Source organism: Magnolia sinica, chromosome 11 (assembly GCF_029962835.1).
Source record: "Magnolia sinica isolate HGM2019 chromosome 11, MsV1, whole genome shotgun sequence".
NCBI classification, from domain to species: domain Eukaryota; kingdom Viridiplantae; phylum Streptophyta; class Magnoliopsida; order Magnoliales; family Magnoliaceae; genus Magnolia; species Magnolia sinica.
The window spans coordinates 22,509,708-22,581,796 of record NC_080583.1 but is presented as its reverse complement, the minus strand read 5'-3'; the positions used below and the strand labels follow the sequence as shown (position 1 = coordinate 22,581,796).

At 40.1% G+C, this 72,089-nt stretch overlaps 1 protein-coding gene and 1 long non-coding RNA gene across 3 annotated transcripts; both read left to right on the top strand.

Moving 5' to 3' along the window:
• Nucleotides 1–31,335: 31,335 nt before the first annotated feature.
• On the top strand, nucleotides 31,336–45,596 carry LOC131218949 (adenylyl-sulfate kinase 3-like). 2 transcript variants are annotated; one of them, XM_058213861.1, is made up of 7 exons: nucleotides 31,341–31,913; nucleotides 33,393–33,533; nucleotides 35,928–36,077; nucleotides 36,945–37,063; nucleotides 37,322–37,406; nucleotides 40,907–40,953; nucleotides 44,931–45,596. In XM_058213861.1, the coding sequence occupies exons 1-7, from the start codon at nucleotides 31,610–31,612 to the stop codon at nucleotides 45,027–45,029; spliced, it is 945 nt and encodes a 314-aa protein (XP_058069844.1). In that variant the 5' UTR covers nucleotides 31,341–31,609; the 3' UTR covers nucleotides 45,030–45,596. The 2 variants fall into 2 exon arrangements, with proteins under 2 accessions (XP_058069845.1, XP_058069844.1); XM_058213862.1 differs by lacking the exon at nucleotides 35,928–36,077 and having other exon boundaries at nucleotides 31,336–31,913.
• Nucleotides 45,597–56,758: 11,162 nt separating this feature from the next.
• Nucleotides 56,759–59,386, top strand: LOC131218299 (uncharacterized). Its single transcript, XR_009157616.1, has 3 exons — nucleotides 56,759–56,807; nucleotides 57,818–57,849; nucleotides 59,306–59,386. It is a non-coding gene; the product is annotated as an uncharacterized LOC131218299 (long non-coding RNA).
• Nucleotides 59,387–72,089: the final 12,703 nt, after the last annotated feature.

The following is a 72,089-nucleotide window of genomic DNA, read 5'->3' as shown; positions in this document are numbered from 1 at the left end:
GTCTTAATCAAATCACAAGGTTTAAGACGCCCATAGCGGCTCTTCACCTGTCTCCCTTGATCCATTTTTGGGTTCATCACCCAAGTGATAATTCCCCAACCAATGATGGACTAACATTGGCCTGATCGATTATAAAGAACCTGAATGACATAACTTGGACACACAGATTATGCACACCATTAATATGTCGAGGACGCCCACAATTGATGCAAGAGTCGTCACCCAAACACAATTTTGGGGCGGTCGCGATATCATTCCAGTTTGATGTAATAGTCTCATAGCCTTCTTGATTGTTCATTGGTCACTACAGAGAGTCTTCTCACCCCAGCATAGGCTGATAGCTCAGACACAGTGTCCCATACCACTATATTCATCCCATGAGTCTTATGGATCATACCACTAATGGTTATAAGTAAACTCATTTAATGGGAGCAGGGTATCCTAAATTCTATCAATTGTTGTCATACATTGCAAACATAAGCGGTCAACCGACTCTTAAGCTAGCTCGATCGACTTGGGGAACTCCGACTCGACTGGCATTGGGTGCAAGCATCCTGTGTAGCCCAGCTATTGTCAGTCATTCGTGTTCAACTCGGGTTGACGAAATAAGTTTGAGGTGACCAACTTAACTTGGGCTACTCCCTTAATTTTGGTGGTTAGCCAACTGACCCAACATCGTAATAATCCTAAGTATCGCTATAAACTAAATACTACGTTACACAATAATAGCATATGTTCCATCACACAACCACTTAGGCATTTCATCAAACATGTGAGCATCTATTGGATAATACATTCACTAAATCATTAAATCAAACATGTAAGCATGTATAGAGTAGTACAATCACTTAAGCATTAAATCAAGTATGTGAGCATCGACAAAGCAACACATATTACTACTTAGACATTTCATCAAACACGTGAGCATCCATATCCAACTAATAACATTGATTATAACTAAATCAAAATTTGAATGTATTATCATACATACATTTATCTATAAGCAACTAATCATTTACTGAGGCCCTCAAGGGTCAATAAAAGATAGCCTATAAATAATGGTCTGCACTTTGTGATGATTCACCCGATTCATGGTATTCTTAGGGTTAGAATTTTAGAGAAAATCATTGAAAGACCTAAACAAGTATACAAGCTTGTGAGATTAGGGGCAAACTACTATTGAAACTCTGATTACAAGTGTGATTCAATATTTACTTTCAAATGTTGTCGAGAAAGCTCCGACGAGCGAGGCGGCTAGAGAGGGGATGAGATGATGGGGGTGCACCAACCCTCAATATTTCAAGCTTTCTCTCTTCTACTTTCTCCTTTCTCTCTCTCTCTCTCTTCTCTCTCTCTCTCTTCATTCTTCTCTTGTTTTATGAAAAAATTGGATGGGGGCAAGGGATGCCCCAAAAATCCCTATTTATAGCACCAGATTTGGTACAAATTGCCCTAAGGGTTGGGTTTTTACTATACTAGCACTAGAGGAGTGAGTTTCTATCCTTTGAGGGCAACTACGGGGTATAGGGGTCAATACCCACCATAGGATAGTTGGCTATAGTGATGATTTATGCACAGACACAATCGGTCTGCCATTTGGATGCGCCAATCGATGGGTATGATCAGAAGTCAGTTCGACAATCACCGACCATCGATCGAGCCTGAAACTATATGGATCTGTGTAGGACATTAGTCTAGGGTGTTGCCCTAAATTTAGTCACAATCTAACAGCCTGAAAGCCATAACTTCGGCAAAGACTGTACACAGACAACTAACTTAATTTTTGGTTTGATTTTAGGAATATTCACACATCCCATGCACTTACCTTACGAGTTCAAGTTGAGTGATTTGAGAGGCTATCCTAGCTTGACATCCACGATGGACGTCAAACTCGGAAATATGGTCGTTATTCTATAGTTTTGAGTTTAGCGGACCATTAACATGGTGTTTAGATATAATTCGGTGAATCTGGACATTTTCAGGATGAATTGGGCAGCGAGATTTCTCATATACAATGATTATGATTTAGATTAATTAAATTGATAGTGAGGCCTATTTGCAATTTGTGAAAACGACGATTTAATCCTAATTACCCTAAACCATTAGTCCTTAGGCTAAAGGAGTAACTGAGTTAGTTTGGTTTGTTAATTAAGATCCGACCCCTAGTTGTATCGGCTTTTGGTAAGTCTTCATTTAGTTGTGGTTGTCTTGATAAGCTAGTGATAGGTTAGTTAGATTTGGGTCCTAGATGAACAAATCACGAGGTAAACTCAAGGTTTAAGACATCAGGCGAATTTATTGGCTTCTTACGGTTGATTAATCAGATTTTTGCAATTTTTTATTGGTACCACCCGCGCATAGGCTAACATCGAGTATTAGTGGTCAGTAAGTAACAATATAAGCTAATTATAGTGATTTTTTTAAAGATTTTGAAATCCAAAATAGTAAAAATCTAGGACGTTACAGTACCAGGACAAGTGTAGACAATGCCCTTACATGGACTTGTGGCATTTCATTAGAACATCAGTTCCTAGCAGTGGGCACTTTCTACATGATGTGGAACAATTGAGAGCCGAATTGATTCACTTGTGGGATAGTGTTTGTCGCTAGGAACTGATGTTTTAGACGTTATTGTAGAGTAATTAAGAGCTGAGTAGATTTGCTCGAAGAAAAGCATCTGCCGCTATAGGGACCAACGTTCTAGATAATAGTATTGACCAACTAAATTAAACTGGCTTTGAATGTTCCACCAATAACCGTATTGAGATAATTAACACATACTTGCATATCACGCAATGCATGCATAATTTATATTGTTCTTTTGGATTTAAATACCCGAATACTCATATTCTGTACAAATGTCTTTATTTGTTTTTGAACCTTCATTATATATGATGAACAGTGCAAAGCTATTTCATTGGGCTTTTGTATCTCATTTCTTTATTATGGATAATTAATTTTATGTAATAATTTAAAGGAGACATTTCTAAAAGAAGAAGGATACTAGAGACTTAATTCATATATAGCCTTTACTTTTTAAGAATGTTATAAGGTCTTTATAGTAGACCATTAAATTTAATTACTAAGGAGTTAATCAGTTAATTAAGTGCATGATGATTAATGACTAAAACTTGATTATGTTGATGATGATCATTTAGTATATGTTATTATCTTAATATAAGTAATGGATGAATGTAGGTGTAAATATAAATGTAAATGTAAATGTGAATGTGAATGAAAAAAAATGATGCGATAAGTCAATCATTCATTCATTACTTATCTCACATCTTCAAATTCTGGATCAGAGTCCTTATATCGAGGTGTCAAATTTTGGATCATAACACTTATGGTGTGGCCCACTTGTGCTTTGGATCTACCTCGTTTTTGGCCTCACGCCCTAAAATAAGCTACTAAAATGGATGGACGACATATATTAGGTTCACATAACTACGAGCTATGTAGATTTTATAAACATGGTATACTTTTTCTCAATTTTTCGTCAAGCTCTCCAAATAGGCTTACCTGTCAACATCGCATGGAGGAGTCTCGCATGAGTTACATAAGTAAATAATAATTAGTTATTTATATGTATTTACAATGCAATAATTTAATTCAAATAGACCTTAAAATCATAATAAAAATGTGAGATTTTAAAATACATCATTCATTTTTCAGATTCCATTTTCTCCCCAATCCAAAATATCAAATGAATTTCATATTCAAAATGCACATGGATACATCCAAACGTGTGTTATCAAGTAACCCCAGTTTTCTAAACATAAGTTTAGACCAATTTAAAGAATAGCTACATAATATGGATGTGTCATAAGCATATAGAGAGATTATTGAATAAATGGCTACTAATACATTGCACCACTAATTTAACTTGAGGCATGCATGTAAACATCCATATGAGCCATTCATCTGGTTAGCCAATAAAGTAAATTGTTTTTTTTTTTTTTTGAAAAATATCACAAGTCAGCTAATTTTGACCTATTACTTGAGTGTTGGTTAATAATTTTATTTGATGAATCAGATTATTAAGATTATGCAGTAGAAGTGATGGAAAGGCCGACCAGATAAGCAGTCCTGATGGAAATTGGACCAAAACTGTCTACTACCCCTATTTTACATAGCATGTAAAACCCCAATCTTTTTAGGGCCACCAAGTTGTATATTCATAAGGTGTGGCTTGATTGAGTTTTGGATCGGGCTGATTTTTGTATGTCCCCTTAGTTTTGGTTAGTTATACCTAATGAACATGTTTGATGAAAGATACACACCATGGTGGCCCCACGAACAAACATATGGTTGGCATCCCCTTCTCAAGGTCCCTTTGGAGTGGCCACTTGATTTGTGGAAGTGGCTGATTTTTTGCCCCAGGACCAAGTGCCTAAGACAGCACATGATGAATGGAGTGGATACAACATGGTGGGCTCCAAAGCTGGGTGTTATATGCACTGCATAAAATAGGTGTTGCAAACGGTGATAAAGATCACCATTTTAATAGCAGCCCACTTGAATTTGGATCTTTTGACTAAAGTTCATTGGATAATCAAGGAGTGTAACACACTTAGTACTTAACCTGTGATAGTGGGCCAATTGCAAGATGAATCTAAACAGTCCATTTTATCTATAGGAACAAATGATGTTGATGTCATAAATCTGTAAACAATAGGTCTGTAGATGCCATCGATAGACCACTCTGTCGATGCCATCAATAAATGCTCAATGCCATCGAAAAAATCTGAAAAATTCATGTTTTATTGTTGGAACATTTTAGTGTTTTACTTAATGCTAAAGACAAATCGTCGATGCCAACGAAGTTGTCATCGAGCGCGCCTGCAAAATTGTGTAAGTGCAGGATTTGTTTTCTATTCCAATTGTGATAGTATATGAGGCTATATATATCAAGTGAAATTGGGACTTGGGAGTTTAGGGAGTTGTTCTAAGTTTTCTAAATTTGTTCCTAAGGATTTTAAGGCCATAGCTTGGGCTTGAGGAGTAGATTCGAGGCTTGTTTTAATTGGTAATCTCAATCTCATGTGATTTTCTGCTTTCATAGTGCATTATTGTCACTTTATGCCATGGTTTTTTCTTGCAAGGATTTTTCTACATAAAATTTGGTTTGTTTTTATTTGAACTTGGTTGTGCGATTGGAGTACTTTGCTTGATTTATCTCCATGTGCTTCTGCAGTTCCCCAACAAGTGGTATTGGAATAAATGTTGGGAAGTATATTGAATATGAAGGCATAATATCAATGGCTTCTAATTCAAAGTTCGATGTTGACAAATATTCTGGGAAAAATAATTTTGAACTATAGAAGGTCAAGATGACTCCTAGTTCAACAAGGATTGGACGATGCTCTCCTTAAAAAGCGACCGGAATCTATAACAAATGATGAACGGAATAAAATAGATAAGAAAGTAAGAACCTTTACCTAATTGTACTTAATGGATGGTGTTCTCTATAATTTCATGAGAGAAAAAACTGCAACAAGTACATGGGCGAAGTTAGAGAATATCTATGTGAAGAAATCTCTTAAGAATCGCTTGTACTTGAAGCTTTAGTTATTCAATCTGAAAATGAAAGATGGGATTAATGTTAAGGCATGCATTATTAACTTCAACAAGTTAATTTGTAAATTGTTAGATATGGAGGACATGATGAAAGACGAGGATTAAGCATGCATTCTCTTGAATTCTCTCCCGACTTTGTATGAGTCATTGAAGGACTCGTTGTGTACCGGTAGATTAACCATTAGCATCAAAATCATTATTTCAGTTCTTCAGTCGAAGGCGATAAGAAAGAAAAGTGATGACATGGGTGCCTTTACAGATGTACCAGTTACGAGCTTTGTATCATAGGACTTCTCATCAGAGTTAGTGCACCAATTATAGTGAGTGTGATGGTAGCCAGGTCTTTATGAGCAATGATAATGTTTGTAAAGTAGTTGGTTTTGGATCGGTACGCATCAAGATGTTTGATTGCATGGAGCGTATCTTGACCGAGATGAGACACATTCTTAAGCTGGTAAAGAGTTTGATATCTCTTGGAGCACTCAAGGCACTTGAGTGTAAATTCACCAAGTTTAATCGTGTCTTTAAAGTTTCAAAAGGGGCACTCATAGTCATGAAGGCACAAAGGAATGAGAATATTTATAGGTTGATTGGAAGCACTTTATCGGGTGGAGCTACAACATCTGTAGTAGATTCTACGTCTGCATGTATGTGGCATGCACGTTTGGACGACATGAGCAAGCGGCGTATGAAGGTACTTTCTGACCATTGTTTAATTTTGATTTTTAAAAGTATTGATTTTAATATATGCGAGCATTATGTATATGGTAACATAGTCAATGTTATCTTTTAAGTATGGTAAATATATTTGTAAGAGTATTCTTAATTATTTACATTCTAATGTATGGGGGTCGACGCCTGTGGTTTCTGGTGGAGGTTCATCATGGTTCGTCACCTTCATTGACGACTATTCTAGGAAAATGTGGGTTTATTTTATGGAAAAAATTTCAATGTTTTCATAAATTTCAAGCAATGAAAGGGGATAGTAAAAAAATAGTCAGGGCGAAAGGTGAATGTATTAAGGACAGATAACGGTGGAGAATTCACTTCTGAAAATCCAATGGGTATTGCAAAGACGAAGGGATCGTGTGGCACAACACAGTGCACCACAAACCAAAGTAGAACGGTATGGCTGAGCGGATGAATCAAACTCTTTTGGAGAGGGCCCAATGCATGATCAGTAATGTTGGGTTGGGTAAGGAACTATGAACTGAGGTTGTTAACACGATTTGTTACTTGGTGAATTAGTCCCCTTCTATAGCAATTGATTGTAAGATTTTAGAGGAAGTGTGGAGTGGTTAGCAAGTAGACTACTCAAAATTGATTGTATTTGGTTGTGACGCTTACTCTCATGTACTGTCAATTGAGAAAGATAAGCTGGACCAAATGGTCAATAAATACATCTTTGTCAGCTATGGTAGTGGTGTGAAGTGTAGCACCCCAGACAAGGAAACCGGGCTTATAAAATTTTTGATCGCCGAATCTAGTGCCGACAGTCTCCGTAGTACCCCATTCTCGGCTCCTGGTGCCCATTCACCAGGTTCCAATCCTAGGATCCCACAAGGAGGATTTCTGTAACACAAGTCTGTTCCTTAAGCAGCATAACCAAGATCATAACCACAGAAAATAACTACAGGAACACTATTACAAAATTCGCTAAGAATAAAAACTTTTTACAATACAAGGTTCACAAGGGAAAGATATAATGGCTATAACGTAAAACTCCAAAAGATTTGCGGCACGCTCCTAATCCTGCTACATAGAATCACCTGCACGCATCAATTGTGCATAAACTTATAGAAAGCTTAGAGGGTGGTGTAAGTGTGTGCAGGACATGTGCCAAGTATGCAATATTAGAGTATGCAGAATATGCTAGCAAGACCATGAATACCAACAGCCGTAACAAGGCTATGCAATACTATGTAGGAGTGCCATCAACCATCCCAAGGCCAGGCAATGAGGGGCCTTTATAGCTGAATGTCATATGCAATGTGTAATGCAGTCATGCTTATCCTCATATCATGTCCACATATCGGTACAGTTCCTCTTTGAAAAATCATCGGGGTCAAATACACTCCACACTGATTGTCGCCTCCCTAGCCGAGCAGCCCAACGAGCATAAGAGACCTCACTACCCGCCTGTGGTCAGCCAACACCTACAAGGCTTGCCGGTAGCAGAACCATTTGCGAGCTTATCAAACTCAGCCTAGTTTATAGGCTCCTCACTCGGGTGAATAAGGCCACACCCCCTTCCAACCTACCACGACATAGTGGGCGACACGACCTAATGGTAACAGCACCAACGCTCATGTTTTTCACTCAGTCTCGAAGTTGGAGCATCTCCTGATACCATGAAGGTTCTGGGGCTTTCACCCAAGGGCATCATACGTGCCCACAGTGCTAGAATCAATCATTTTCGGTGTCCAAATCTGGCCATCCTTGATGTGCCTATGGAGGCTACGGCCATGATGAAGATGGGGCGAATAATAACCATGCCATGCAAATGCGGGATGCATGAATCACACCAATCAACCCTACATCAGTCCATACACATACGACGTGCTCATATGGGGCAACTCCATTACTCAGAGAGTCCCATAACAACCTGCCTAATGGCATATACCATGACCAATTACTCCTCAAGCACACATATGATGCACATGGGAATTTGTCATGAAAGTATCTAAGTATGACATGCGGCGATAATGTACTCTCCTCATGACAAAGTCGGGTCTAGGCACATAGGGCACATGGGGATGAATCATCAAGATAACATAACATGTGGTGAAGTTGTACTCTCCTCTTACCAAGGTTGGGTCTAGGTACTTAGGCAATTCCTCAAGATATGGGGGAAGCATAACTAATAGTGGGGGCCCAACGGTTTTAGGGTAGCCCACAAAGCCTAAGGACGCAATACTATGGGCCTAATGGGTGAGAATGGGCCCAATCAAGGTCTAAGGTGGACATTCAACCACCAATAGATGAGAATAGGTCTAGCAAAGGGGCCTAGAGGGGTACACAATGTGGACATTCAACCACCATTGTCCCCAAGAAGGCAGCCCATCAAGGAGTCTAGCCAAGACAAGCCCAATGGCCCAAATACAACCATGTAAATGAAATGGGCAGCAAAACATACATCTTATATCACATGATGGGCCTCAAGAAAATGGCCCAAAGCCTACATACATTAACATAGACCCAAAAGGGGCAAATCATAACCCAAGCATAATGGCCACCAAATTCATACATTATGATAAACCTAATGGGCAGCCCATAAGCCCAAATAAATAGGTAAGGCATGCCCAATATTTGCCAAGTTGGGCCTTACAATTTAGCCCAAAACTGGTTAAGATAGATGGGCAACAAAGATCCAATTTTCAGCCCACAAGGTCCAGTATAAGGTGAAAATAGTCCATGTACCAAACTGAGCTCAAGAGTGGACGTCCAATACTAATTGGGCCCGCTAGACGTCCCAAAAATCTGGCCTACTATGGTCCTCAAAAATCAACTCAAAGGCGGCCCTCATAAGGCACTAATTAAGCCCAAATCTCAGAAATACAAGCATGGTGTATGTACACAAATCTCACAATCTGGAGGGCCTCACAACCTCATAACTTTCAGCTATATACAGAACATCTCAAGGCCCTTGCTGGACATCTAGCCCACCCAACTTCCTTAGCCTGCTAGCGTCCAGCAGATGGTAAAACTGAGTGCACAAATATTTCCTGGTGGCCCATAATTATTACAGTGGGCCCTACTAGATGGGAAGTGTGTATACAACACATAAAATAAGGTGGGTCTGCTACTAGACTACAAGTCCAGCAACATCTCAAAAAAATCTGGAGTCCCTAGTGGGCCTGGGCGACTGGCCAATATAAACATAGAAGGTGGGCCCCACTTGTGGACGTCCCACCAGGGGAGGGACCACAACAAGGGGGGCCACACAAGGGAGGATTGACATGGATAAAACACATCATCAAGGTGGGCCACAAGGGGGAGAACGGCCAGCCCACTACTGGACGTCAGCCCAGCCGGAATGTCCAACAAGGGGGGCTGCTGTCCCAGCCACAAAAACCCCCCAAAATAGGCTGATCTGATGGCCCACAGACACTTGAGGTGGGTCCTAATAAGGTGGCCCTCAAGATGGGTGAAGAAGGAGGCCAATAAACACATGTAAACATGAAACAAAAATCTGGGCAGCAAGGCTCTAGAATTAAAATGCTGTTGGAATTTACCGGTCTCCCTGACTTGTACACCCATTGGAGTGAGCCCAGGCCTATCCAAAAGAGGGAAAATGGGTGGCCAACAAACACTCCTATATGTACAGCAAGGTGGGGTCCACAAAAGTGGCCGACCACCCCCAAAGATCAAGCTTGTATGTGTGTTTTCCCTTCAACAAGGTGATTGGATGATCTAGGAAATTGGATCGTCTCACCCCTTGGGCCTGCACCATGGCTGTCCATTCAGGGATGGTTAGAGGTGGGCTCCATCATTCATCAAGGTAAGGTCTACACCTTCAGAAAACACCCCTCCATAGGGAGAAAAATAAACTACATGTAAGGCTAAATTCCATATTAAAAACCAGAAATCAAAGGCCCATAAAATAGTCCAAAAAAATCTGGACAACAACATATTGCTGAACATACCAGGCTATAGGCTGCTGGACAAAGGGAATTACTCCACACAAACCATGATGTGGCCTACCTTAGTGGGCCCCACAAACCCCCAAACCAAGACCCTTAATCAAAACACCTTGCATGTCATAAATGGGCAGCAAGTGGGACACCCAACGTCCAGAAAATGGACAACAAGGGCATCCTATCTTGCTGGACGGTCTGGACGTCCTCGGCTCACTAGGTGGGCCACACACATCAGAAAAATAATAGTAGAGAAAGGAGGAAGAAATATCGGCCGTAAGAAAAGGGCTTCGCCACTATTGAGACCTTCTCCATCAATCTCAACCACACATTACTATATTATATCAAGACATTACATACATCTACACATGCATGGCCCTACTAGTCAAAATCTAAGGTGGGGATGCCATCCCCACCATGAATCTAGGGTCTTATATGACCCAAATCAAGCCATGGATCAAGAAAAGTCATCATGATGGGGTTCTTGGAGAATGGCCCCATCATAGTTCATGCATGCACAAAGTGGGCCATTGGCCAAACTTAGGAAGTCAAGGAGGACCTCCACCATTGATTGGTGGGTCCTACAAGCTTCCAAGAATGGAATGTAAGAAGAAAAATAAAAAAACTAGCCTAGAATGCACACCCACCTCTTAGATCCTCCTCCTTTCTTCAACACTAGGTCCTTGCTCTAAGGAGTTGTTTCAATGGTGAAGATGAGATTGCAAGGGCTAGATGGAGGGGAAATGAGAGAGAGGGGGGCTAGAAAATCTGAGAATGGTGGGACATCCCAAGCTCTCTTACAAATGGAGGGAGAGAGGAATGAGGGAGAAAGAGAGGGAGATGGGGAGTTGTAGCTTTGTCATCGTGAGTTGTAAGATACTCATGGGTCTTGGGAAGAAAAGCCATCATGATACATGGGATATGGAGAGAAATAATTATTTTTTAGAAGAAAAATCCATGATTGCTAGGCTAGGTAGGTTGGGCTATAGGCTAGGCTAGGTAGGGTGTAAGACCCGTGTCCTAATCCGTGCTGTTCCGTTAACTTCCGCGGTCCTTTCGGTCAAATTCCGGCAACCTTCGCACCGTATTCGGTATTTGCGCACGATCCTAAGCCAGGTCCCGCGCACCGACGTCGGCTTGGTCCGAAAGTTATATCATGGCGACCGCGTCGTCGCCGCGGTTCCGACGCCGTGACTTGCGCACTGAACCGATACCCAGGTAAGAAGATGCCGATCAGCGTTTATTCCGAAGAAACACCGCGCGTTGCGGATTTCGAGGGAATCTCTACTATTAGTCCCATCAATCAACCATTAAAGCATCCCATACCTCAAGTACAACAACCCATCACCACCTTTTACTAAAGTCCACCATTCTTTCCACCTCACCACTCCTCTTTTCCAAATTTCAACAACAACCATACCTCTTTTTACAAATTTCAACCCAAACCATTCCCCATCACTCCATCACCCATCTCTTTCTCTCTCTCTCTCTCCCTTTACAACTATCTCTCTTATTCATTTTTTTTAAAAATCCAATCCAAGAGAGAGTTCCATACGTATGGTCCTCCCATGGTGAGAGACTTGCATTTGTAAGGCCCACCTTTCCCACCCCTTCATCTCTCATCTCAACCATCCATTTCTCATCTTCCACCATCAAAGAGGAGCTCAAGGAACTAAGGAAGCCAAGGGAGCAAGAAGATCAAGTGGTGGGTGCCTTGATAGGGTAGATTTTCATATTTTTAAGATGGGCCAAGTGAGGCCAACCGATCAATGGTTTGGATCTCACATTGGACCCTAAGATGTGGCCGATGGCCCACTTGGATCATCATGATCATTCCATGATGGGGCCATTCTCCATGGACCCCATCATGATGTTTATTTTCTTGTATGTTTAGGGTCATCTAGACCGTTTAATTTGGTGGAGAAGGGATCTCCACCGTTGGATTTAATTTTAATGGGCCACATAAAATGGGACCCACTTGATGTATGATTTAGTGCAAGGGAGGGCCCATAGTGCCGGGGTCCCTCCATCACACGGTCTCACTCTCTATCTCTCGCTCCTTTGTTTTATTTTATTTTATTTTTGTGATGTTAATGAGATTGTGTGGCCCACTTGAATGGACCCCACCATGAAGTTAGCAGGTTACCCAAACCACTTACCTGTGGGGCCCACTTTGCGTGTATTGTACCCACGCCGTCCATCAGTGGTGACCCTCATGAGTAGGCCCACCTTGCTCGGCCAGAGAGTCCAGCGTCCAAGGACGCTGGACGATTGGTGAAACAAAAAACACAAATGAAAGCTTGGTTCAAGCTAATGGAGGAGGCCCATTCATGTAGGCCCCACCTTGATGCATGTCTCCAATCCATACCGTCCATTCCCTTCCCAAGCCATTTTTAGGCGTTGAACCCAAAGATGGGACTGATCAGACTTTCAGGTGGGCCATATCATGGCAAACAGTAAGGTTACCATTGAAATGTCCCATATTGCTCCTATACACTGAAACAGGCCCAATATTGGGCTTGTTTTGACTGTCGTGAGGCAAGGAGAGCCAATGGACGGAGCAGATCTGCAAGAGGTGGACCCCACCTGCAAAATCCTTAAGAAACGCCCAAAAATCAAAAAAAAATAAATAACATCAGCAGCCGCAGCTGCTGCTGCTGTGTCAGTAGCGCAGCAGCGCTGCCTGCGCATTGCAGCGGGCGGACGGCCTGGCCGCCGTACAGCCACCCACGGCTGCAGCCGTGGGCCCCACGTTGATGTTTATATGTCATCTAATCCATTCATCAGATGGGCCACTCTCTGAAGTGGGCCCATCTCAAAAATCAGCTCGATCCAAAACTCAGATGGCCCATACCATAAGAAACAGTGGGACCGGACTCCTACCGTTGAGATCCTTTTGGGGCCCACAGAAGTTTTGGATCGGGATGAAATTTGTTTTCACCGTTCATCTTGGTCCATGTGACCTTATCAATGGTCTGGATGAATTATAAACACTATGGTGGGCCCCACATGGAGCCCACATTGATGTATGTGTTTCATTCCCACCGTCCGCCTGGACGGTGGACGTGGAGCCACTTTGATGTGTGTGGGCCCACTGTGATGAGTGTGTGGGCCCACTGTGATGTGTGTGTGTGTGTATATATATATATATATATATATATATATAATATTATATTTCATATAATATTATATACATGTATTATGTATATATATTATATACTATATACATATCATATACTATATTATATGTATATATTTTTTTTATTTACTAATGTTGAGGCCCGTGATTGAGGCCCACCTCAGTACTTGTGACCCATGGTTGAGGCCCACTTTGATGTATATATAAGGCCCATGGATCGAGGCCCATTTAATGTATTAGAGGCCCATGGGTCGAGGCCCATTTAATGTATTAGGGGCCCATGGGTCGAGGTTCATTTGATGTGATGGGGCCAATGAGTTGAGGCCCATTTGATGTGCACATGGGGTCCAATTGGTGAGGCCCATTTGATGTGCACATGGGGTCCAATTGGTGAGGCCCATTTGATTCATATAAGGCCAGGTGAGTAGACCCATTTGATGTACATATGGAGCCCAATTGTCGAGGCCCATTTGACACGTGTAAGACCCATAAGCTTAGGCCTATTTGATATGTTCTGAAGCCCCCGGGTTATAGCCCATTGCAATGTACATAAGGCCCATTGGTGCGGCCCGCTTAATGAATATAGGCCATATGATACGGCTCATTTGATGTATTGAAGGCCCAATGGGATATACCAAAGGTCCATTGCAATGTGCAATCCCGACATGATTTATGACAGTCGTGCCTTGGGAGCAATGTTGGTTTGACGTCCACATTGCAAGTACGATGTTGGTTAAATGTCCGCATTATGCCTTTCCCTAGGGCCCATCGGCGGGCCCATGCGTGTTATGTGCAGGTCGTCTAGGCCCACCTTCGTTATGCATGTCATCCATCCTATATAGCATGTTTAAATTCCATAAATTCATGATCATATGCATCATATGTATGCTTGATATGAGAGATGACTGATCATAGCATAAGTCCTTGGGTAGATTGTTTAGGGACTCCCGCATAGGGGGTGTTGCCCTACATGAGCGCACGATACGCGCAGGATTGCTGTATGACTGGATAGTGTGATTCATGCATTTGCATTGTGTGATATGGTTACTGTACGCCCTAGCGACATCAGGGTCGTAGCCTCCACAGACGTATCGTGGTTGGCAGGATTGGATACCGGAAATACTGTTCTACATGGGGTGCGATAGATATCCCTGGGTGAAAGTCCCTAAACCCTTATGGTACCAGGAGGTTGCTCCAACGTCTAGACCGAGTGGGTGCATGAGCGCTGGGTGCCGTTTACCAGACGGTTGCGCTTTCCACTGTGTCGTGGTCGGTTGGAAGGGGGTGCGGCCTTACTCGCCCGAGAGTAGGGGGCAATGCTAGGCTGAGTCTGACCAGCTCGAGGAATGGGTCCGCTATTGACGAGCCGAGCCCGATATTGGCAGGCGGATAGTGAGGTCTTTTCCACTCACCTTATTGCGCGCGATGGGGCGGCAATCTGGCTTGGAGTGTACTAGACCCCGGTGATATTCCAGATTTGAGCCGTATTGACATGTGGACTTAAATGAGGATTTGTATGCTTGACTTGCATTTTGCATTGCATGGCCTTGATATGGCCGACATCATTCTTTGCACCGCATGGCCTTGGTACGGCTAATGGGATTCTTAGCATTCATCAGCATGTTCCGCATTACTCTGATACTGCATGACTACATTATCACCTTGAGCATACACTTTCACCACCCTCTAAGCTTTCTATAAGCTTATGCACGACCGTTGCGTGCAGGTGACGTTGGATCGCAGCAGCGCTGAGGCTTGGACGCGTGGCTGATCTTCTTTTGGAGTTTTGGTCTATCTTCATTGTATTTCCCTTATGCTCATTGTACTTGGAAAGTTTTTGATTATAGTGGAAATGTGATGGAGTTTTTGGTTGTTGTTTGTGGGTTATGCCTTTGGTTATGCTTATTACGAATCAAACGGATGTTAAAAATCCTCCTTGTAGCATCCCAGGATCGGAACCTGGCGAATGGGCGCTGGGAGCCGAGAATGGGGTTCTACGGAGGCTGTCGGCGCCAGATTCGGCGATCGGGAATTTTGTGAGCCCGGTTCCCGAGTTTGGGGCGTGACATAGGGTAGGCTATAGGTAATGATGGACTAGGGTGATGTCATCACCTAGGGAAACATGTGCATGTAATAGGTGGGTCCCATAATCATGATCAATGGTCGAAATGATGCGCGGCCTACAACTTTTGATTTACATCTTAGATTGACGCATGAGACGTGGCATTGGAACCGTTGCGATGATGCGGTTGCATTGGCATAGGTTTCGGGTCGAATCAGTTTGGGTTTACAGGACGGAACTTAGGGATGATCGTAAACGCTACCTACAGGTCGCGGGTCACCGGAATTCGACCGGAAGGACCGCGGGACCTATCGGAATAAAACGGATACTAGGTTATGGGTCTGACATGAAGGGGTACAGGCTCTATGACTGGGTCACATGGAAAATCATTCTTAGTCGTGAAGTCAAATTCGACGAAGGATCATTGTTCCTTAAGGATGAGCACAAGGAGCAAGAAAAGCTGGTTGTGGATGTTTGGTTAGATAAAGATGAGACGCAGGCTGATACAGAGGCCATACAAAGGTACAAGAGCAGGTGGAGCAGCCACCTGTGAAAAGGAATCTGTCGAGGGATCGTAAGTTACTGGTGAGATACATGGATGACTCAAATATCGCATATGCCTTCATTACAGATGAGTGAGATCTGTCTACTTTTCAAGAGGCTCTTGATGAGCTTGATGCCAAAAAGTGAAAAGTTACGATGAATGATGAGATGAACTCTTTGTACAAGAATGAGACGTGGGAGCTGGTGAAGCTTCCCGTCGGTCGAAAAGTGATCGGATACAAGTGAATCTTTAAGAAAAAATATTATATGTAAAAGGTAAGGTCGGTAGTAAAGGGATACGCTCAAAGAGAATGTGTCAAGTTTATTAAGATATCAACACTAATTGTGAAGTAAGTATCTATCAGATTCATATTAGTGCTAGTTGCCCAATATGATCTTGAGCTAGAGCAGATGGATGTAAAGATTGCCTTCCTGCATGAGGAATTAGAAGAGAAGAATTACATGAACCAACCAGAAGGTTTTAAAATAAAAGGAGTAGAGAAAAAGGTTTACAGTTTAAAGACGTTGTTGTACGGTCTAAAACAGTCACTTAGGTACTAGCACAAAAGGTTTAATTTTTTAATGGTGAGTCAGAAATTTATTAGGAGTGAATATGATTGTTGTGTCTATTTCAAGACACTGAGTCATGGAAAGTTCATTATCCTAGTTTTGTATGTTGATGACATGTTTATTGACATTCATAGCATATCTAAGATCGACTTACTAGAGACTCAGTTGTCAAGGACATTCGAGATGAAAGATCAGGAGGCTACAAAGAGAGTTCTTGGAATTGATATACAAAGAGATGGGGAAAGAAGTAGGCTAGGTTATCTCAGAAAGAATACCTTAAGAAGGTATTGATAAAGTATAGGATAAATAAGGCAAAGCTGGTCAACGTTCCCCACATGGCTCATTTTAAACTTTCTTTATTGTCCTAAAATCGATGAAGAAAAGCATGTTATGTATCGTGTCTATTATTCGAGCACAGTTGGCAGCTCGATGTATGTCATGGTTTATACGAGACTGGATATTTCATGTCATGCCTCAAACTCAGAAACCGGGCTCACAAAATTCCCGATCGTCGAATCCGGTGCTGACAGCCTCCGTAGTACCCCATTCTCAGCTCCCAGCATACATACGCTAGATTCTGATCCTGGGATCTTACAAGGAGAATTTTCTAACGTACATTTATTTCGTAACAAGCATAACCACAAGATTACCTAAAACACAAAGACAACATCATCATCACATATCCACTAATATAATCATTGGAGTACAATACTAAAAGGGAAAATACATAAATTAAAAATCAAGCTTCAGAAGACCACTGCACGCTCCAAGCTCAACGCTGCTGTTACCTCATGCCACCTGCATGCATCTATCGTTCATAAGCTTATAAAAAGCTTAGTAGGTGGTGAAAGTGTGTGCATAAAGTAAGTGCCAAGTAAGCAATATTAGAGTAATCAGAGTAAGCGAAAGTACTGACAAGTCCATGAGTCATACAATATAAGGGTATACAATGCAAATCAGCTATGCAAATGAGGTTTCAGAGTGAGCCAAATATTAGATGCCGAGGATATAATGCCATAAATCATACAATATCGAAATAAACAGAAATATACTGATAAGTCTATGAGTGTCATCAGTCGTACCAAGGTTATGCGATGCAAGGCATGAGTACTAACGGTCATATCAATGCAGAAACATGGCAACCCAAAATGCTAAGTACTGCGGATGCAATGTGATATGTGGTGCGAATGAAATGACCAAGCTGGAGTGAAGTCGGGATGGTAGTACGTAGTATCGCAGGCTATGGGGTCCATCACAAGGGACTTCTATCCAAACCAGTCCCATACCTAAATTTGGATAGTCAGACTCAATGTGGTAAACTCTTGATCTCAGGTCAGTCGTGTGCCCAACGAAAATCCTGAACATGCGAAGATACACTACAATTAGTTGCGCATCACCAGCCCGAGTGGATAGTAAATGAAACAAATATATGAGTAGGCACTCCTACTCAATAAGTCCACATATCAGTACGATTCCTCTTTGGAAAATCACCGGGGTCTATTACACTCCGAACCAGATTGTCGCCCTATTGCGCGCAAGAAGGTGAGTGGAAGAGACCTCATTATCCGCTTGCCAATATCGGGCCCGACTCGTCGATAGCGGACTCATTCCTCGAGCTAATCAGACTCAGTCTAGCATTGCCCCCTCCTCTCGGGCAGATAAGGCATCACCCCCTTCCAACCGACCACGACACAGTGAGAGACGCGGATTAATGGTATATGGCCCTCATGCGCTCATGCATCCACTCGGTCTAGATGTTGGAGCAACCTCTGGAACCAAGAGGGTTCTGAAACTTTCACCCAAGGATATCTATAGCACCCCATATAGAACAGATTTCCGATGTCCCATCTAGCCATCCATGAAATACCTGTGGAGGCTACGGCCCTGATGTCCTTAGGGCGTATGGTGGCCATGTTACACAAATGCGAGATGCATGAGTCATACAGTCCAATCATACATTAATTATGTGCATGCCATGCTCTCATGTGGGGCAACTCCGCCTATCTGGGAGTCCTATGAACAACCTGCCCTATGGCATATGCAATGATCAATCATATCTTATAACAAACATGCAGATGATGCGTATGGACATGTATCATGATGCTATGCGGTCATATACTCATAATCGGTATCAATAACCGGCATTGACAATCAACCTCGACAATGTGGACATTTAACCAACATTGCTCCTAAGGAATGACCCATATAGAGCATAACATACAGTGGACTATGGCCTCACACTAGGGCCAAATATACAACACCATGGGCCTCACTCAAGAGCTTAATACACATCACGATGGGCCTCACTCATGAGCCACATATACATCAAGTGGGTCGCATCTCACAGGTCTAATATACATCGCAATGGGCCGCTCCCACGGGCCTAATATACATCAAGTCGGGCCTCACCATATGGTCCGAAAATATATTACAATGGGCCACATCCCATGGGCCTCGAATACATCATAATGGGCCTCGATAATCAGAATCGGCATCAACAATTGAAATCGACACTCGGAATCAGCCTCGATACTCGGCCTCGACAATCGAAATCAGCAAATCAGTCACGAGAATCAGAAATCGGCAATCGGTCACGATAATCGGTCTCGATCGCTAATCGACAACCGATCAAGTCAATCGGAATCAATCGATAATCGAAATCGGCAAATCGGTCACGACAATCGAAAATCGGCAATCGGTCACGATAATCGGCCTCGATCACTAATCGGTAATCGGTCGAGTCAATCGGAATCGATCGATAATCGAAATCGACAAATCGGTCACGACAATTGAAAATCGATAATCGGTCATGATAATCGGCCTCGATCGCTAATCGGCAATTGGCCAAGTCAATCGGAATCGATCGATAATCGAAATCGACAAATCGGTCACGACAATCGGGATCGATCGATAATCAGAGTCAGCAAATTGGTCACGACAATTGGAAATCAGCAATTGGTCATGATAATCGGCCTCGATTGCTAATCGGCAATCGGTCAAGTCAATCGGAATCGATCGATAATCGAAATCGGCAAATCGGTCATAACAATCGGAAATCGACAATCGGTCACGATAATCGGCCTCGATCGCTAATCGGCAATCGGTCAAGTTAATCGAAATCGATCGATAATCGAAATCAGCAAATCGGTCACGACAATCGAAAATCGGCAATCGGTCACGATAATTGGCCTTGATCGCTAATCGGGAATCGGTCAAGTCAATCGGAATCAATTGATAATCGAAATCGGTAAATCGGTCACAACAATCGGGATTGATTGATAATCAGAGTCGACAAATCGGTCACGACAATCAGAAATTGGCAATCGGTCACGATAATCGGCCTCGATCACTAATCGGCAATTGGTCAAGTCAATCGAAATCGATCGATAATCGAAATCGGCAAATCAGTCACGACAATCGAAAATCGGCAATTGGTCACGATAATCGACACCGATAATCAGGGTCAATAATTGGTGTCGGCCTCGATAATCGGCACCCATAATTAGCAGATATAAATAAGGCGGGGTTTATAGATGATAAGCTGATCAACTATAGTATAAAGATCGGCACTCGGCCATGGTTATATCAAATTCGATGACATGGAGTCATCCGTCTACGGCGAATGAGACCCACTTATTTGGGTTAACCCACTAAGGGAATGATGAGAATGGGCCTAACAAGGCCTAAGGGAAGGTCGTAATAAGGACATCCAACCATCATTGCCCATCAATGTGGGCATCTAACCAACATTGCTCCCAAGGAGTGGCCTATATATGGCCAAACATATAGTGGGCCCATGAGCAACAACCCATGAGACTCAATAGATCGCAGGTGGACCTCAAATATACATCACAAGGGGCCTTATTCATGGGCCTCATATACATCAGCAAACACATCGCAATGGGCCGCATACCCGGGCCTTCTACACATCACAATGGGCCACGCCAAAAAAAAGCCATAAATACACAACAGGTGGGCTCTGCACATGGGTCTAATGTACATAACAGGCAGGCCCTGCGCATGGGCCATTAATACACCTCAATGGGCCATAACCCATGGGCCTCAGTACATTGCAAGTGGGCCTCAAATACAACAAGTGAGCCACATTAATGGGCCTCAATTACATCACATAGGGCCTTACAAAGCAATGGGGCCCATGGCCCTCATTCTATCTGAAATGGATGGACGTTGTGTGTACATAATACATCATGGTGGACCTCATACATCATCAAACGGGCCCTACCAAGAATGGCCAGCATGAATATAAAACATACATCAAGGTAGGCCTCATGGACCACATGCATAAACCACATACATTTTGACAGGTCCTGGTGTTCAATGGACAGTCACAAACATCATTGGTGGTCCCACATCCAGTCCATTTGGACGGTGAGGATGTAACACTTACATCCATGAGGTCCAGCACCGTCCCACATATCTGGACGGTGTGGATAAAGTACACGCATCACATGGGCCCCACATCTGTTAGACGATGTAAATAAGACAAATACATCATTGTGGGGTCCGCATCATAGACGGACGGCGCTGATAACACATACAAGGTGGGTACTCAAAGATCCTGCCCGTCCCAGTTAAATGGATGGATGGTGTGTAGATACAACACATCATTGTGGGCCCGCCCGTCCATAACGGACGGACGACTTAGATATAACACATACATCTCTGCTCTACTGTGTCCTATAGCTGCTGGACGTCAGTTCAACAGCACCCTTGATGAACGACATGGTTAGAATACATACATTAGGGCCCCACAGCGCCGTGCAAATGGTCCAGCACCGTCCAGATCATCTAGACGGTGTGGATGAAGCAAATACATCAAGGTGCAGCACCATACAGAAAAATAGACGGTCGGTGTTGATGCAACAAACACACCTGGGGGCCCACGTCCTTTGCAAACGGACGACATGGAGAAACAGGTGCATCACGGTGGGGTCCACACGTGCATGTGGGGCCACGTTGCTGGGTAGCATGGATATATCACGTATGGCCCACAGAGTTTGCTGACGTCAATACCACAACTTCATAGCTGTGGTCCCTGCTGTCCATCCATTCGTGCCAAGTGGGCCACGATCACGTCCAGACCGTCCAACGGTCTGGATGTAGCATACACAAACAAGGTGGACCCCACCCCTCACACGTGCAGACGTGTGGGGTGGGCCCACAGCTGCCAAAGCAGATGGATAGTGTGGCTAAAACACAAGCATCATGGTGTAACCCACCGTCCAGCAATCTGGACGGTGCGGCTAAAATAAATAAATCATGGTGGATCCCATCTCTGATCAAGGGGATACAACAGATACATTAGGATTGGGTCCCACTACACGTGGCCCATCAGCTAAACAGCTGGTATTGCATTGGTGCTACCGTCCAGGTGATGGACGGTAGGATGAAACATACATCCAGGTGGGGTCTACATGTCCCACATGGATGGACGATGTGGAGGTAACACATACCACACGGGTCCCACAGCTGCTGGACGTCAGTCCAGCAGCCTTCATAGATGGACGGTATGAATGAGATGCATTCATCATAGTGGGTCCCGGCCCTCCTAGTGGATCAAACTGATATTTGTGAGTCCCTTCATCCAAGGCCTGCCAAAAATCCAACAACAAGGTGGGTCTCACGATTGAACGGTCTGGATCAGGTGGGCCACATATCATCACAAGAGGGAGAAGAAAGAGAAAAGAGAGAGAGAGATCGGATGATGGAGGGACCCTGCCACTATGGGTCCCTCTTAAATACCAAAACATACATCAAGATGGGTCCCACCATATGTGGGTCGTCTAATCATCAAATCAAAATAAAAATCACCCACCTTCGATCTTCTTAGACTTCTTCTTCCATCAACGCATCCTAGAGCTTCAAGGAACGTGATCCAACGGTGGAGATGAGGCTTTGATGGTGGAGATGAGAGGTAGGAAGGTGGGCCACACATGGCTTCTCTCATGGAGGTAGCTTGGACGTTTGGTTACTTGGAGATAGAGTTTTTTTTTGAAAATGAGAGAGAGATGGGAGAGTGATGGGTGAGAGATGGGTGATGGGTGATGGATGTGTACCTTGTTGTAAGAGAGTGTTGACTTTGGGGTTGCTTAGGGATAGGTCAAAGGTGATGTGTACTTGACATAAGATGTGATGTGGTACTTGATTGATGGGATGTGATGTGATTGATTTGATTAGAGATTCTCTTGGGTTTGCAAACGCACGGTGTTTTCTTGAACTGAACACCGGCCCACATCTCCTGGCCTGGGTATCGCCTCGGCGCGCGAGACGTGGCATCGGAACCACGGCGACAGCGCGGTCGCTAGAGTACAACTCTTGAGTCGAGCCGACTCTAAAATATGGGATACAACTCAGGATCAAGCGCAACTGCTATTTACGCATCGCGGGTCACCGGAATTCGACTAGGACGACCGAGGAACCCTATGGAATGGTACGGGCTAGGATACGGGTCTTACATTTCATATGCGATTGGTGTTGTTAGTAGATACATGTCTAACCCCAGCAAGCAACATTGAGAGGTAGTGAAGTGGCTACTTCGATACATTCAAGGTACGCAGAACTATGTCTTATCATTTAAGAAATCAAGGGCTATGTTAGTAGGTTATGTGGGCTCTGATTACGAGGGTGATGTGGATACTAAAAGGTTGACTTTTGGTTACTCGTTTGTGCTAGCGGGTGGAGCAATCACTTAGATGTTGAAGCTTCAGTCTGTGGTGACTCTTTCCACTACCAAAGTTGAGTATATGACAGTAACAGAGGCATTCAAGGAATGTGTTTGGTTGAGGGGGATGATAAATCAGTTGGGGCTTCAACAGGAGACTGTGTCGATTAATTGTGACAGTGAAAGCGCAATAAATTTGGCAAAAAAATCTGTTTAACACTCATGTAGCGAAAAATTCTGTTTATTTGATAGGTTGTAACGTCCCAGATTTTCACTATTTTAGAATTCTAAAAATCTTTGAAAATTTTCACTATAATTAGCTTACATTGTCACTTATTGACCCTTAATGCTCGAAGTAAGCCTATACATGGGTGGTGGCAGTAAAGAACTGCACAAATCCGATCAATCAATCGTAAGAAGCCAATGATCGGCCCAATCACTTAAACCTCGAGTCTAACATCGTGATTTGTTCATCTAAGGCCCAAATCTATCTAACTTATCACTGACTAATCAAGAAAAACACAACTAAATAAAGACATACTAAAAGCCGAGACAACTAAGGGTCAAATCGTAATTGACAAACCAAATTAACCTAGTTACTCTTTTAACCTAAGAACCAATAGTTTAGGGTGATTATAATCAGATCGCCAATTTCGCTAGTTATGAATAGGCCACACTATGAATTTAACTAATCCAAACCTTAATCAACCAGCATAAGAAATCTCGCTATCCAATTCATCCTAGAAATGACTCGATTTCCCAAACAAGCTCTAGACTGCTCGCTAGTGGGCCACTAAACCTGAGACAATAGAAAGACACTCATCTTAATGGGCTTGACATCCATTGCGAGACATTGAGTCAAGATCGCATCTTGAATCATGCAACTTAGACTCGCAAGGCCAGTACATGAGATGCGTGAATGCCTTTAGAAACTATCAAGAACTTAAGTGAATTATTTATATCTGATCTTTGCCAAAGTTATGGCTTTTAGACCATTAGATGATGACCAAATTTAGGGCACCGATCGATATTATTACCCTGCTCACATCTATATAGTTATAAACCCAATCAACGCTCGATGACTGTCGATTCGAGTTAGGGCCTTTTCGATTGATTGACATATTCGATCATCGAATAATTATATACAAACATAGATCGCCTAGTGGGACACTGATCACATGGCTTAGATTGACATGTACACCTCATATTGGGTCTCATTGGTTAGAAACAGCTTCCCTTAGGGTTAATATAATAAACAAATGGCCATTAGGGCAATTTATATACTTTTTGATACCATAAATACCCATTCATTTCATACACTCTCTCTCCATACGAATTTTGAGCCCTAGCTTTGGAGAGAGAAGTGAAAGAGGAGAAAGGAGAAGAGAGAGAGAGAGAGCTTGGGAGTGTGAGGATTTGTGCACCTTCACCCTCTCATCCCCTCTATAGCAACCTTGGTCGCTCCCAGACCTTCATTGGTGTTAATTTGGTGATGATTGGAAGAAGCATTGAGTCATGTTTGTAGTTTTAGGTATTGCAGTTAATCCCTTCTAAATCTTACAAGATTGCATGCGTGCTTAGGTTTTCGACGATGTTTTCCTAGCACCCTAACATTATAAGCGGCGTGAATTGGGCGAATCATCACCAAGTGCGGACCATTATTCCTAGATTATTATTTATGGACCCTTGAGGATCTTAGTTAATGATTTTTTTTATTGTAGATGGCTTGGTGTATGCTAATATGTCCATGTTTCAATTTTGATTGCAACATCTGCTATTAATTGAATTATTGATGCACAAATGTTCGATGAAATGCTTATGTGATTGTGTTGAAGTATTGATGGTCACATGCTTGATGAAATGTCTCTATGATTGTCTTATATTATTGATGCTCACATATTCGATGAAATGCTTGAGTGATTGTATTATTAAATTGAGGCTTCATATGAAATCTTATCATAATTACTTAACAAATTGTTAGCCCTTAGTGATGGTTAAAATTACTTACGATGTTGGGTCAGTTGGTAAATCGCTGAAATTAATGGGTGACCTGAATTAGGTCGGCCGCCCTAAGCTTATTTTATCAACATACGTTGAACACAGAAGACCGACAGTAGTTGAACTACACAGGATGCTTGCACTCAATGCCGATTGTGCCGAACTTTTTCCATGTCAATCAAATTAGCCCACCGACCGACTGATCATATATGTTCGTAGTGTATGACACAACCAAATTGAATATAAGACACCATGTTCCTAGTGGATGAGTCAATAACCGTCAGTGTGATACAATTTTACTAAGACTCATGAGCCAAGTATAGTGGTATGGGACACCGTATCTGAGTTGTTATCTTATGATGGGGTGATGAGCCTCCTCATAGAGACCAGTGAGCACTGATGGAGGGATAGACCATTGTTCGAATAGCCCCTGTCAAATTATTTAGCCGATGGTTCCGTGCCAGAGTACTGTTCGAACGACCCAGGCATTAATGAAATTGGGTGACGAGTTATTTCCTTTGTGGTGATTTGGTTTTATGTGATAAGCTCACACCTCATAACTGAGTGATCATACTCAGTGTCTGAATAATGACCCATACTGAGTTAATCTTTATACCTTTGGGTATCATGTTGTACCTTTAGAATTGTTGATTTGTAAGATAAACGGGTGATACTTAAATTTGGAATAAGGGACACTGGTGAGGAGCCGTTACGACCGTAAAGAGCCACGCGATCCAGATAAGAACTCATGATATAACGTATGTATCATAGCTTCGCCAATCTGCTGTATAAATTGGAATTAATAATCACTTGACTAATCATGCACATCAATCGCATTACAATAGAATAGGATATTGCGATATAACATTAGAGTCACTTGATGAAGGAGTGTTGACATTTGCGAAATAGGCATTGAAGTCGCTTGTGAGGGAATGTTGGATTGTAAGGTGCATGCATCATTTCATAATCTCATTCGTGCATTTAACAAGAGTATTTAGAAGTGTTTGTTTACCTATTTTATCATTACTTGCGTTGATTGAGTTGATGACATGTGTAACTTAGAACTAATGGAACTACTGAGTTAGCTACTCACTCCCACTTAGAATGGTGTTTTAAAATATCAACTAGATGTTATTACTGATCCAGGTACTACTGAGACCGATACATTAGATGAGACATACTGGACCCTATTGATAGTGCTTCATACTTCCAGTTGTCAGATGGGTAGGCTTAGGTAGAGTGCCTCGCTTCTCTCATTTTTATACATTTGTATTTTGGACTCCCCAACTGGGGGACTCCATTAGTTGTGTTGTTGAATGTTTATTGTAACTTGTGTAGCTCCCATTTGGGCGAACATCACTTTTGTAATTGTACATTTTGAATAATAGCAATATATTTTTTGGTTTAATTATTTCTTGTTACTTTTGATGCCGCTAATTTAAAGCTACTCTGAGTATTGATCATGTGTGAATATTAACCGGACTGTGCGGACAACTCACCCACGTGTATTTTTGCCAGATTCACTCTTGGAAACTCGGGATCAGAGTTTCTATACTCATGTGTTGATTTTCGAGGCGTAACACAGGTGTTTGAGGAATGAGGCACGACTGTAGAGAAAATTCACATAAGCAGGAATCTGGCTAACATGTTTACTAAGGTGGTTCTTACAAAGAAGTTCAAGTTTTGTGCAATTGATGAATGTGTAAAAGGAAGACAGAGCATGTACATGAAGCGATGATGGAGCTATAATAAAAGGCATAATTAAAATGAGAAAATGAAGTTATGAAGAATGAAGATTGAAGATATGGTGGAGTTGTTGTTGATATCATAAATCTGTAAACAACAGGTCTGTCGATGCCGTTAAAGTCCCATCAAAGGTGTTATCAAGCGGGCGTGTAGAATTGCATAAGTGCGGGCTTTGTTTCCTATTCCGATTGTGATACTATACGGGGCTATATATATATAGAGTGAAATCAGGACTTGGGAGTATAGAGATGTGTTATAGGTTTTCTAAATCCATTCATAAGGGTTTTAATGGAATAACTTAGGCTTGAGGAGTAGATTCGAGGCTTGTTTAAATCGATAATCTCTATCTCTTGTAATTTTTTTGCTTTCATAGTGCATTACCTTTGCTTTGTGATGTGATTTTTTCCTGAAAGAATTTTTCCATGAAAAATTCAGTTTACTTGTATTAGAACTTGGTTGTGCAATTAGAGTACTTTGCTTGATTTATATATGTATGCTTTCGTTTGATTCATATCTGTGTGCTTCCACGGTTTCGAGCAACAATAACCTTCAAATGGAGATAGGTAGGATCATCCAATGATGTGATATTCAATCAAAGAATCAATGTCCACTAATTGGGTGGCCAAATTCCACTCCACCTAACTCCCACGTGCAGGTATTGGGTGAGGCACAACAGCCATCCATTTATATATCTATTTTTATTTCTTTCTTTTTCTTTTATGTGTGTGTGTGTATATATATATACACACACACACATAATCTTGAATTCAGAATATTCTTTAGCTGCCACGGATAGAAATTATTACAGTTTGATCAGGCCACACCAAATAAAACAGAAATTCCATGTTTGTTTCAGGCAGGGACCTAGATTCCCTTATATTGGTGCAAGCCACGTGCACTTTCCTTCCTGTACTTGTTCACAAGTATCTGCCACCTCTACAGCACTAGATCCAAACTGCTATCAGGCTCGTGTCTCTATGCAGCAGTACTGAGCAATTTTATCTAAAATTCACAAATGCTGGTTTTTTTTTTTGAAAACCTTTATCAAAATGGTACGGAATGTAAAATTCCATATAGTTTTTAGTTTTTTTTTTTTTCTCTTCAACTGCGTCTTCTACAGCCAACCTTTAAATGCTCTTTTTTTTAAAAAAGGAATAAATAAGAAGATTGGTCCCACGAGGAGATCCACCGTTGAAATCTTTATATATCCCTTTTTTGGCCATTTTAATTTTCCCCCAAAGGAGATCTACTGCTAAAATCCATGATAAGATGGACCATTACAAAAAAACTCTTCAGTTCGGAAGATCCTGACCATCCTCTTTTTGGTCCTTTTACTTTGCATCCCAATCGTTGATATATTTCATTTCTCGATTGAACGGCTATGTACGTCCTATTCAGGACATGGACTATCCATGAAACTCGAGAAAAACTTCATAATCTGGCGGACTCGGATGGTTGATAAGTAGGCTTTGAGAAATTGCCCACCTATTTGATCATATAACCTCAGTCGAGCCATTGAAACAGAGAGTCTGCAATTTGAAAATTACACCTATTTGATCTTGTATTTAGTGGACGGCCTAGATGAAAACAACCAATGGTTTATATTTAACGAATAATTTCTCATTAATTAGAAAAAAAATCATTCACACAAATTTCAGTATTCGGTTATAAACTGTATAGAGTGGGGCTTCCCCAATTTGGACGGCTTATATGGGATGACGAACTTCATGATAGGCTACATTGCTATCCGTGAGAAATCCAATTTCTCACTCCGTCCATCAGTTTTAAGTTTACCAAACTCACGCTTATACAAGAGCCCAAAAATGAGCCATATTTAGAACTCAGGTGGGGCCACGTGTTAAGAAGCAATGGGGATTGATAATATCCTTGTGAATGGTCTAGATGGAATATACACATCACGGTGAGCCCCATGAAAGTTCTTGGCATTTTCATTCTAACTGTTTCCTTTCATCAGGCTTGTCAATTTCGGATCTAACTCATTTGTGGTATCCAATATTATTAGTGTTGTTGTTATTTTTTGTATTGGTGCGTGGGCATATAGAGTTGGAATTGCTGCTTTAATTCGAACTGAACAACAATGATCCTCAATATCAAGATTAGCAAACATGTAATGTATGACTGAGATCTAAAAAGATCGATCGCATATTCAGCCACTCATTCAGTGTGTAAAATTAGATCAGCCGATATCGAGGGGGTCTACTTCGTACTTTAATAATGAGTTGCATCTTTGACATTTGTATGAAAGGACTTTTCAATAGATACAAAATTGAAAGAGGGAAGAAATTCTTATAGTCGGTTGCGAAAAACAGTTGAAGAACACATTCCCAACGGGTGATTTGAGTCTAGCATGTAAGCGAAAACTCAAATTACTACTAACGACAATCAGCTACTCACGCAATGGATTACACTACGGAATGTAAAAGCAGCGGGCTAGGAAAGTAATGACTATATTACGGAATGTAATTTGATTAACATGATAAGCAAGCGATTTTACTATGAAATATAAATTGACAGAATAATTTGAAAGATAAGTTTGGCTTGTTTGAGTTGGTATGAGATAAATTTCCTTCTTTTTTTTCATTTTCTATTTATAACTTTGATTTAACCATTTAGATTTTTCTCGCATTATAATAGTTACTATAATTGTTCTCCATTCTTGCACTCTTGGATGTTTCTCACGTTCTTTGTTTCCTTTACTTTTTCCTCTTTCCATTTGTCATGCAATTGTTTAAGCATGATTGTCTCTCCATCAGCTGCTTTGGCAGCACATGACATCACTTGATATGTCTTGATTATACTTATCGAGAAATCTCCCTTGTACATATTTGCCGATATATGAATGAATCATATATATTTATATGGATTACACGGAACTCTACATGATTGGTTGCAGTAAAGTATTATGATAATGAGGATGAACAAAGAAAATGATGAAGGGACACCCTGATCGACAGCTAAGTGGTATAACTGGTGAAGATACCTCGTTTCAACACTGAGGTCTTGTTATTGATACCCCAATGGGGGTGGCTGACAGTAGAGTGTGTGCTGAGAGATTAACAAGCTAAAAAAGAAAAGAAAAACTAAAAAGGAAAATGATGAATAGGGTAGGTTTCTCACACAGTATGGTGGGCAATAGGAAATTTCTTGGGCACAGGCAATCCGCGACCGTTTATCTGAGCTGATGAATGCAGCGTGCAGAGAGTTTGAGGGGCCTCTCCACGGCATCTGTTTCCCCACCATTTTTTTTTTTTTAATGTACATTCTTTCAGGTGATAGCCCTCATCTGAACCATAAATGACAAAAAATCAGCCTGATAAAAAACCTATAATGGGCTGGCGATCCCAATCGGAACAACCTGAAATTGCTCCAGTGGCCCACCTGATATTTGGATTAGGCTGATTTTTATTTTACTTCATCCCAGTGAATTATACTTAATTAACGGGTTAGATGAAATATACCTACCGTAGTGACTCCACTAATAAATCTATGCTTGGCATCTCATCCTCATTGTCCCTGCGGTGTGGCCCACGTTGATCTCCCATGTTGATCTTACTAATATTTCCCCACGGACCTGTGATCGAGGATAGAACCTGATGGTTGGAGTGGATTTTAGGTACTTGACATGCCGGGTCCTCCAAGATGTATTTTTAAGTTGAAGAGGTATGGTAGAGGATCCGGGTCCATTACAGAGCGCCGGAGTAGGGATCACACGCTCTAACCGGACTATCAAATAGCTCATGCTTCACCCGATTACCTTCACTTTCCACAAACATAGGGATTCCTTTCCAGATGTGTGATCCCACCATGATGTGTGTGTTTCATCCACGCCGTTCATCCATTTTTTCAGATCATTTTAATTTATGTGACTAAAAATTAGGTATATCCAAATCTCAAGTGGACCACATAATAGGAAACAGTGTTGGTTGAACACTCACCATTAAAATCTTCTTAGGGGCCACAGAAGTTTTGGAAGCTGATGTTTGTTTTTTTTTTCCCCCCTTCATCGAGGTCTGTATTACCTAATCAACAGGTGATATGTCAAATACACATTACAGTAGGCCCTAGGAGGATTTTAATGGTGGACATTCAATCACTACTGTTTTCCTCTGATGTGGTCCACCTAAGATTTAAATATGCCTCACTTTTTGGGTCAAGCCCTTAAAATGATCTGAAAAAAATGGATGGACGGCCTGGATAAAGCACATACATCATGGTGGGGCCCACAGAGCACCGACCACTAGCCAGGCTACTGGCCGCGTGACTAGCCAAACATCGTCCCTCTAATCTTGGGTATTTTTAAGTAGAAGACGTATTATTACAGAGGTATTGTTAACTCATGCCTCACCTGATACCCGTCCCTTTCTGACAGACACAGGGATTCCTACTTCCAACGTTTAAGGAAGGTTAAAAGAGAAAAAAGAAAAAAAGAGGAAAAGTCCCTAAAACACCAAAAATCTCTCCTCTCGTTTCCACCGCTACTTTCCAAAATCCCCATTTTTCTCGACTGCATCGGGATTTCATCTCTTTCCATCCCCTCCTATTTATACCCCACCAGAGAAGCAGCGTCCATACGTCCATCCAATCTCTGAAATGCTATTGGATTCCTCTCATTGGCCTTCTCTTCGAGAGTGATGATTTCAGTTCCAGCACGATCGCTTCTAGGTCTGTCTGGCGTCGAATTTCCACCGTCGCCGAATCTAGGGTTCTTGTTTTCCTCGTTCGAATCATCGAGTGCGGTTGGCTTTGATCGGAAGATCAAGGGGTTGGGGATCTTTACCACCGTGAGATTGAAGTTTTCGCCACCGATGAGGGCGAAAGAGGAGTCGAGAACTGCTGCATTTGTGGATGGGAAGGGGGAGGAGAATGCTGGTCGGTTGGAATCCGGATCTGCTACGAAGAAGATGGATGGTTGCGATTGCGCCTCGGCAGTTTCCGGTATCGTTCTTGGTTGATTTGGAGATTTTTTAATTCTATTTTCTGCTTTGAATGGATCTTTTCAGTTTGAATTATCTGTGAATTTTGAGTAATTAGTTTGCGGCGGTGCAAAAAGTTAGGATGGGCTAAGATGAATTTGTGTGGCAGAAAATCTAACCTGAATGTGGTGCATGTGCTGGAAAATGGCACGGCAGTCAATTATCTGGACCATTTGTGGGGTGGGTCCCACCATGGATGGACCACTGCCCGTGGTTCGTACGGAATAGTTGTTCTTCCCATCTGTTGATTGGCTTTTTCCTGCTTAGTGCTGACTGTTGCTGATATTCTTTTCTGCCATCCACTTATAGGTCACTAATTGGAATTTGGATGGGTAAGATCATCTGATTGGCGAAGGCTTTTTTTTTTGGCACTGTGGTTGATTCATTAGGACCACCTATGGATGGTTTGGGTCATGGACCGTTGTGTCAGGCATTGATTTTGAGTGCAGGATACTGAATATTGAATTAGGGCACTGTGCTCCTGTTAGATTACCAAATTGGTGTGGTAGTTTTGAGATTCATGCTGTCGTAATGTGAGAATCTATATTCTCATGTGAAATTTATTTGATATCTAATAGACAGACCTTTGCATTTATCTGGATAGCATCCATGTCATCAGGTCTTGTACAAACACATCATTAAAAAAGTAAAAGAAAAGAGAATAAGGTGGTTTTTCTCAATTAATAGTCTACCATCAGAAATAAGGTTCACAACAAAGTCAGGGTAGAGAGAATAAGACAGATGCAACAACCAAGGCTCCATTATTAATATGCGATAAAACAGTAAGACTTTCTCAGTTGGGGTGTTGTTTCAGAAATTTGAGGGTCTCCTCAGATGGGGTGTTTTGTAGGGTTTTATTGTTTTTCAGGGATCGGGCGCCTCAAGTCTTTTACGGTTTCTTTGGGTTTCCCTCCCAGTTTCGGGGCTGGGTTGTTTTATTTTAGTTTTCTTTGTTGTTCTTCTTTTGTCTGTTTTTGGCTCTGCCTAATAAATTGCTTCATCTTTCAAAAAAGAAAAAAAGAAAAAAAAGTAACCTAGCCAGAAGAAAAGTCTATGCAAATTAATATTAATATTGGTAGAATGAAATGCCCATGAATGATAATGCTTTGGAAGACAAATGCGTGAAAAAAGAAGTGGCTAAATCTTCCTCGACAAATGCTGAGATTTTAATTGACAAATTGTTTTTTCAAATAGGTTATGGCATCGTTCAACAAATTCATTTGGTTTCAAAATCATGGTGCCTGATTATCTGTCTTGCTTAAATATTTTTGTAAGCATGTATTTGAATTTTCATATTTAGAGTCTCATGATAATATTATGAGATTCAAACGCAAATCATTAATATATTTTGTAGTCTCGTCCTTCATGTGGCAATCTTGAGCTGTTAATTTAATTGTAGTAGCATTTTCAGTTAAAGGATTTTGATCTTCCATTCGACCAGGGACAAATGGTGTTGCGATGTCTACCGTTGGAAAGTCGACGAATATTGTCTGGCAAGAATGTTCAGTTGGAAAACTTGACAGGCAAAAGTTACTTGGACAAAAAGGATGTGTCTTATGGATTACGGGTCTTAGTGGTTCTGGTATGTTGACGAACTCTTGTTGCAACTACTTCCATCCATGACTATGAATGGCTTTTTTTCCACTTTCTAGTTTCCTCGATGTTTGAGGGAAGAAATGGTGAGGAAAGTGGATATTATTTCAGAGCATTGCACAGCCATATGTTTTTTTGAAAGGTTACACTGCCGGGGATTGAACCGTGGATCACTCACACATGCTACACTCTCTGCCGGCTCATCTAATGAGCGGGAGACATTCATATATTTAAATAACAAATAAATCTTTTGTGCAAAATTACTTCTCCTAGTAAGATATTAGCCACGAGTACCAGAGATGATGACATCAATGTTCGTGAAGCTTTAAATGTTCAAGCATTTAGTTTTTTTTTTTCTTTTTAATTATAAATCTTTTGTGCACTTTTCTCTTTTTCTTCTTCCTTTTTTTTTTTCCTGCTTTAATCTATAATTTGATTGCCATTGCTTATCAGGCAATAGTGTTTGATAGTTCTTGTTCATTGATGGATGTGGATTGAATAGTGTTTAGTCAAGTTTCTTACTTTTTTCTCTTCTTATTTATCAAGTTGTTGATCATTCATCATCATTGTGGTCATCATCTTAGCCTTTCTCCCAGCAAATTGGGTTGTCTTTGAGATGGTGGATTGACAAAAGTTTTATGATTGGCTGCTCACCAGACATCAACCTTCCTCTTACCCAGGCTCTTGGAACTGGCCATGGTAGATGCTGACATTAACACCACTCACAAGCATGGCCCCACCCACTATTGACCCCCCAGCCTAAATATTACACAAGAGGCCCCAAGCAAGCAAAGTTGTTCATGGAGGGGCAATTGCTAGAAAAACTGCCAAGCATGAAGCTCTCACACACGTGAAGGGTCATGCTTGTACAAAATGTTGGGGAACTCATTGATAAATGATTTCCAATACAATGTGTGCATTGTTTATATGTGTTACTGTTCACTTGTGTGTGCTTTTTGCATGTGTTTTGTTCACATGCTCGTACTGTTTGTCCTCGTGGACTGTTCACATGGGTCCACTGTTCATCTTATTGTTTGCATGTGCATGGTTCACGCGAGCATACTTTTCATCCGAACATATGCATGGTTTAAGTATACTTTTTTTTTTCTATTTCTTTTTTGTCGTTAGTTAGTTTTCTTTTTGTTTAAACTTGCCCACAAGTGGTTTATGATTGAATTAGGAAAGTGGTCTGAGCAAGGGCTTTACTATATACAAGGCCACCATACATGTGGAACTAAACATGATTATTTTAGTGATTAAAAAACTCTCTTATCTAAAACCTGTCCTAGGTTATGGGGGTTTTATGCTCCTTTTCATCTGGTGGTTCTGTGCCCAAGATCTATCCTCTCTAGTGGTGTCATGCCCTAGATCTATTCTTGTTTATTTCCTCTCCTCTTTTTTTTTTTGTGAATAAGAAACTCTCTTATCTAAAACCTGTCCTTGGTTATGCCCCTAGATCTATCCGTTCTAGTAGTGTGATGCCCTATATCTCTTCTTGTTTATTTCCCTTGTATTTTCTTGTTCTTTAGTTCCTACATGACATTCCTTGCAATTGGATGTTTATTTCTCTCATAGAATTGGCACCTTTATTCTAATCCAAAGTTGGATTTCAATTTTCAATCAGCAGAATCAGAATGATATGTGCAACCCTTGGTCTGCACTTTGCCTTGAAAGTTACTTGCATGCATATTGGCTCTACCTCAATCTACGTGCACCTGAGGAGAACTAAATTATAGGAAGAAACAGACAATATTATAATGCAGAGTTGATATTGGCTATAAATCTAGCTAAAATACATCGCCAATGGGTTATCTTCTGACTCTTGACAGGAGGTTGTAGAAAGGACCTGGAACTGGGCGTTCTCTTGGGGGCTGACTTAGAAAGCTCGTGTCGGTTGTAATTGAATTTCCTTTATCGTCTCTTGGGGGCCTGAATCTATGTTGTACTCCTGATGATCTTTCATCATACCATTTTGTTTGGCCTTTTTGAGCTTTTTGCCTCTAGTTTAATAGATTGAAGTAGCCATTCAAAAAATAAAAATAAATCAATCTTGCCAATGCTCTGATCAAGATCAGTAGGTCAACGAGAATTGCTCCTGTAAAATCTTTGAGCTAGTCTCAAGGTATGCATCTAGAGCTGATTAGCACTTTCCTGCTTGGTATGAGTATGCATGCATGAAAATTTTATATATCCGTGATTCCTGTGAAAGAAGTGAAGGTGGCATCTTTGCTTCTTTTTTTTTTTCCCCCTTCTTTTCTCTTGTATGTGTCTGTTTTTGTTAAACTTTTGTGTTTTGTATACTGTTTTGTTGATATCTGTTTCTTAATTGCCTTGTTATTTTATTTGGTTAATTTCTTATTTCTCACTTACATTCAAATTTTAGGGAAAAGCACACTTGCATGTGCATTAAGTCAAGGGTTGCATGGTAGAGGAAAGCTGACGTACATACTTGATGGTGACAATGTTAGGCATGGCTTGAATCGGGATCTTAGTTTCAAAGCAGAGGATCGTGCAGAAAATATACGCAGGATTGGTTAGCATTGCCAGAAAGGCTTATGTTACTCTCGTTTTACAGACTGGATTATTTGCAGAGTTGGCAAGTCTTGCCAGAATGGCTGTTCATTTTTTTGGTTCTCTTTGCAGCACAATTTTAACTCCAAATTAATGAGAGATAAAAGGCCTGTTTGCACGTGGTAGATCCAAGCATATTAGATTGAATTGGCCATCAAAGTAAAACGTATTGAAGATCCTACGATCCCAAGAGTTTAGTAGCCTAACTTAATGCTTTCCATCAGTACTGGGTCTTTTGGCATATTGGTTAGGTTCTTAACGATTGGTATCAGAGCCAACACCACGTCTTGTGTTCGAATTATGGAAGGGTCAACCTGTGGAAAGGGCAACCTGGACTAGAGTGAAAGCCTCCACGATGTGGAGAGGGCTACCTGGATGACCAAAGTGCAGCTGCCATGAGTGGAAAGGGCCACCTAGAAAAGATGCCAGAGTGTCACCACAGAGTGGGCCGCTGCGGAAGTCGGCTTTGGAGCGTGGTGAAACGTTATGATCTCAGGAGTTTTATAGCCTAACTTAACGCGTTCCATCAGTCATGGGGCTTTTGGCGTATTGGTTAGGTTCTTAACAGAAAACATGGTGCTCTTTTAAGTTTTAACGTGCATCCGCTTGGAGGGTGTTCTTCTACCTAAACTCTAACATTTTTTGGGTAAACAATCTGATAAGTCGGGAATCACCCTGTCCAAACAGGTCATGCTATGTGCATTTTATTCAAGCAACCTCATGCGGCATGGCAAACCAATAAGGCCAATTAGATGTTGGGCAAAATAGATCATTTCTGCCAAATTGTTCGTTCCAGTCGGTTCTAACTTATTACGTTCCCTTATTTCAGGAGAAGTGGCGAAGCTCTTTGCAGATGCTGGTGTTATCTGCATCGCTAGTTTGATATCCCCATATAGAAGAGACCGGGATGCCTGCCGTGCACTATTGCCTGAGGGACAATTTATTGAGGTTGGTGTCAAGGTTTAAATGGGTGTATTGGGCATCGTATCGTTCACCACCGATATGGCCTCGTATCGCTATGTGTTGGACTGTTTTGGGCAGATACGGCCATATCATTCATGGACGGTACCGATACACATCTGGCAATGTGTATGGTTTCCGATGATGCTTTAAAAATATTGGTTGGTGCTTCTTGTTATAGTGTTTCTTAAACTTGGTAAGAGTCTTTTTGCTGTTGGAGGGCTAATGAAACATACATTTTTGAAGGTTTTCATGAATGTGCCATTGGAAGTATGTGAAGCAAGGGACGCAAAAGGCCTGTACAAGCTCGCACGTGCTGGAAAAATTACAGGTATGCACTTGGAATCTATTTCATACAAGAATTCTGATTGCATTGCTGAAACATGTCACATAATGGCTCGAGAAGCAGCAAATGTATTCAATTTCGACACGGAAACAAAAAAATGCACCACATAATGACTTCATGATGTTTGAACTGTTTGCAGAAAGCATGTAATACCTCGTGGATTACTTCAAGTCAATCTAAAAAATTCTCGTATTCCTTACAGATGCATGTGTTGATAGAAATCAAACATTCCATGAAGCATTTAAATCCTCTAACTTATAGATCTTGGTGTATAACTTTACTGTATGCAGTGATAGTGAATTTTCATGAAGAAAAAACAGGGCAATGAACATCTTATCACAACTACACACTTGCATATCCATACTCATCAGATCAGCATATAAATTTACCGCTTAAAATACTGGAACTGAACATATGTTTAAATGTGGGAGTATCACACAAGGATGCATTGATTGTATGCTTTGTCATGGTCATGAGAAGTTCAAGAAATGGGTAAGGATGAGGTACATGACAAACAACCATCAACTATTGCAACTTTGCCTCAATCTTTGCTTATGCATCGTGATTTCCCGGCCCTCTGGTATCAGTTACTTTTGGATGGTTAGTTGCAAAGGATGAAGTGCTGACCATCAATCATCTCTGGAGTAGGGATATTATTGTAACAAATGCATGCTCTCTCTGCCTCAAAGATGCAGAATCAGTGAACCACCTCTTCATACACTGTCTTCAGCTCTATCTTATTGAGGCGAATGATGCATCTATCTGATTTGCAGTGCTAATGCCCTGGATCAACTGAAGCTGTACTTTCAATGTGGAAATGGGGGTTGCGAGAAAAGAAAGAGGAGATTCTTGGTTATCTGGTGGGTCTCCTTATGAAGGGAGAAATAATAGAACTTTCAATAACAAATATGGAAGTGCATACATGGTTTTTCAAAGGTTCAAACGGAGGGTGGTTTTGCGAGCACTGGGTAATACTCATTTTAAAGGCTGTAAATGGGAAGATTTCCTGGGTATTTGGGGGATCATTGAAGTTCTGTTCCTGAGGTTGTAGTGATATGATGCCTCATCATACCTTTTTAGTCCTTTTGGGTTCTTCCTTTTGTTTGGTGCTAATAACATCTTGCAATTCATAAAGGAAAAAAGATGACCGTTGAGTAGAAGAAGCTGTCACTGATTGCAGGGTGAGGTAAGCTGCAAATTATTTGGACTGAAACTGATTTTCGGTCCCTTCTTAGGATCCTTGGGCGTAATGGATGTGCTTGTTGAGCCCATCAAGGTGATTCATGGTATTGCACTTTAACTGGGAGATGAATTCGATGAATAAATACGCTCTTCATGGATCCTTATTCTTGCTTGGGTGGTAGACTCTCAGGAGTTTCAACACCCGGTCAAGGGTTCGAGTATCCATAGGTGGTGAAATTCCACTAGCGTGAGTGTGTGGGGGTGTGTGTGCTTGTGTGTTTAAAAAAAAATAAAAAAAATAAATACGCTCTTCATTGTGTCACTGATAACTGGCGCTTGGTTATCACATTCTTTTGCACTCAAAGCAATTGATTTATGCTTTGCACATTTGAGAACATGATGGGGGACATCATGCGCACACGCACGCCCTCCCTACGCACATACGCAAGGAGGAGGATGGCCTCACCATCGATCTGGATCGATGACGACGTCCAGGGAGGGCTTCCTAGTTAGAGGACTGCGTTTTGGTTTCTTAGAGTGGACCCGATCGTCATGTGAATCCCACCATGGGTTCTCATGATCGTGGCCCACTATTCTAAACGATCTAGTACTTTGATTTTTGGTTATTATTGTTATTAGGAACATCATGGATGGTTTAGATTGCTTTGGTTAGTTGTTATTTGTGGTTACTTCGTCTCTAAGTAATAGGTCGCGCACATGGCGCGAGTTTTGGGGTATATGATTTTATTATAAATAGGAACCCCTTGTAGTCTTTTTTCTCATTGATGATTGGAATAGAATTTTCGCGTTTTCCTGCTCCTTTCTGAGTTGTGAAAACGTAATTGGGTGCGAAGCCCTCTCTTCTTCGAAGGGCTACTGTCGTGGTGCGAAGCCACACCCATCCCGATTCACCCCCATCTCCTACCATCCATATTCACATTTTCCTACAGCCATCCAACCTTCAAATCCATTGGTATTTTGCAGCCCATCCTTCCCTATAGCAAATTTTCAAAATCTGGCCTTGTAAGGCGGAGCACCACGCGCGGATTGGAACTCGGATCGAGCTGAAACTTGGTGGTTGTGTGGCTCAGCCCTGGTCGACCAGATCCAAGTTGGGGTTTTTTTTTGGGTTCGTGGGCCCCACACACATGCGGACAGCCCTCAATGCACGTGCGTTAGGCCTGGTCTGCTGTCCACACGTGCGGGCTGGCTTCAAGTTCATTATCTCCTCTCTTTCACTTATATCTTACTTGATTTCCCTAACCCTAACCTTAGATTGTCTTGAATTTCAATTTTTATTCCCTTTTCTTCGACCCTAGGGTTCTCCGAATTGAAACATGTGAATCCCTTGGGTTTGGGAAATATTTCTGTGCGTGTGGATGAATTTACTCTCCTTTGAGCATTGTTTGGTCTATAACTTTAATTGATTCAGCCCTAGCATGTGTAGGCCTGGACCTGCGTAGATTCACCTTGATTGAGTGCTTGACTTTATGTGGGATGTGGAATTTTGCGTGATTGTTTTGAACTGGTATGATCTAAAGCCTGGAATCTCACATTTCATGTTTAAAATTTCCTGTCCTGCATCAGAACAGCTTTTCATGGTGCCAAATTGGGAGTTTCTTGTTTAAGCTTCAGTTTCTTCCACCTTACCTAGAATACGGTCTGTTCGATTTTTATAACTTTTGGTTAAGTTGATTTGGGTCCTGATGATTTGTGGCATCAATTCTGAGCAGTTTGCTTAAAGGATTAGGTGTGGTATTATCATCACCTGGACTGCATTGCGAATTTTGACAAAGACCAGATCCCAGCATTCGTTGTTCAAAGATGACCATTGATCTAGTGCTCCCGTGGTTTGTGTGTAGGAGAATGGACCCACCTTTCGTTGCATCTGGCACGAGATGAAAAAGAGGGGGCTTCATCTATCGATGAACAGTGGATTGACTCTGCTGTTGGCAATGGTTTTTCTCACCTTTCCTATCAGTGTGTTTGACAAAACCTTTGCTCTTGATTCATCAACTGGCATTCAAATAGAGAGCTTTCATTAATGCTAATTTGGAAGTTAGGATCCCTCAATGTTCTGCATTCTGTTGTTTAGTTGGAGTCGAAGTTTTTCATACTCTTTTCACCATCTTCCATGCGTTGGCCAATTGCCTCTTTCTTTGAAATGCTTGAACCTGTTTTTGTTTAATTGCCATTTCCAACTGCAATCAGGCACGGCAGTAGATGGATCAAAATTGTATTAAATTATTGAACTCTGGTCCCACAGGCATAGCTTCTCTACTAATTATCATAATCTGATGCAGGTTTTACTGGGATAGATGATCCATACGAGCCACCTTTGGATTGTGAGGTGTGTACTTTCAATCTTCAAAAATGTGTTCCAACCATAGTTCTAAAACTCGCCGACTTGACTCAATACTCAGCTGAGTCAACTCGAATATTTGAGTTTTTGAGCTGAGTCTCTGGGAAACTTGGGACTGGGCCTGACTCGGCTGGGCTTGGAGATACTCGAACCAGAGTCACTCACCTAACTGGCTGGATTTATATATTAGAAGTAAAATATGTTGGCCAGTTAAGAAGAAAAAGTAAAATATGCTGGGAGCAAGATTTGAACCTCCAACCTCAACTAAAGGAGGCAACAACTCTACCAGTAAGTTGTTGGTAATGTTGATGCCTTTAGTTATGTTTTACGTTACTTAATACATCTAGCTATTTAAAATATCTACTAACATTCATAATATTTTCAATTTTATAATAAGTAAATATGGAGGCTGGTCAGGTTGGGTCAACTCGACTTGGCTGAACATAGAGTCAAGATGAGTTTTCGGGTTTTCAAATTATGGTTCTAACACGGCTGGCTATTCAGAAGTTATATGCTTTGATATATTACCCATGCAAAACAAGACTACCTTTCTAGAGTTGTCCGATTCTTTTAATCTAAACATAGCTTTCATTTTTTTAGAACTTGAAGATTTTATTGCAAAGAGGCCAGAAGCCGAAATAATTACAAGAGAACAAAAAAAAGAGAGACTACAATTGCAAATCTGCCCAACTTTCAGAAAACTGATCTGCTACAATTGCCTTTGCTTCGATCGCCTATACCATAACCAGCTCCTTTGCTGTAAGACAAACCTCCAAAGAGGTTCTTTTCCGATTTCTAAAACAGCGGTTATTCCTTTCCAACCATAATACCAAATTTCAGCCAGAAGACAATGACGCCATATTTTCTTCCTATCTGCCCTTTACCCCTGCTATGCCAAAGACAAAAAGAATAAGTCAATAGAACCTGGCATGATCCACTGAAAACCAAACTTGGCGAGAAACCCCTCCCATACCTTCTTGGCAAACTTACAATGAATTAAAAGATGATTCACTGACTCTTCAGCCTGATACACTTAAGACACATTTGAAAGGGCCATTCTTCTCTCCTGTAAGTTATCAACCGTAAGAACTTTGTTTCTTCCCAATAACCAACCTGAGGCCTCCACCTTCGGAGGAGCTTCATATCTCTAGACATATGTTGTATGACTAACCCCGTTGACATTTAAACCACCATCAAGAACATGCCAAACTTTTCGTCTAACCACCTCATCAAATTGGTTTGTGATATCACCGGGCGAACCTTACTCAACAAATCCAACAAACTCAACAACTCCCCCACCTCATCCTCATTTAAATTCCTCCTACAAGGAGGAGCCCAAACAATTACATCCCCATGGAACGAAAATCATCTAGCCACTAACACATTCACCTCTTGTGATATCCTTGCTAAACGGGGAAACCTCTCCCTAAAAAATTTTCCCCTAACCAGACATCCTCCTAAAATCTAATACCTTCACCATTGCCCAAGTAAAAACCCACTCCCTTCCAAACCTTATATTTTAAGGAGGCCACTCCTTTCCAAAGAAATGATGCCCTATACAACGATGAAGCCTTAGTGATGCAGGGATATGTGATGACCTAATCCTAGATGCATGTATAATCAGGTTAAAGAATGTTCAAGTAAATACATGAATCAACCAACCGTTTCTAATCAAAGGGATTAGGTAAAATTCAACACAAAGATGAGGTCATTTCGTCAGGAACATGTATCTTAGCATAAAATCGCGTAAACAGTAAAAAGGGAGGACTTAGGGATATAAGGATTTCTCAGATCTAGCATAAGTCAGTCCACGGTCAAGTTTGGTTATGATTCTACTGACTAACCATCCATCTTTTCCGTTCAAACTAGAAAGGGGGTATCCAGAGAGGAACGAAAGGGGTAAAGAACGAAGGGTTCAAGATGAAGAAAGTACGGGTCCTTTTGTTATCAAAAGAAAAGGAGGATGATTCTTACCCTCCTTACTTTTTCCTGCACCTCGAAGATTTAGAAAGAAGGAAACCTGAAATCGGGGTGAAATCCTCAACACCCAAGGGCGAATCCTGATACCTTAATCTCTTGAATAAAGAGAGAAAAAATATGAATTTCTATTCATTCAATAATAATGAAAATAGAGTTTCCCACAACGTATATATAAGCTATGGAAAAAGTAAAAGTGCACTAAAGTCCCTGAAAACAAGAAAAATAACAAAAAGACGAAAAAAAATAAAGAAAGTGATATAAAGCCCCTGAAACAAGGAAAAAAGAACAAAAACGCCTAAAACTAAAACACCTGTGTGGTAGGGTGTGAAATCCGACCCATGGATCTATGGTCAGGGTGCGGTTATGCCGCTCCTGCACTCGTAGCGCGTCAGAAAATGGGTCTAATGGACCCAACGTCCATCCACATTAACTCCTCCGCTCCGGTACTCTGTCGGCGACGCTTCCTTCTTTGGTACACTCTAAAGGGTGCATCACTGATGTCCGCATCACTTAGTCCACTTAAAGTCTTCTTGAAAACCATACTTCCTACCTACAACTTCTCTGCATAAACTGCCCTCTTCAACTCCATACCTCCACACCCATATATCCAAAAGTGCCAAATTCATTTCTCCTAAAACCCAAAGACCAGCATTCCCCCTTGATTCCACTGTGTACAAACATTCTCCCACTTCATTAGATGAAACTTATGTTTTTCTTCCGCCCCTCTCCACAAAAAAATCTCTCTCAGTTTTTTCAAGCTTATCCATCCATCACCACTTTTGGACATTTAAATAAAGACATATAGACACTGGTAAGTTGGACATCGCTGCCTTAATTAGTGTGAGTATTCCTCCCAATGACAGATGCCTACTCTTTCTTCTTGATAACTTACCTTTGATCCTTTCAATTACTTTAATACCATAGATGTTTAGCCGGCTTCCTTATGCATAATGGCAACCCAAGATATGTTGATAGAAACAAACCTTGTCTACAACCAATTGTCTTGCAAATGAGCCTACCTCCTTCCCTTGTCAAACCCACTCCCAAAATTTCACTTTTATCTGAATTCACCTTCAAACCCGACACTACCTCAAAACATATTATCAACCTTCATTTCATTTTCCTCGCACATAAGCAACAAGCCATCCACATATTGAAAATGTGATATTTGAAACTGAGAATTATCATCTTTGAAACCTTTAACTAAGCCCGACTGCTACTCCTTTATCAATTATCCTACTCAATGCCTCACTCCATAACTTTCATTATGCCCTTGAAAGATGGATAGACTACATGGGTTGTACATTGTTCTGGTCCGTAATGAGACCTTCATGCTGCATCTCACTTCCAAACAAGATAGTTGCATGTGCCAGTATGTCTTGCTTAAATGCTCTTGCTCCGCAAAACTTAAAAATGGTTCCCTTAACCATTCAGCACACATGAAGTGTCTAGTGCATATACCTCTAAGTCCTTTTAAGGGGTTGTTTGGGATGATGGACTTGGGGCAGGGATTTGTGAAATTTGTGAATTTCAAATTCCCCTATTCCCCCCCCCCGCCCCCCCCTTTTTTTTTTTAATTTTTTTTAATTTTTTTTTGGGGATTTCCTAAATCATACCTATAAAATCCACAGAATTGGGGCCAACTCTAGACCACCCCCACCCCCCAAAGAAAAATAAAAAAGACTAAGGAATTGGCAAATCCTCGAAATATGACTCTTTTGAAAGGGTTAAAAAAAGTAATTCCTTTCCGATAAAGCTCCCCAAATCGAAGAAATTTGTAGTTTGATTCCCAAACAGTGGACTTTCGAATTTGCCAAATCCAAATCCATTAATTTGACATATTCTAGGCTTACCAAATTCATTATTATTATTATTATTATATGTTATGATGATCCCAAACAGGGGGCCTAGAGAAACTAAAAGGTGGAATTGTTTGGAGCCATTGCCACTGCTTTTTTAACTGAATTTTTAACTGTCTTTCTCAGATTGAATTACACCAGGAAAACGACATTTCTACTTCCCCCAGTGCTATGGCAGAACAAGTCATATCCTACTTGGAGGAGAAGGGCTTCCTTCAGGCCTAGCTATTTACCCACCATTCCGAATTCTGTGGGGGTGCCTCTTGACTTCTGGAGCTACTTTCAACTTGCAAACCACAAGAGGTAGCTGAGTTCCAAGTCATTTAATCGATTGATGGATTGATGGACACTATCACATAGTGTGTGACCACATGCCTCAACTTTGGCTAGCGATATTAGAAGTTTAGAACAGATTTTGGTAGATGCTGTGTCCGATCGATCCTCTCTCTGCTGGAGAGTTGTAAATGTGCATCTTGTTCTGTGGCCACACCAGCTCTTTTCTTGCAGAAATGACGCGTTACTCCTTATTTTTCAGGCCCCTGCCAAAATAATGCAATTCCCATCAAATCCGTCTTTCCCTTCCTTTATCTACATAGACCGAGGATAGTTTGAAAATTTGTTGAATGCAATCTGTTGCTTTGCATTTAGTGTCTCCTGCTTTTCTTGTTTTTAGAAAGAATATGAATCAATATAGAAAAAAGAGAACGCTGCTTGTACATTTTGGAATCTACGAATATAGTAAAGCAGAAGTCACATTGCCACTGCCTATGTGGTGGCCCTCTCCTTTCTTTATCCATTTCGCATCCAGTCCTTGTCTAAAGTGAACTGAACTGCAAGGGTAAATCGTTCTTTTTAGGGAGACTCTGCCGGCTCATGGCCTTTCAGGAGCAAGTGTGGACTCAGAAATTTGTTCAAATCAACTTAGACCTGATGAAATTTTGAGCCAAGTTACTGCGAGAGACTTGAAACCAGGACTTGGTTGGAAATCGGCAAGAACTCGATGCGACTTGGCATGACTTCAATCAAGTTCGAGTAACTTGGACTCAAAATTGCACTGTCCAACCTGATTCAACGAGATTTCAGAGTTGCTGAGAAACTTGTTTGCATGTGCCTATGGGCCGATGGCCCAGCTTGTCCTTATTGGGTCCCCAAACTTGTTTGCATGTGCCCAGGCGAATAATGAACAGCCAATCTGACCCGTTGGCCTGGTCCAATCATCAAGTCTGGGCTATCAAAAAAAAAAAGAAGGGATGGTTGATAGATACTTGTTATCTGTTCTTATTCACCACATGTGGATAACTCGTTGAGGGCTTTATCAAAGGTGTTCTTTTTAATAGTGCTATCCTATCTACTTCTGGATAGATGATGTATTTGGCTAGCTTTTAAAATTAGCTTTTACTCGGAATAGATAATTTTTGACTTTCGAATAGAACATAGGCATGGGTAAAACACTGTTTGGCTAGCTTTTGAATATACCTTCTGCTTCTACTTCTACTTAAGAATAACTTTCGGTTTCTTAGGCTAACATCTTTTTCTTTGTTCATCGGACAATTATTGGGCTTACATGATGTGGACCAGATTCATGTGGGCCACGCCTTTGATTAGGTGGGTAGGGGCCTATAAGATGGTTGTTTTAGTTTCTGTCATTAAATGTCTGCTGATGTTGAAAATCAATAACCAGAACTAATGTCCAAGCCGAAATGGTCTGATTCTATTGGTACTAAAGTTGAATGGTCATATTAGGCAGATATCAAAGTCCAACTGTTTAATGATTTCCAGAATGATTATGAATGCCCTGTTGCACCAATATAGAAGATGAATGGTGCAATTGTATTCAGATGAATAATTCTATTAAGCTAATATTGAGAATCGAGGTCCTAATTAGACTCATGTTGAAGACAGGTCCGATTAAAGTAATACTAAAGATGAATGGTCCAACTGAACTGATATTAAAGATAATCGGATCGTTTATTTTTAAAAATTGATCCACGTAGACTGTTGATCTTTAACATCCCCATATATGGACAGTTCATCTTTAATATTGACCCAATTAGACATTGACTTCAAATTTAGACTACTGGGATAGTTAATGTTTCACATCCCTTTAGTCGAATCATTCATGTATGGTATTGTTCTAATTAGATCATTTATCTTCGATATTGATCTCAGTTCGTTAATTATTAATGTTAGTCCAATAGGACCACTCATCTCCACTTTCAATACAAACAGACTGGTCATATTCAAAACTGGTCCAATTATGGTTTTTATTGGACCATTCATCTATAGTATTGATCAATTTGGACCCTGTGTTTGAGTTTTTGTATTGCTACAAGTTTCACTAGTTGCGGATATGAAGATAATATTGTTATCACCGATAACCAGAAATGTATCACTTATTGAGGAAAACATTGGGGAAACAAAAGAAAATGGTGGAATTTCTTAATGAGACATCAAAAGATGCTAAAATATACTATAATTATATATTTAGAAATTAAATAATTACAAAAAGATGCATACATAATAAGTTTCTTTTTAATGGGGGTATAAAAGCACGTGACATTGACTTAGGGACAATAGAAAAACATGGAGAAAATGGTGGAATTTTTTAATGATACTTCTGGAAATGCTAAAATAACATATTTGCATATTTAAGAATCAAATAATAGCAAAAAATGTATATTTACACATTTACGAATCAAATAATAAATTTCTCTTTAATAGGGCCTAAAAGCATGTACTTTTTACTCAAAGAAACATGGAAAAAATTGTAGATCCATCCATCCATGCATGCACATATATACATACAAATACTCATGTATGATCCATCCATCTATGCATGCATGCACACACACACACACACACACACACACACACACACTTCATCCAACCATCCAACCATCCAGCCATTCATGCATACATATATACGTATAAAAATATGCATTTCATTATACAACCATGCACCATAAAAAAATCGAAGTAAAGATTTTTTTTAATAAACAAAATTTCAACGATATCAATATATTGGTGATATGATTGAAATATCATTGATACACTAGCAATATAAGCGACGGTTGAAATTTTTGTAGTAAAATATTTTAGCAATACACTAGCGTTATCGATATATTGGCGATACAAGCGACACTTGGAATTTACACAACCAAAAATATTGGCGATACATTAACAATATTAATACATCAAATACATAGCGATATATCGCCGATACTTGAAATTTTGAACTAATTGGACCATTCATTTTTAATATCAGTGTAATCAGACTATTCCTTTTGATATCGTTTGAATTTGACTATTTGTCTTCTATACTGGTCCAATTAGGCTACTGAATTAGTGTCATTAGAGTCGGAACATTTGACATTCGTCCAATTGAGCAGTTGATTTTCAATATAGGCACAATCAAACTAATCAATGACAAAGACTAGACCAACTATCTTGTGACCTCACCTATGATTATGGTTCAAACTTGTAGCCTACATTGAATTGGATTCTCCATCATGTGGGTCTAATAATTGTCGGGAAGAGAGATGTGTGAGTTTGAGGATGAGCTATGCTAAAATGGCGATGCACAAAATTTTTCCTTGCTTGGCCTTAAAGATGAGTGACTTTGGTCATTTGTACATGTAAACACCCTTGACCCAACTTTTCCTCAACTTGGGTCCTTACTCATGCCTTTACGGTAGACTCATAAGAGTTTCAAAATGAGGTCATGGGTTTGAACACCCATTGTGGTGTAAGTGTGTGGGTGTGAGTGCGTGTGTAAAAAAATATTCCCCAATTCTCCATTAATGTCTACCGCGGGGTATGGGCCAGGGCTCTAGTTACTTTGGGTCATGTATGGGTGTGACTAGTTCCCTATTTAGATGACTTTAGATTTGTAGTTTGAATATTTTTATAATTAGTGACACTTGATACTGCATTATGACTTATGATTCATGCCTACGTAAACTCTCCATTGTTTATGAGATCATCTAAATGTAATTCAAATCTGAAGCCCATTAGGGCACCCCTGGCACTTGGGAATTCGGGAGCCAAGTTCTTACACGACCCTTGAAAACCCGGGGTGTTACACAGATCCTTGAGGATATGCTCAGAGCTTGCATGATTGACTTCGCGGGTAGATGGGATGAGTGCCTGCGATTGGCTGAGTTCGCGTACAACAACAACTATCAGGTGACTATTGACATGACTCCTTTTGAGGCATTATATGGCAGACCGTGCAAATCTCCGAGCTGTTGAACCGAGGTTGAAGAGCGGCGTCTCCTAGGTCTCGAGCTTGTGCAGCAGACATTAGAGGTCATCGACATCATCAGACAGATACTACCAAAAAAAGGGGCAAAGGCTACGGACCAAATTCGTAGCCATAGACCTATGGATACGGACAAAATCCGTAGCTAGTCCGTTTCCTGACCGTCGTCGTAGGTGCTGTAACAATAGGTCTGGAACCTATGGTTACGGATTTAATCTGTAGCTATAGGTTACAACAGTTACAGATATAATCCGTAGCAATTATATCTGTAGCGAAAACGTGAAACAGCTACGAATATTATTTGTAGCTAAAAGTCCGTAGTAATATGCCAAAATTGAAAAGGCTACACCTGTCTGATTTAGTGGCTACGGTCAATATCCGTAGCTATTTTGTACATTAAAAAATAAAATCATTTATTCATTCAATTACCACCTGTACAATCATTCATTCATTCACTTACAATCCTTCATTCAATCAATTACATCATTCATTCATTCAATTACAATCCTTCATTCAATCAATTACAATTACAATCAATTACAATCTAATTCATTTAATCAATTACAGTTACAATTACAATAATGCTGAAAATACAAATCTTTGGCTTCATTAGAGAAATGTGCTCGACTTTACCCTGAAATTTCAACAGCTTTGTATATTCCATCATCCTACAAAAAGTCATGTCATTGATAAATTAGAATGCCCATTGGGGAAAAGAAAGATAGTGAAAGAAGTGCATCACGTATAACCACTTTTTTTTTTTTTCTTAATGAATTAAAAAAAAAAAAAAAAAACTCAATGAGGAATGAAATTGACACAAATGAAATGGTCTCACCATATGATCATAGGTTTTGGTTTAGGTTTAGGTTATAGGTTTAAGTTACGGTTAGGTTATAGGTTATAATTAAGTTTAGGTTATAGGTTAAGGTTTAGGTTATAGGTTTTGGTTTTGGTTTTGGTTTAGGTTTAGGTTATAGGTTTAGGTTTAGGTTATAGCTTTTGGGAACTTGATTATATGTTAAGGTTTAGATTTAGGAAATCGGGTTCAGGTTCGGGATCGGGTTTAGGTTTGGGTTTTCAAGTTTAGGTTTAGGTTAATGAGTTGAGATTAGGATTAGGTGTAGGTTTGGGTTTAAGGATTTGAGAATATATTTAAGTTTTAAGTTTAGATTTAAGTTAAAGGTTTAGGGAAAGGTTATAAGTTTAGGTTTAGGTTTAGGTTATAGGTTATAGATTTAGGAAATTGAGAATGGGTTATGGTTTAGGTTTAGGAAATCGGGTTCAAGTTCGGGATTGGGTTTAAGTTTGGGTTTTCAAGTTTAGGTTTAGGTTTAGGTTAGGGAGTTGAGATTAGGATTAGGTGTAGGTTTAAATTTAGGGAATTGAGTTTAGGTTATAGGTTTAGGGAGAGGTTAGGTTTAGGTTATAGGTTTTGGGATTTGAGAAAAGTTTTAGGTTATAAGTATAGGTTTAGGTTAGGTTATAGGTTAAGGTTTAGGAATTTGAGTTTAGGTTATAGGATTAGGTTACGGTTTAGGTTACGGTTTAGGTTTAGGTTATAGGTTTTGGGATTTGAGAATGGGTTCAGGTTTAGGTTATAGGTTTTGGTTTTGTTTTAGGTTATACGTTTAGGTTATAGGTTTTTGGATTTGAGAATAGGTTCGGGTTTAGGTTATAGGTTTTGGTTTTGGTTTAGGTTATAGGTTTTGACTTAGGTTATAGGTTATAGGTTTATGTTAAGGTTTAGGTTTAGGTTATAGGTTTTGGGATTTGAGAATGAGTTCAAGTTTAGGTTATAGGTTTTGGTTTAGGTTATAGGTTTTGGAATTTGAGAATGGGTTCGGGCTTAGGTTATAGGTTTTGGTTTCGGTTTAGGTTATAGGTTTTAGTTTAGGTTATGGGTTATAGGTTTAGGTTAAGGTTTAGGTCTACGTTATAGGTTTTGGGATTTGAGAATGAGTTTGAGTTGAGGTTATAAGTTTTGGTTTTAGTTTAGGTTATAGGTTTTGAGATTTGAGAATGGGTTCGGGTTTAGGTTATAAGTTTTGGTTTTGGTTTAGGTTTAGGTTATAGGTTTTTGGATTTGAGAATGGGTTATGGTTTAGGTTTTGGAAATCGAGTTCAGGTTCGGGATTGGGTTTAAGTTTGGGTTTTCAAGTTTAGGTTTAGGTTTAGGTTAGAGAGTTGAGATTAGGGTTAGATGTAGGTTTAGCTTTAGGGAATTGAGTTTAGGTTATAGGTTTAGGGAAAGGTTAGGTTTAGGTTATATGTTTTGGGATTTGGGAATAGTTTTAGGTTATAAGTATAGGTTTAGGTTAGGTTATAGGTTAAGGTTTAAGGATTTGAGTTTAGGCTATAGGTTTAGGTTTAGGGATTTGAGTTTAGCCTATAGGTTTAGGTTTAGGGATTTGAGTTTATGTTATAGGTTTAGGGAAAGGTTAGGTTTAGGTTATAGGTTTTGGGATTTGAGAATAGTTTTAGGTTATAAGTATAGGCTTAGGTTAGGTTATAAGTTAAGGTTTAGGTTTAGGTTTTAGGTTTAGGTTTAGGTTTAGGTTTGAGTTTTGAGATTTGAGAATGGGTTCGGGTTTAGGTTATAGGTTTTGGTTTTGGTTTTGGTTTAGGTTATAGGTTTTGGGATTTGATAATGGGTTCGGGTTTAGGTTATAGGTTTTGGTTTTGGTTTTGGTTATAGGTTTTGATTTAGGTTATAGGTTAATGGTTTAGGTTAAGGTTTAGGTTTAGGTTATAGGTTTTTGGATTTTAGAATGGGTTTGAGTTTAGGCTATAGGTTTTGGCTTTGGTTTAGGTTTTAGGTTTTAGGTTTATGTTTAGGTTTAGGTTATAAGATTTGAGAATGGGTTCGGGTTTAGGATATAGGTTTTGGTTTTGGTTTAGGTTATATGTTTTGATTTAGGTTATTAGGTTATAGGTTTAGGTTGTAGGTTTTGGTTTTGGTTTTGATTTAGGTTATAGGTTATAGGTTTAGGTTAAGGTTTAGGGAAAGGTAATAGGTTTTGATTTAGGTTATAGGTTATAGGTTTAGGTTTTAAGTTTAGGTTTTGGTTTTGATTTAGGTTATAGGTTATAGGTTTAGGTTAAGGTTTATGTCACGCCCCGAACTTGGAAACCTGGCTCACAAAATTCCCGATCGCCGAATCCGGCGCCGACAGCCTCCGTAGAACCCCATTTTCGGATCCCGGCACCCATTCACCAGGTTCCGATCCTGGGATACTACAAGGAGGATTTCAAGTCATCAGTCTGATTCATAATGAGCATAACAAAAGCATAACCCACAAATAATAACCACAAGAACACCACCACAAAATCCACTATGATAAAAAACTTTTGAGTACAATGCGGCAGAAAGGGAAAATACAATGTAACAAAAGAAACAAAACTCCAGAAGCTCAGCTGCACGCTCCAACTACAACGAGACTATGGCTGCGACTGCGTCCTGGCGTCACCTGCACGCATCAGTCGTGCATAAGCTTATGGAAAGCTTAGAGGGTGGTGTAAGTGTGTGCGCAATATAAGCGTGCTCAAAATGCAAGGTCAGAGTGATGCGGAATCATGGTAATGAGCACATGAATGCAATCAGCCGTACCAAGGCTATGTGGTGCAAGATATGAATGCTATCGGCCATAACAGGGCCATGCGATGCGAGATGCAACTCAAGCATGCCAAACCTCATCATGGATCAGTACAGTTCTCATTCAGGATAATCACCGGGGTTCAATACACTCCAAATGGCACTGTCGCTCTCCTAGCCGCACAGTCCAAATGAGCGTAAGAAACCTCACTATCCGCCTGATCAATAGTTTGCCAATACCTATCCGGCACGTCGATAGCGGACCCATTCGCGAGCTGGTCAAACTCAGCCTAGTATTGCCCCCTACCCTCGGGCGAGTAAGGCCACACCCCTTTCCAACCGACCACGACACAGTGGGAGACGCGGCCTCCTGGTATTCGGCCCTCGTGCGCTCATATTTCCACTCGGTCTCGACATTGGAGTCATCCTCTGGTACCATCGGGTTTAGGGATTTTCACCCAGGGACGTCTATGGCGCCCGTATGCTAGAACCAAATATTTCCGGTATCCAACTCAGCCATCCACGATGTGTCTATGGAGGCTATGGCCCTGATGTCGCTAGGGCATACAGTAATTACAATCACACAAATGCAAGTGCATGAGTCACACTATCAGTCATGCAACAGTCTCGCGTGTACCATGCACTTATATGGGGTAACTCCGCCTATCAGGGAGCCCATAAACAGTCGGCCCGAAGGCATATGCTATGATTGGTCACTCCTCACATCAGGCATACATATGGTGCGAATGATCATGAATCATGCATCTATACTAAACATGTAATAAGAGATGGGTTCTAGGTATAATGGAGATGGGCCTAGACGGCCTACTTACCACAAGTTTGGGCCTATCAGTGGGCCTTAGGGAGAACTATAATGCGGACATTTAACCAACATTATCAATGTGGACGTCAAACCAGCATCACTCCCAAGGCGTGGCCCGTTACAAAATCAACACATATACCATGGCGGAATTACACTACAAGCATGGGCCTATCAGTGGGCCTTATGTATGTCCTATTGGGCCTTGACCTATGGGCCTCCAGCACATCAAATGGGCCCCATACATAGGTCTCATATATACATATCAAGGTGGGCCTCAATGACGGGCTACACATGCATCAACATGGGCCTAGTCACATGGGCCTTGTGTACATTACAATGGGCCTCATAATATGGGCCTTATACAAATCAAGGTGGGCCTCAACAAGGATCACCAATACATGAAGATGGGCCTCCACAATGGGCCTTAAAATATCTCCAAAATGGTTGGATAGTCGAATGAAACACATGCATCCTGATGGAGCCCACACTAATGGAGGGTGTGGTTTACAATACTTACATAAGTGGGGCCCACCATAATGCTTATTTTTCACCCAGCCTAAGGCCCAATATAATGTTTATTTTCCACCCAACTTAAGGCCCAACATAATGTTTATTTTCCACCCAATTGTTCATAAAGCTACTTGAACCAAGGTAGGGCCCACTTGACTGGGCCCACTGGAATGTTTATTTTCCACCCAAACTATTCATAAGGTCACACGGACCGTGGGTGGGGCCCACCGTTATTTTTTATGCATCCCCAGTACACGGTCAGGGAGCCCACCGTTATTTATTTTATTTTTATTTTATTTTATTTTGTTTTACACATGAATAGGGAGCCCACCGTGATGTGGTCCACAATCCAGCCCACTCATTATGTGTGTCCCACTTGGCTGAGGGTACAGACCAAGTTTCAGTCGCATCCAAATTTCAGGTAGGCCCCACCAACGATTTTATATATTTTAGGCATGACTTCACATGATTTTAAATGATGTGGCCACCAGAGTTCCATATACAACTGACTTTTGGCGTGGACGGATGAACTGTGGGGACCCATCAAATGCTCGGTGTTGATGATCAAAATTCATCACCGTGGGGGCTCACAGCTGGAGCCGTGAGGCCCCAGCGACCGCCCGCTCGTGGCAGCAGCAGCAGCAGCGCTGCTGCTTTAAAAAAAAATTTATTATTATATATATATATTTTTTGTTTTGGGGCCCACCGAGATGTGATTCACAATCCAGCCCACCCATTATGTGTATCCCACTGTTCTACCCGTCCAGAACTAGTTTCACCTGCATCCAAACTTCAGGTGAGTCCCACCGAGTACTTTTTTACGATCTAGCATGTCTTCACATAGTTTTAGATGGTATGGCCCACCTGATGATCCGATCGCCTTAAAATTTTGGCTCAACGCCTAAAGAAGACTGGAGAATAGATTGGACGGTGTGGATCACATACATACATCAAGGTGGGGCCTGCATGGGCAGTCCACTAAAAAGTAACTTTTTCTTCCCTTTTTTTTTTAGCCATGCCTTACGCCTACGTCCAGCGTCTCTGGACGCTGGACGGTTGGATAAACACTGCCTCATGGTGGGTCCCACGCGTGAGTGGCCTATGTTCATCAAGGTAGGTCCCACATGATCATGGCCTACCATATATATAAATATTAATAAAATATTATAATATATCATTTACTCTAAATAGGGGGGGGGGGGAATCTTTCCTAAAATGAGGTGGGCCACCCTATTTGATGGATGGAGTAGATTTAATATATTGGTGGGGCCCACTTCATTCTGAGGAAGAGAGAAAGAGAGGGAAAGAGAGAGAAATAGAGAGAGATACACGGTGAGATAGAGGAGGGACCTCGCCACTATGGGCCCTCCATTTCATACATGCATACATCAAACGGGTCCCACCACATGTGGCCCAAAAAAAATAGGAGAAATGACGGTGGATCACCCACCTTATCTTCCTTCTCCTTGCTCCCTTGGCTTCAAATGCACCTTGCCTATGCCTTGGATGGTGGATGATGGGGGATTAATGGTGTGGATGAGAGATGGGAGGGTGTAGATGGATAATGGAAGGTGGACCACACTTGAGAGGGAGATGGGAGCTTGGACGTATGAGGCTTGGGGTTGAGTTGCTTAGGAGAGATATGAGAAATGAGAGAGAGAAAGAAGATATGGATGGGTGAGGTGAGGTGATGGAGTGATGGGTTGGGTTGAAAAAATTGTAAAGGTGTATGGTTGTTGTTGAAATTTGGAAAAGAGGAGTGGTGAGGTGGAAAGAATGGTGGACTTTTAGAAAAAGAGGGAATGGGTATAGTACTTGATGTATGGGATGCATTAAATGTTGATTGATGGGACTTATTGCGTAGAGATTCCCTCGAAATCCGCAACGCGCGGTGTTTCTTCGAAATAAACGTTGATCGGCATCTTCTTGCCTGGGTATCGGTTCGGTGCGCAAGTCACGGCGTTGGAACCGCGGCGACGACGCGGTCGCTATGATACAACTTTCGGATCAAGCCGACGTCGGTGCGCGGGACCTGGCCTAAGATCGTGCGCAAACACCGGATATGGTGCGAAGGTTGCCAGAATTTGACCGGAAGGACCGCGGAAGCTAACGGAACAGTACGGACTAGGACACGGGTCTTACAGTTTAGGTTTAGGTTATAGGTTTTGGGATTTGAGAATGGGTTCGGGTTTAGGTTATAGGTTTTGGTTATAGGTTATAGGTTTAGGTTAAGGTTTAGGTTAAGGTTATAGGTTTTGGGATTTGAGAATGGGTTTGGGTTTAGGTTATAAGTTTTGGTTTTGGTTTTGGTTTAGGCAATATGTTTTTGGATTTAAGAATGAGTTTTGGTTTAGGTTTAGGAAATCGGGTTCAAGTTCGGGATTGGGTTTAAGTTTGGGTTTTCAAGTTTAGGTTTAGGTTTAGGTTTAGGTTAGGGAGTTGAGATTAGGATTAAATGTAGGTTTAGCTTTAGGGAATTGAGTTTATGTTATAAGTTTAGGGAAATGTTAAGTTTAGGTTATAGGTATTGGGATTTGGGAATAGTTTTAGGTTATATGTATAGGTTTTGGTTAGGTTATAGGTTACGGTTTTGGGATTTGAGTTTAGGCTATAGGTTTAGGGAAATGTTAGGTTTAGGTTATAGGTTTTAGGATTTGAGAATAATTTTAGGTTATAAGCATAGGTTTAGGTTAGATTATAAGTTAAGGTTTAGGGATTTGAGTTTAGGTTATAGGATTAGGTTTAGGGAATTGAGTTTAGGTTATAGGTTTAGGTTTAGGTTTAGGTTTTGGGATTTGAGAATGGGTTCGGTTTTAGGTTATATGTTTTGGTTTTGGTTTAGGTTATATGTTTTGGGATTTGATAATGGGTTCAGGTTTAGGTTATAGGTTTTGGTTATAGGTTATAGGTTTAGGTTAAGGTTTAGGTTAAGGTTATAGGTATTGGGATTTGGGAATAGTTTTAGGTTAGGTTATAGGTTAAGGTTTAGGGAATTGAGTTTAGGCTATAGGTTTAGGTTTAGGAATTTGAGTTTAGGCTATAGGTTTAGGTTTAGGGAATTGAGTTTAGGTTATAGGTTTAGGGAAAGGTTAGGTTTAGGTTATAGGTTTTGGGATTTGAGAATAGTTTTAGGTTATAAGTATAGGTTTAGGTTAAGTTATAAGTTAAGGTTTAGGGATTTGAGTTTAGGTTATAGGATTAGGTTTAGGTTTAGATTTAGGAAATTGAGTTTAGGTTATAGGTTTAGGTTTAGGTTTTAGGTTTAGGTTTAGGTTTAGATTTGGGTTTTGGGATTTGAGAATGGGTTCGGGTTTAGGTTATAAGTTTTGGTTTTGGTTTAGGTTATAGGTTTTGGGATTTGATAATGGGTTTGGGTTTAGGTTATAGGTTTTGGGATTTGATAATGGGTTCGGGTTTAGGTTATAGGTTATAGGTTTAGGTTAAGGTTTAGGTTAAGGTTATCGGTATTGGGATTTGGAAATAGTTTTAGGTTATAAGTATAGGTTTAGTTTAGGGTATAGGTTTAGGTTTAGGGATTTGAGTTTAGGCTATAGGTTTAGGTTTAGGGAATTGAGTTTAGGTTATAGGTTTAGGGAAAGGTTAGGTTTAGGTTATAGGTTTTGGGATTTGAGAATAGTTTTAGGTTACAAGTATATGTTTAGGTTAGGTTATAAGTTAAAGTTTAGGGATTTGAGTTTAGGTTATAGGATTAGGTTTAGGTTTAGGTTTAGGGAATTGAGTTTAGGTTATAGGTTTAGGTTTAAGTTTTAGGTTTAGGTTTAAGTTTAGGTTTGGGTTTTGGGATTTAAGAATGGGTTCGGGTTTAGGTTATAAGTTTTGGTTTTGGTTTAGGTTATAGGTTTTGGGATTTGATAATGGGTTCGGGTTTAGGTTATAGGTTTTGGTTTTGGTTTAGGTTATAGATTTTGATTTAGGTTATAGGTTAATGGTTTAGGTTTACGTTATAGATTTTTGGATTTGAGAATGAGTTCGGGTTTAGGCTATAGGTTTTGGCTTTGGTTTAGGTTATAGGTTTAGGTTTAGGTTTAGGTTTAGGTTTAGGTTATAGGATTTGAGAATGGGTTCGTGTTTAGGATATAGGTTTTGGTTTTGATTTAGGTTATATGTTTTGATTTAGGTTATAGGTTATAGGTTTAGGTTTTAGGTTTTGGTTTTGGTTTTGATTTAGGTTATAGGTTATAGGTTTAGGTTAAGGTTTAGGGAAAGGTAATAGATTTTGATTTAGGTTATGGGTTATAGGTTTAAGTTTTAGTTTTGATTTAGGTTATAGGTTTAGGTTTAGGTTTAGGTTATAAGTTTTGGGATTTGAGAATGGGTTCAGGTTTAGGTTATAGGTTTTGGTTATAGGTTATAGGTTTAAGTTAAGGTTTAGGTTAAGGTTATAGGTTTTGGGATTTGAGAATGGGTTTGGGTTTAGGTTATAAGTTTTGGTTTTGGTTTAGGTTTAGGCTATAGGTTTTTGGATTTAAGAATGAGTTATGGTTTAGGTTTAGGAAATCGGGTTCAGGTTCGGGATTGGGTTTAAGTTTGGGTTTTCAAGTTTAGGTTTAGGTTTAGGTTATGGAGTTGAGATTAGGATTAGATGTAGGTTTAGCTTTAGGGAATTGAGTTTAGGTTATAGGTTTAGGGAAAGGTTAGGTTTAGGTCATAGGTATTGGGATTTGGGAATAGTTTTAGGTTATAAGTATATGTTTAGGTTAGGTTATAGGTTAAGGTTTAGGGATTTGAGTTTAGGCTATAGGTTTAGGTTTAGGGATTTGATTTTAGGCTAAAGGTTTAGGGAAAGGTTAGGTTTAGGCTATAGGTTTTGGGATTTCTGAATAGTTTTAGGTTATAAGTATAGGTTTTGGTTAGGTTATAAGTTAAGGTTTAGGAATTTGAGTTTAAGTTATAGGATTAAGTTTAGGTTTAGGTTTAGGGAATTGAGTTTAGGTTATAGGTTTAGGTTTAGGTTTTAGGTTTAGGTTTGGTTTTAGGTTTGAGTTTTGGGATTTGAGAATGGGTTCGGGTTTAGGTTATAGGTTTTGGTTTTGGTTTAGGTTATAGGTTTTGGGATTTGATAATGGGTTTGGGTTTAGGTTATAGGTTTTGGTTTTGGTTTAGGTTATAGGTTTTGATTTAGGTTATAAGTTAACGGTTTAGGTTAAGGTTTAGGTTTAGGTTATAGAATTTTGGATTTGAGAATGGGTTCGGGTTTAGGCTATAAGTTTTGGCTTTGGTTTAGGTTATAGGTTTTGGTTTAGGTTATAGGTTATAGGTTTAGGTTTAGGTTTAGGTTTAGGTTTAGGTTATAGGATTTGAGAATGGGTTCGGGTTTAGGTTATAGGTTTTGGTTTTGGTTTAGGTTATATGTTTTGATTTAGGTTATATGTTATAGGTTTAGGTTTTAAGTTTTGGTTTTGGTTTTGATTTAGGTTTTAGGTTTTAGGTTTAGGTTAAGGTTTAGGGAAAGGTAATAGGTTTTGATTTAGGTTATAGGTTATAGGTTTAGGTTTTGGTTTTGATTTAGGTTATAGGTTATAGGTTTAGGTTAAGGTTTAGGTTTAGGTTTAGGTTTAGGTTATAGGTTTTGGGATTTGAGAATGGGTTCGGGTTTAGGTTATAGGTTATAGGTTTAGGTTATAGGTTTAGGTTAAGGTTTAGGTTAAGGTTATAGGTTTTGGGATTTGAGAATGGGTTCGGGTTTAGGTTATATGTTTTGGTTGTAGGTTATAGGTTTAGGTTTAGGTTATAGGTTTTGGGATTTGAGAATGGGTTCGGGTTTAGGTTATAGGTTTTGGTTTTAGTTTTGGTTATAGGTTTTGTTTTAGGTTATAGGTTAACGGTTTAGGTTAAGGTTATAGATTTTTGGATTTGAGAATGGGTTCAGGTTTAGGCTATAGGTTTTGGTTTTGGTTTAGGTTATAGGTTTTGATTTAGGTAATAGGTTTCAGCTTTAGGTTTAGGTTTAGATTTAAGTTATATGTTATAGGATTTGAGAATGCGTTCTGGTTTAGGATATAGGTTTTGGTTTTAGTTTTGGTTATATGTTTTGATTTAGGTTATAGGTTATAGGTTATAGGTTTAGGTTTTAGGTTTTGGTTTTGGTTATATGTTTTGATTTAGGTTATAAGTTTAGGTTATAGGTTTTAGGTTAAGGTTTTAGGTCATAGGTTTAGCTTTAGGTTTAGTTTAAGGTTTAGGTTTAGGTTATAAGCTTTAGGGTTATAGGAATTGAGAATAGGTTAAGGTTTAGGTTTAGGAAATCGGGTTCAGGTTCGGGATTGGGTTTAAGTTTGGGTTTTTAAGTTTAGGTTTAGGTTTAGGTTAGGGAGTTGAGTTTACGATTAGATGTAGGTTTAGCTTTAGGGAAATGAGTTTAGGTTATAGGTTTAGGGAAATGTTAGGTTTAGGTTATAGGTTTTTGGATTTGGGAATAGTTTTAGGTTATAAGTATAGGTTTAAGTTAGGTTATAGGTTAGGGTTTAGGGATTTGAGTTAGGCTATAGGTTTAGGTTTAGGTCTAGGTTTAGGTTTAGGGAATTGAGTTTAGGTTATAGGTTTAGGGAAAGGTTAGGTTTAGGTTATAGGTTTTCGGATTTGAGATTAGTTTTAGGTTATAAGTATAGGTTTAGGTTAGGTTATAAGTTAAGGTTTAGGGATTTGAATTTAGGTTATAGGTTTAGGTTTAGGTTTTAGGTTTAGGTTTAGGTTTAGGTTTGGGTTTTGGGATTTGAGAATGGGTTCGGGTTTAGGTTATAGGTTTTGGTTTTGGTTTTGGTTTAGGTTATAGGTTTTGAGATTTGATAAAGGGTTCGGGTTTAGGTTATAGGTTTTGGTTTTGGTTTAGGTTATAGATTTTGATTTAGGTTATAGGTTAACGGTTTAGGTTTAGGTTATAGGTTTTTGGATTTGAGAATGAGTTCGGGCTTAGGCTATAGGTTTTGGCTTTGCTTTAGGTTATATGTTTTGGTTTAGGTTATAGGTTTTAGGTTATAGGTTTAGGTTTAGGTTATAGGATTTGAGAATGGGTTCGGGTTTAGGATATAGGTTTTGGTTTTGGTTTAGGTTATATGTTTTGATTTAGGTTATAGGTTATAGGTTTAGGTTTTAAGTTTTGGTTTTGGTAGGTTATAGGTTATAGGTTTAGGTTAAGGTTTAGGAAAAGGTAATAGGTTTTGATTTAGGTTATAGGTTATAAGTTTAGGTTTTAGGTTTAGGTTTTGGTTTTGATTTAGGTTATAGGTTATAGGTTTAGGCTTAGGTTATAGGTTTTGGGATTTGAGAATGGGTTCAGGTTTAGGTTATAGGTTTTAGTTATAGGTTATAGGTTTAGGTTAAGGTTTAGGTTAAGGTTATAGGTTTTGGGATTTGAGAATGGGTTCGGGTTTAGGTTATAGGTTTTGGTTATAGGTTATAGGTTTTGGTTAAGGTTTAGGTTAAGGTTATAGGTTTTGGGATTTGAGAATGGGTTCGGGTTTAGGTTATAGGTTTTGGTTTTGGTTTAGGTTATAGGTTTTGATTTAGGTAATAGGTTAATGGTTTAGGTTAAAGTTTAGGTTTAGGTTATAGGTTTTTGGATTTGAGAATGAGTTCGGGTTTAGGTTATAGGTTTTGGTTATAGGTTATAGGTTTAGGTTAAGGTTTAGGTTAAGGTTATAGGTTTTGGGATTTGAGAATGGGTTCGGGTTTAGGTTATAGGTTATAGGTTTAGGTTAAGGTTTAAGTTTAGGTTATAGGTTTTGGGATTTGAGAATGGGTTCGGGTTTAGGTTATAGGTTTTGGTTTTAGTTTAGGTTATAGGTTTTGATATAGGTTATAGGTTAATGGTTTAGGTTAGGGTTTAGGTTTAGGTTATAGGTTTTTGGATTTGAGAATGGGTTCGGGTTTAGGCTATAGGTTTTGGTTTTGGTTTAGGTTATAGGTTTTGGTTTAGGTTATACGTTTCAGGTTTAGGTTTAGTTTTAGGTTTAGGTTATAGGTTATAGGATTTGAGAATGCGTTCGAGTTTAGGATATAGGTTTTGGTTTTAGTTTTGGTTATATGTTTTGATTTAGGTTATAGGTTATAGGTTTAGGTTTTAGGTTTTAGTTTTGGTTAAATGTTTTGATTTAGGTTATAAGTTTAGGTTATAGGATTTGGTTATAGGTTTTGGGATTTGAGAATGGGTTCGGGTTTAGGTTATAGGTTTTGGTTTTGGTTTCGGTTATAGGTTAACGGTTTAGGTTAATGTTTAGGTTTAGGTTATAGGTTTTTGGATTTGAGAATGGGTTCGGGTTTAGGTTATAGGTTTTGGTTTTGGTTTAGGTTATAGGTTTCAGGTTTAGGTTTAGGTTTAGGTTTAGGTTTAGGTTATAGGTTTAGGTTATATATTTTGGTTTTGGTTTATGTTATAGGTTTTGGGATTTGAGAATGGGTTCGGGTTTAGGTTATAAGTTTTGGTTTTAGTTTAGGTTTAGGTTATAGGTTTTTGGATTTGAGAATGGGTTATGGTTTAGGTTTAGAAAATCGGGTTCAGGTTAGGGATTGGGTTTAAGTTTGGGTTTTCAAGTTTAGGTTTAGGTTTAGGTTAGGGAGTTGAGATTAGGATTAGATGTAAGTTTAGCTTTAGGGAATTGAGTTTATGTTATAAGTTTAGGGAAAGGTTAGATTTAGGTTATAAGTTTTGGGATTTGAGAATAGTTTTAGGTTATAAGTATAGGTTTAGGTTAGGTTATAAGTTAAGGTTTAGGGATTTGAGTTTAGGTTATAGGATTAGGTTTAGGTTTAGGTTTAGGGATTTGAGTTTAGGTTATAGGTTTAGGTTTAGGTTTAGGTTTTGGAATTTGAGAATGGGTTCGGGTTTAGGTTATAGGTTTTGGTTTTGGTTTAAGTTATAGGTTTTAGGATTTGATAATGGGTTCGGGTTTAGGTTATAGGTTTTGGTTTTGGTTTAGGTTATAGGTTTTGATTTAGGTTATAGGTTAACGGTTTAGGTTAAGGCTTAGGTTTAGGTTATAGGTTTTTGGATTTGAAAATGGGTTCGGCTTTAGGCTATAGGTTTTGGCTTTGGTTTAGGTTATAGGTTAAGGTTTTAGGTCATAGGTTTTGGTTTAGGTTAAGGTTATAGGTATAGGTTAAGGTTTAGGTTTATGTTTAGGTTAAGGTTTAGGTTTAGGTTATAAGATATAGGTGTAGGGAATTGAGAATAAGTTAAGATTTAGGTTTAGGAAATCGGGTTCGGGTTCGGGTTCGGCATCCGGTTTAGGTTTGGGTTTTAAAGTTTAGGTTTAAGTTTAGGTTAGGGAGTTGAGATTAAGATTAGGTGTAGGTTTAGGTTTAGGGATTTGAGAATACATTTAGGTTTTAGGTTTAGGTTTAGGTTATAGGTTTTAGGTTAAGGTTTAGATTTTAGGTTTAGGTTAAAGTTATGTTATAGGTTATAAGTTTAGGCTATAGGTTATAGGTTAAGGTTTTAGGTCATAGGTTTTGGTTTAGGTTAAAGTTATAGGTTTAGGTTTAGGTTTAGGTTTAAGTTATAAGCTATAGGTTTAGGGAATTGAGAATAGGTTAAGGTTTAGGTTTAGGAAATCGGGTTCGGGTTCGGGATCGGGTTTATGTTTTGGTTTTCAAGTTTAGGAATAGGTTTAGGTTAGGGAGTTGAGATTAGGATTAGGTGTAGGTTTAAGTTTAAGGATTTGAGAATACATTTAGGTTTTAGGTTTAGGTTTAGGTTTTAGGTTTTAGGTTAAGGTTATAGGTTTAGGTTAAGGTTTAGGTTTAGGTTAAGGTTGAGGTTTAGGTTATAGGTTAAGGTTTTAGGTCATAGGTTTTGGTTTAGGTTAAGGTTATAGGTATAGGTTAAGGTTTAGGTTTAAGTTTAGGTTAAGGTTTAGGTTTAGGTTATAAGATATAGGTTTAGGGAATTGAGAATAGGTTAAGGTTTAGGTTTAGGAAATCGGGTTCAGGTTCGGGATCGGGTTTATGTTTGGGTTTTCAAGTTTAGATATATGTTTAGGCTAGGGAGTTGAGATTATGATTAGGTGTAGGTTTAGGTTTAGGGATTTGAGAATACATTTAGGTTTTAGATTTAGATTTAGGTTTTAGGTTTTAGGCTAAGGTTTTAGGTCATAGGTTTTGGTTTAGGTTAAGGGTATGGTCCCTACAAATACAAATATAAACATGGCCATCCGGCGCAAATGGCCAGGCCCTTCCAATGTTGTCCATAAAAAATGGACAGATTCATCATGGTCATAACAACGGTTCCCACCTTCCAGGGACTCTCGCTCATCCGGATAGCTCTGACGCACATCTGGGTTTGCTCCATTAATTTCGAGCAAATTTAATGGAGCAAATACATAACCACTTGGCCCCAAATACTTACTTTATAAAAGAAAATTTTTTCTGTTTTCTCAAATTTTCCATTTTGATCTTTTTTGGCCCAAATCCATATCAATGCATGAGAATCATGCATAAACATGAATTTTAAGCAAAATACATGAGAAAAATTACAACATAGATATCATGCACACGATATCACATAATGTATTGTTTGATGAACTACACATGTGCATTCTTGACAAGAGACGTACCAGATGCTTGAATTTGAAATATGCAGCTCCAACCCTCCCACATGCAACATCCACCTGAAAGAATGCGCGTAACCATCATGCTTGAGTATTCAATACAGGAATGTATAAGTAAAACCATAAAACTAAAGATACTCACTACATTTTCAGGATCTCTTCCATTGTTGACGATTCATTCTAAAGCCCTTCTCCCTCCTCCTTTACTGGGGCTTGGGACCGGCAATGCAAGGAGTTGCATTGGCGGAGTTAAAAAAGGGCTTAGGCTCCATTTGGTTTTCAAAAAAAAAATATTTTCATAAATACTAATGTGATGACCAAATGGAGCCTAAGACTATAAATGAATTAACCTAACGCACCATCCTCCTCAAAAGTTGGAAATGAAGGAAGTGCTATCAGATGATTGGACCCATACAGATATTATCTACCAAATACAATATATTAAGGAGTTTGCAATTATTGTATTTTTATAATAAATTAATAATGTAATTTATAAGTAAAATCTTAAACCACTTGCATAGATGAAAAGTCTCGCATGCAATTCTAATATATCAAGCTAAATGATGGATCGTACGAGTTAAATATTAAAAAATAAAAATAAAAATTAAAACTTAAACCATACCATACACGTCCATCCCTTCCTTACCTAACTCGCCGCGCTTGACCTCCTCTCTCTCTCTCTCTCTCTCTCTCTCTTGGCCACTCGCCCAAGCTTGACTCAGTGTCTGCCCGACTTATCTCAGTCATACAGCCTGCACTCACCCGAGCTCTCTCCTACACTCAATAATCCATTGCCATCGCCAACGGAAACCTGAAAAGCCAAACATGGCACGTAGTTTCACAAATTTCACAAAACTTGGTCACCAAGTCACATCTTGTTGATCAATAATCATGAAAATATATCAAAATAAAAATAGAGCAAAGTGATCTTTCATTTGAAAAGACTAGTGAACCAAGCATTCATCCATACCGTATGTCCCAAAATCTTAGTCCGTCATGTACAATAGTCACTATTACATTTGCACTCTCTGTATCTCTGCACATCAAATACTTGCATTTCAGAAAAATCAATAATAAAAAAAAAGTGTATAGTATTGTCCCACCAAGATCCTCATAATGGACTTATTATACATGGACCATGTATTGGCATGTGCAAGGGCTCTTGCTGTATTTCCAAGGACCTCAAATTGATTGTCAAGGAGAATAGCGATTGAACTGTTTTCCTGGATATTATCCAAACCAAAAGACCAAATGGGAGAAATTTATTTTTACTTTAAAATGAAAAATGAATGTCATCCAAACAGGCCCTTGGTGCATAACTAGGAACTTGTACAAACATAATGCTTGAAGGAATAGTTTTGACTGAAAATAAATAGAATTTAGATTAGCCCATTTATGTTCCTGAGGTTAAAATTGTAGCAGAATACCAAATCAAACTACTTAATTTAGCTTAATTCATGAATTTTGTAGCATATAACCCACAAAAGTATCTGATTGATTCTATTTGTAGCCAAAAAAGAAAAGCCATCAAGCAATTGCTATAAATGATAGAATTAAAATAGTGGTGGAAACAAAAATCAACCCAAAACATATTGCAACAGATTCTTTTGGGGATAAAATGATTTGTCCATGAATGGTGCATTCACTAAATGCAGACAAATGATAGACCAAAACTTACCTGATTGGATGCGCATAGTGAACTAAGAGAGTTGAAAAATAAAAACAATGACTAACTTCACCCATTGATGCAAGAGTAGATTAAGAATAAATGAAAAATAAACACCTGAGATATTAGAACTTGCTCTGCTATCAAAATAATGTAGTATGAGACTGAAATTTTTTAATACAAGATAGTGGGAGAAGTGTAGGAGTTGACAAATAAGAAATATGAAGTAATTGCAGAAATTCTCCTCCTTTAAACACAATATAAAGCATAATTTATATTACTAAATAAATAAATAAATAAATAAGAAGAAGATGGGTGTTAAATGAACTTGGAACAACCTTCTCAGATATCATGCCTCTGATAAGGATAGAATTATGACATCAAGAGAACTTTTGATACTCTGGCAAAGTGTGATGGGTGAACTGGACAAACTATGGTATGGGTCCCAGTTGAGACATAATAAAGAAAAAAAGCTACTTTTTATTTGATTTTATGACTTTCAGATTGGTGAACAGTTATTGGACGGTTGCAATGAAAATCATCAAGCATTATCATTCACTGACAGAATAGGAAATCATACATATAAATCCCTAATTAGGGTTTTAACGTTGTAAATCCCTAATTAGGGTTTCAACAATGTAAATCCCTAATTAGGAATTCACCATTGTAAAGTCCAAAAGCAAGCTATCAACCCCATAGTTACTTGATGGCAAATCCATAAGTTGGCCCATCAATAGCACGGTTTAGATCAACTGGCCTGCAGGCTGATTGGATAATAGCTTACACACTAGATCATTCACTCAGTAGGATAGACTCAGATCATGAGACTGAGAGAATTACATCCAGATTTGGTGTAAACTATCTCCAACATCCAATCAGACATACTTCCATAGATCCCAAACCATTCCTCCTTTGATATCAATATCTTGAACAGCCCATCATTGCCCACACTGATAATTCAAAATTAATCTGTCAATCCCACAATTTAGAAAATTCTGTCCATAATGCAATTAGGCTATTATGGCAAAACCAAGAGATGGCCCACCAATTTCATGTTTTGAATCACTCAATTAGTAGGCGTGCATGGTTTTAAGACTCTTCCAAGTCTGGTGGGACTTCAACGAGTCAGCCCAGACTCGCTAGAACCCGATTCGGTTCAACACCACAAGTCATCCACCCCAAGTCACCCCTGACTTGGGCAAGTCTGGCCAATTCAGGCCCGATTCGGGTGAGTCTCAAATCGACTCAGGGCTGAATGAGTCAATCCAAATCTTCGAGTCTTTTAATCATGTAAGTACATTCATTAAGGGTTATTAATGGTCTATCATTTGTCTGTCATTTATTGAATGCACCATTCAATAAGTGAGCCCGCCAATGTGAAAATATAAATTGAAAATTGTTAAAACAGAGACATTTCATCAAACACATGTTCTGCACACCTTAAACATTCACAACAATTGATGAATGGCAAGACTATTCTATATCTGCATCCATTGTATAAATGGCATACATCTATAAAAATCTAGACCATCTAGATCATTGGTTCCATTGTTTACCAGAAATGGCCAGGGAAGAGGTGAAGGGTGGGGGCTATTGGCCGCACTTAGAGTGGTGAAGATGATACTGGAGACGTCAGTTAACTCGAGGCAGCACATTGCCAGGAAACGTCAGTTAACAAATAAATCCAAACATGTTTGAATATCTTCCATGCAAACAGGCCATGAAAGATGCTATCAAAACTAACTGCCACAAAGTAAGCCACAGACAAGCAAAAATGAAGTGCCAAAGCCTTGACACCTACAAAGAGCGAATAGTGATAGCAGGGCCTTTCTTGCCATCATATATTGAACATAGCAACACAAAAAGCTTCAGAAAAAAAAATACCTTTCAAAATAAAGCTTCAAAAAATTCAAAATGCACATAAAGAAAACAGGCTAATGCAGGATTGAAAAGAAAAACCAAATCAAAGGTAATTCTTAGATAGACAATAAATACACGGACAAATTTTTTAAAATTACAAAAATAAAACAAAAAATCAGAGAAAAAAAACCAGATATGGTTTCAAATCGAAAAGAAAAACCCAAATCGTTTTAGGGTCAAAAAGAGAAGAAAAAAAAAGAAAAAAAAAGCCCAAATTAGTGGAAGTTCTCAGGGAGAGAGATAGAGAGAATCTAGTGCTTTGAAGAGGTTTGCAATTACGGGAAGATGAGAGAAGCTAAGGGATGTGGGATGTGGGATGTGGGTTGCTGGAAGACGAAGGATTCAACGAGAGAGAGAGAGAGAGAGAGAGAGAGAGAGAGAGAGAGAGAGAGAGAGGAAAAAGGGTAGGGTTTTTTTTATTTGGGTGCAGGATCTTTTTAGGCGTGGGGGGATTTTTTCGGGCGCAGGACGGAGTGGAAACAGACGGTCCTATTAGGCGCTCCGTGGGCCCCACTGTGATGTATGTGGTCTATCCACACCGTCTATTCATTTTGAGAGCTATTTTTATGGCATTATCCAAAAAATGAGGCAGATCGAAATCCCAAATGGACCTCACCACAAATCAATGGTAGGCGCTTAATCTATACTATTTCCTATGATGTGGTCAACTTGAGCCTTGGATGTACCTCCTTTTTTACATGCATGCCTGAAACTAAGTATCAAAATGGATGGACAGCTTAGATAAAACATACACACTATAGTGAACCCTATAGAGCCTCTACAAAGCGTCAGTCTTTAGTTATGAGAAGGAGGAGGTTGTAGCTTTTAGCTACGGATTAAAACCGTAGCAATATAGCTACGGTTTATATCTGTAGCCAAAAACTTTCAAAGTCTGTAGCCTTTGCTCCATTTTTTGGTAGTAAGAGGATGCGCACAGCTTATAGTCGACAGAAGAGTTTTGCTGATCATCGGTGTCGTCTCTTTGAGTTTGTCGTTGGGGACCACGTGTATCTCAAGGTCTCACTCATGAAGGGTGTGATTCATTTTGGAGCGAAGGACAAGCTTGCCCTGAGATTTATTAGACCTTTCGAGATCACTGGGCGTGTTGGCATTGTGGCCTATCGGCTTGCCTTGCCATCTCAGTTGTCTGGCATCCAAAATGTTTTTCATGTCTTTATATTGAGGAAGTGTGGGTCAGACATCGTTCCTGTTATTGATTGGCAGCCGTTGGAGGTTCGCGGGGATACTTCTTACATTGAGCAATTGGTTAGTATCTTTGATCAGAAGGAGTAGGTCCTCCGGACCAAGGTCACCCCTTGGTGAAGGTTCAGTGGGGTCATCATAGTGTGGATGAGGCATCTTGGGTGCACGAGGCTGAGATTCACGAGCATTATCCCCATCTTTTTGATGATTGATTGTATTTTGTATTGTTTCTGATTATATATGATACCATGATTTCTCTCTTTTTATGAGTTATGTTTAGTTGTGATAATATTGTAAATTTTAAGGACTAAGTTTTTATTAGGAGGGGAGAGTTGTAAGGCTCATATCCTAGTCCGTATCGTTCCTTAGACTCCTGCGATCCTCCTTGTCGAATTTCGGTAATCCTCGACCTGTAATCGGCGTCTGCGCGCGACCATAAGTCACATCTTGTAATTCTGAGTCGGCTCGACTCGAAACTTATATCATCATGACCGCACCGTCACCGCGGTCCTAACACCGTGTCTTGCGCACTAATGCGATACCCAGGCCAGGAGTTATGGCCTGCATATTTTTTGAAGAAACGTCCCGCGTTGCGAATTTTGAGAAAATCTCTACAACCCATCACATCAATCAATCAATCACAAGTTAAGTACACAACCCATGCCTCTCCCATCCCTTTCTTACCAACAAAGACAAACAACCCATACCCCATGCCACCTCACCCCCCATAAGTCAACCCTCATGTCATCTCTCCTCACACCATATACCTCTTATCCCATCCCTCTTACACACTCATCCCTCTCTCCTTACATCTCCCATCTTTCACTCATCCTCCACCATTTTTCCAAGCAACTAAGGAGAGAAAATAAGCTTTGTGTGTGGCCCACTTCCTACCTCTCTCATCTCCCATCTTAACCCTCCAACCTTCATCAACCTCCATCAAAGTGAGAGCCAAGGAATTTGGCATTCCATTGGACCAAGAAGATTGAACGGTGGGTGTTCTTATAAGTTTAGATTTTATTTTTGATGATGGGCCAAGTGGGGCCTACCGATTGATGGTACGGATCTCACTTTGGACCCTAGGTATGGTCGATGACCCACCTTAATTCACATGATCATTCCATGATGGGGCCATTCTCCATGGACCCCATCATGATGTTTAATTTCCTTATATGAAAAAGGTTATCCAGACCTTGCATTTTGGTGGAGATGGGATCTCCACCGTTGATTTTGATTAGTGGGCCCACATGTAATGGGACCCACTTGATGTATGTTGTAATGCATGGAAGGGAGGGACCCATAGTGGTGGGGTCCCTCCATCTCACCATTCTCTCTCTCTCTCTCTCTCTCTCTCTCTCTCTCCCCCCTCTCCTTTTTCTGATGTATGGCCCACTTGATGGTGCTTGTACTATGATCTAGACCGTCTGCTTGCGGGACCCACCTTTCTGCCTGTCCTATGCAGGAAAAACACAAATATCAGTTTGATTCAATAACTCTGGTGGGCCACACGTGGGACCCACCTGATGTATGGATCTTGAATACAGATCCTCTGTTTGCGTCAAGCAGGAAAAATTGTGATTGCTGCAATCTAATTGGACCGTGTGACTGTGTAATGCATTGAATCTGCATCGCTGTTTGAGACGGACCAATCGCTGTACAACAGAGGAAAAAAAATAGGAAAGTTGTGGTTTTGGCAATAGAGGATCCGGACTCAAGGATCTCATTCACACTGTCCAGCTGAGGACGGTGTGGCTCGCATGATGTAAGTGTTATATGGACGGTGGGACCAACACGAGGTATGCGTCTCATCCTAACCGTCCAGATCAGGGGACCACCGTGATCTATGTGATCTATCCCAACCATCCATCTTCTGAACAGTGGGCCAATAGCCACTCAGCTGCAAACAAATGTTGTTTGACGTCAGCAAGGCCTGAGGGCCTGACCATGAGATATGAGTTATATCCCAACCGTCCATCTAGACGGTGGGGACCCTAGCTGCTGTATGACATCAGCAAAGGGTCTGATCACAGACCATCCATTTGTGGGGACTCCAGCAACAACAACTACTGGGTTGATGTCAGCAAATTCTTTGGGCCCGATCATGAGGTATATGTCATATCTCAGCCGTCCATCAGAGATTGACGTCAGCAAGTTCTGGGGTTCACTAAGTATGTGTTACATCCAAGCTGTCCATCCAATTGGCAAGTTCGTCTCAAGGCCGAAGACTAAAAATGAGGCAGATCTATCAGGTATACCACACTGCAGAAAACAGTGGAGAGCTGAACGCCTATCATTGAAATCCTTCAAGGATCACCAAAGTTTTGGATCAATATGACATTTGTTTTTCCTCTTGATTCAGGTCTTTGTGACCTTAATGAACAGATTGGATGGAAAGTAAATGTTATGGTGGGCCCTGGTAATTTTAAGGGTGGAAATCATTATCTCCACTATTATTTGTGGTATGGTCCAGATGATCCCCTGATACAATTCATTTTCATTTTTTTGGATAATGCTCTAAAATAATCTCTATAAATAGATGAATGGTGTAGATGGTGCATCCCGTGGATGTGGCCCACTTGATGTATATGAGACCCATTGGTGCGGCCCATGTGATGTGGCCCACTTGATGTATATGAGGCCCATTGGTGTGGCCCACTTGATGTATATGAGGCTCATTGGTGCGGCCTATTGATGCAGCCCACTTGATGAATATGAGGCCCATTGGTGCGGCCCGTGGATGTGGCC

Coding starts and splice junctions, on each gene's coding strand:
- LOC131218949 (XM_058213861.1), top strand. CDS start 31,610: ATGATTTCAGTTCCAGCACGATCGCTTCTAGGTCTGTCTGGCGTCGAA. Junction 36,078..36,944: donor AGAAAATATACGCAGGATTG/GTTAGCATTGCC, acceptor CCCTTATTTCAG/GAGAAGTGGCGAAGCTCTTT. Junction 37,064..37,321: donor CTGAGGGACAATTTATTGAG/GTTGGTGTCAAG, acceptor ACATTTTTGAAG/GTTTTCATGAATGTGCCATT.